The sequence below is a fragment of the Schistocerca gregaria genome, unplaced genomic scaffold (assembly GCF_023897955.1).
Source record: "Schistocerca gregaria isolate iqSchGreg1 unplaced genomic scaffold, iqSchGreg1.2 ptg000178l, whole genome shotgun sequence".
Taxonomy (NCBI): domain Eukaryota; kingdom Metazoa; phylum Arthropoda; class Insecta; order Orthoptera; family Acrididae; genus Schistocerca; species Schistocerca gregaria.
Genome location: NW_026061728.1, coordinates 17,510,910 through 17,582,998, shown reverse-complemented (window position 1 = coordinate 17,582,998; position 72,089 = coordinate 17,510,910). Strand labels below are relative to the sequence as shown.

At 42.0% G+C, this 72,089-nt stretch overlaps 1 non-coding gene across 1 annotated transcript; it reads left to right on the top strand.

The window, feature by feature from the left end:
• The first annotated feature begins 71,124 nt into the window (after positions 1-71,124).
• On the top strand, positions 71,125-71,198 carry Trnat-ugu (transfer RNA threonine (anticodon UGU)). The gene has a single exon. It is a non-coding gene; the product is annotated as a tRNA-Thr (tRNA).
• Positions 71,199-72,089: the final 891 nt, after the last annotated feature.

Genomic DNA, 72,089 nt, shown 5'->3' with positions numbered 1-72,089 from the left:
ATACATTATTATTGCAATTAATGCAACAAATGAAACAAAACCAGAGACAAACACAGCAACAGTTAGACACAATGGAACAAAATCTTCAAAAGTTAGACACAATGGAACATAATCTTCAAAAGTTAGACACAATGGAACAAAATCTTCAAAAGTTAGACACAATGGAACAAAATCAGAGACAAACACAGCAACAGTTGGACACAATGGAACATAATCTTCGGAAGTTAGACACCACACTTGAACAAACACGTGAAGATTTAACTACTGACTTACATAACATTGAATCGAAATGTCAAAAAATCTGTAATGACGTAAAAACACAAATTTGTGAGCATTTTCAACCTATTTTTTCGCAGCATGAAAACTCATTACAGAATCACGAAGCAGCCATAAAAGAATTGCAAACTGTTGTTCGTGAAAATCACGACACCTTGCAAGCTAAAATGGACTCAGTTGCATCCACCGATTCGGTTATGCAACTTGCAAGAACTCAGGAAAACTTAAAGGACACAGTAGATTCGATTTCAACACAAATGGACATTCTGAAATTTGGTTCAGAAAATCACACTGAGGAAATGTGTTCACTATCGGAGAAAGTAGCCGAACTTTCGGATCAGTTCACTAATTTATCTACGAAGGTAGATGATAATTTGAATGACACAAAACCGGTAGTCTTTAATGACACAGAAGAGTGCGAACAAATTAGGAAATTCAAACAAAGTCTGAATCAAATTAGTACGCAACACCAAAGAGAAATCCGGGAAGTACAAGATCAGCTGACACAGGTAATACAACAATTACGTATTTCAGAGGACACTCGCGCTCCAACACGGAAAGAGGGACATAGAAATACGGAACAGCCACAAAATAATATCACAGGCCACTTCGGCAATTATGAAAGAAATTGGCAAGGTACACCGAATTCTGAGATGGAACCGCCGACACGACGTAACAATGACCGATATGCTACCCGCCGAGACGATGATTTTGACTATAAGCTGTTCATTACTACACGTAAATTCAAAACATTTAAGAATTCTGGCAACGACATTCATCCACAAGCGTGGCTCCATCAATTCTCTCATTGTTTTCCTCCCAACTGGTCACTAGAGCACAGATTAGAATTTATGTATGGCTACTTAGAGAATGAACCAGCTGTAAGAATGCGATCGGTCATTCACGATTGCCACAGTGAAGGAGAATTTTACCATGCCTTCCTCTCAGCATATTGGCCGCAAGCCACACAAGACCGAGTAAAACATGGCATCATGATGATGAAACATTTCGAACAATCTGAATTTTCCAGTCTTGTGAAATATTTTGAAGACATGTTGCACAAGAATCAGTACCTGTCAAACCCATACAGCCTGTCAGAACTCATCCGCATTTGCTTAATCAAATTGCCTGAACATTTCCGGCATATTATTTTGGCAGGCCGTTGCAAAGACGACATTGAAGCTTTTCAGGGACTCTTACAAGAATTAGAAATTGACACTGACAATCGCGGAACGCGAAAACAGGAACACAACAATTACAGGTCACATCCGTCGCAATTCCGCGATGAAAGAAATAATAACTGGACACGACAAGGCTATTCTCACAATACAAATCGTGACCAAAACAGACACCACCCGTATGACAACCGTTGGCAGAGTAGTAATAACTACAGGGAAAGGTCACCTCTCCGCGGTAATGACTATCACAGAGACAATCAGAGAAACAGACAATATGGGAACCAAAATAATTACTATCAAGGGAGACAGAATAACTTTAGACGCAACGGTCCAGCGCGCAGTTACGATTCAGAGAGAAATTCTCCACCACGTGACCGACGAGAAAGAAACTATGGAATCTACCGACATGACGACAGACGATATGATCGTAACGACAGACCTGAATTGCAGCAGAACTGGCGGGAATCAAACAGAGCAGGGCCCTCTCGACAAGGTGAATTTGTAGAAGTTAGGTCTCCAAATCCCAATAACGACGCGCGCCAACAAAGACACAATAGGCAATGACTCATACCGCTGGCAGCCTCAAAACGTACTTATCAAACTGACGACGCAGCTGCCGTAGCTAGTAATTACGTTAAAATGGAAGACATTAGGGACATATTACTCCAGGAACACGACGTAAAACACAACAACATTGCATATCCTGTGATTCACATTACTGTAAATGACGTAAAATTTACGGCAGTACTTGACTCAGGCAGTCCCATTTCAGTAATTAGTGAAACAGCTTTTAGCAAATGCAATAAATCGAACGATTGCCCCGCACTTCCGTTACGCAAGATTAAATTACAAAGTGCAGTCATTGGAAAAAGTGTAGATGTACACCAACAAACCAACTTAGAATTCTTTTGTCAGAGCCACAGCTTCTCTATGAACTTTCTTATTGTTCCATTGTTGTCGTCGGAAATTATACTGGGAGTAGACTTTTTGAATGAATACAAAGCAATCTTAAACTTTCACGATGCTGAAATAAGTTTAGAGAAAGAAGGTAAGTCAATAGCTTTGAAATTTGAAGATTGGCTCTCAAACCATGACGAGGAAATTAATCGGATTTACCTTCTGTTAGACAACAGTTCGGAATTTTCTACGGAACTAGACACTAACAGTCGCTCTGCAAGTACTGACAGGGATGATATCGACGGCACAATTGAAACTAATGAGTTAATTCAGAATAAAATTCAAACAATTGAGAATTGTAATGACACTGATAGGCAGGACCTTTCTGAGATTTTACAAGCACATTCCACAGTTTTTACTCACAAAACAGGAACAATCAAGGGATTTCAATACCAATTTCGTGTTCATGAGCATACTAAATTTTGTGTTAGACCATACATAATTCCAGCACATTATAGGGACCGTGTTAGAACAGAAATACAATCCATGCTTGACGACGGCATTATTGAGCCTGCAGTAAGCTCATACAACAATCCATTACATGTTGTTGAGAAGAAAAATGGATCGATCAGGCTTGTCTTAGATTCGAGACAAATCAATACTATCATTATTCCTGAAACAGACAGGCCGCAAACGTTGGAAGAACTTCTTCAAAATTTTAATGGTGTAAAAGTGTTGTCTTCCATTGATCTCAGATCCAGCTTTTATCAGATCGAACTTCATCCAGAATGTAGAAAATATACAGCTTTTCTTTGTTTTGGCGTTTGTTATCAGTTTCGGAAACTTCCTTTTGGTTTGAACATTTCTTCGGCAGCATTCATTCGCGGGCTAAATTCCATATTACCTGAGCTCTTAAAACGTCACATCACCTTATATGTGGACGATATTCTGATAGCAGAAGCCTCATGGGAACAACATAATCGCATCCTCAACAGCGTGTTACATATTTTTGCAGAATCTGGAATTACAGTTAACTTGGAAAAGTCTGAATTCGGTAGGACAAAAGTGAAGTTTTTGGGACATATTATTTCTTCTGAAGGCATCCAGCCGGTTCCTGAAAAGTTAGAAGCAATCAGAGCCATTCCAATTCCATCCACAAAAAAACAAGTCCGCAGTTTTCTAGGTCTCGTAAATTTTTACCGTCGTTTTCTGAATATGCAAATTCTAGTTACACCAAAACTTTGTTCTCTCACTGGAAAAAATACTATTTGGAACTGGGACGAACAAGCACAGTTGGAATTCAATTCTTTGAAAGAATCGCTCCTTAACGCGCCAATACTAGCTCATCCAGATCTTTCACAAGACTTTTGCCTAAGCACGGATTCTTCTAAAGTCGGTCTTGGTGCCCATTTATTTCAAGAAGCCACAGAAAATGACATTACTGTTCAGAAAACCATTGCTTTTGCTAGCCGAGTGCTAACAAAATCTGAAAAAAATTATTCCGTTACTGAATTAGAAGCTTTAGCTATCGTTTGGGCATTTAACAAATTCCGTTTCTTTCTTTATGGTAAGCACGTAAAAGTATACAGTGACCACCGTGCATTACAATTTCTTATGCCTTCAAAATTAAATCATGACAGGTTAAAACGTTGGGCATTGTTTCTGCAAGAATTCCACTTCACAATAGTCTACATTCCCGGCAAGGAGAACATTGTTGCGGACGCACTGTCACGCGCACCGGCTGGGCTTGAGAAAAGTAACACAGAAAGCAACCTCGAGAGAAATTTCAGTATTCTTTACATCCAGAAAGTCGCCTTTGAAAACTTCATCACCACATCTTTAAAGGACATTGCTCATGAACAAGACAAAGATCCGATTTGGAAAGACATCAAAAGTAAATGGCATGAAAAGACACACACACAGATTCGGCTTTATTATCTGGTTAGAAACAACATACTGTTCAAACGATGCACTGTTGATGACAAGCTATGGGTACTTTGCATTCCAGACGATTTTGTTAATAAGCTCATTTGGTACATTCATTTCAGCTATGCACATTTTGGTCCACGAAAATGTTATCATATTCTTCGAACGACTTGTTATTTTAACAATATGGAAAAGAGAATTCGAAGAGTCTTGTCTATTTGTAAACTTTGTCAAAAGGCGAAACCATCTACTGTCACTCATCGTGCTCCATTGTTTCCTATCATTCCTTCTAAATGAAAAGAATTTGCTGCTGTTGATCTCTTGGGACCGCTTGTCAGAACATCTAATGGATTTTCGTACGTTCTAGTCGCTGTTGAACTTACTTCAAAATTCGTTTCTTTCACTCCGTTACGTAAAGCCACTGGACGGTCTGTATCCAACGCCTTTGTTAGAAATTTCTTACGTGAAGTTGGACACGTTAGTAAAGTAATTTCAGATAACGGACCGCAATTCAGATCTGCTGTTTGGTCACGCATGCTTCGTAACCATAAAATCAAATCTGTTTTTATTTCATTGTACTCACCACATTGTAACCCGTCTGAACGGATTATGAAAGAAATCAATAAGCTTTGCAGACTTTATTGTCACAGAAAGCATCAGCATTGGGACAGATATTTACACTTATTTCAAAACGTGCTGAATGAAATGCCTCATGACTCCACTGCTTTACCACCTGTTCTTGTACTGAAGAATAAAGAACCACCAAACAGAATCAGAGAGCTTGTACCTTTTCCGAATACACGTAAACTTCGACACAAAGACATAATTGATTTGGCTATTAAAAATATAAATTCTGCTGCAGACAAAAGGAAAAAATTACACGGTAAAGCAAATGCAAAGAAATTATATATTGGTCAGAAAGTTCTCATTAAAGCTCATCCATTGTCACATAAGAAGAAACACTTGAGTCACAAATTCTTTCTAGTTTACAATGGACCTTACAGAATCCGACGTATACCACATGATAATTGCGTTGAAGTTGAAACTCTGCGTACTAGGAAGAGTAAAGGTTTACACCACATTTCACATGTAAAACCGTTTATTGAAAGATAATCTGCTTTTTAACTTTGTCTTTGCCATAAAACATTTCACTTCACATTTCTAGTATGCTTTGTCACACTGAGAAACTGTTAACATGCAACAATGTTTGAAGTTTACTATCCAGTTTAGAACCTAAGGAACATATTTAAACAGAAATTACGAATGCATTGTTATAGTGAACAGACGTCACAGTGTTATTGTGCGTGTACATTCTTGCTTGTTAGTTGCACGATTACGTAACGACCATAAGGTTCACATACTTAGAACATTTACCAGTATTGCTAATTGGATTTTAATGCAACATTTTGGTTTACTTGAAAATACATTCTGGATTTAAAGTACTTTCTGTGAGATACCAGATGATACAGTGGTTAGTTTATGTGACAGCTACACGATTTTATCACGACGCTACTGATGAGTGACAATTTACAACGTTGCTTTTGCAGTTTATCTGTTTTATATCTACACAGTTTTTCTGAATTTTTCTGGAAAGTAAAACATGTTTTAGTAGTAACGTTTGTGGTATAGCTACAATGAGACAGCCTTTTCTGTAGCACAACAATACGTACAGTACAGTACTTACTTCATCACGGCAATAAGTGTAATAACTATGATATCTATACGCATAGCATTTCAATTTCGTTTATCATGAGGTAAGTACATTGACTTCTGCAGAACTTAGCCTTCGGAGGACAACAACTACGACACTTCCACAGAGATTGTCTTACAGCAAGACGCACATTTAGCGCTACAGGACACGCATTAAACTATTTATTTTTCAACATATTTTAATTACAAAGAAAGTTTTCCGTAATACATTTCATTCCATTGCTGTAATCTGTAACACTTGAGGATATAATTACATTATCCTCAGGGGGGTACACGCATGCTTTGTGTACCATGTGTTTGGCAAGCACAAGGAGCCCTAGCTAATATGGTATTTGCTTATACAACTTTACACATCGGTACCATATTTCTCTAACACATAAATTACACAGCTATCTGATCTTTTAACTGAGAGAGACAAACATTTACTTTACTACATCAGCGACAGATGTTTACGTAATTACACCATTGGATAACTTCACACTTACGAAGTTGTATTTTGTCTGTACTTTGTGAACTGTTCATATTTTTTCGTAACCATTGTGATACTATGAGAGCTTTGAATGACATATTTGGTATGGGATCACGATTTTTAAAGTACGTTTGAGGCAGATGACACTTTTGACATGAGCAGAGAATTTTTTTTTTTAGGTTTTGAAATTATTGGAGGAAGTTACGGAGATTTTGAGAGTTGACTGAGGTGTTATGATGTTATTATTACGATTACTATGTGTATTATGCTCTTGCGGTATGTTTATGATCGATAAGCCGATGCTATATGAGTCATTTGATTATGCTATGTATCTGTTATGATGAAATATTGAAGAAGTGTCGACGAATAAGGTAAGAAATAATGAGAAGAGGTTAGGGACTCTGGTTTGTGAAAAAAGTTGTTGGAAACCAAGAATCGTACTTTAAGAGTTATGAAATGTATGTAAATGCGTGAACGTATTACAATGCCGACGAAAATTTTTTGGACACTGTTATATCAATAGTATTTTGTTTCTACAGATGTGTAACGCAAATTCTTGACCTGTAAATTTTTTTATATGAGCCTGCCACTGTAGCGGAAACTGGTGTCGTAAATATTTCGATAAGACAGTTAAGTGACCACCTGCATGTAATGCATCGTGGGCACCCAGCTGCGCGACAACCACCTGACAAAAAGAAAGCCATTAGTGTGTGCCTTTCAGAGACACAGGTAAAAAAAAAGAGGCCATTATCCTCGCTATTGACATTCATTCCTTTGTAGAAAGCATCGCAAATACGCCACGCCCAAACCTGAAAACATATGATTACACTGTGAAGCTCTTAATTTATGATATTTACTGAAATGAAATGATGAGAAATATTTTATATCTATTGTCTTTATAGCTGAGAGATTGCTCATTTTCTTTAATATCCAGTTTCTATCTGCACTGCAGCATTGGCTAAAACAAAATTTAATAGATGTACTAATATCACTATTTTCTGTCTACAGACCCAGTAAAGAATCATTTTATGATACTTTCTTAGAAAAGAGAACACAAATAGACATTTCCCTTCACAGGAATTGCAAAAATAATCTTTTTACGATTTGGTAACTTATCTGCTAGCGTATGTTTTCGTGATGCATCACTCTAGTGTTAAGATGTGACATAGGTATTAAACATTTATACTGTAATATTTTTTCTGCTTCAGCTTTGTCATGTTTAGGTATAAGTTATAGCATTTGCTGCGGCTGCTTGCCATTCATAGTGCTACTGAATGTCACTTTGTATTACTAGGTTAAGCTAATTTTATTACTGATTTATTTTTCTTGTTTGCCTTATATTAGTTGTAATATTGCTGCCTTTTTTTGCCAATTTCCATTTTTTTATCATTGCTGTTTGTGTTAATTGTTTTGTGCTGCTGCATTGCCTCGTCCCTTAGTTTCGTATCTGAGCTCAGTAGATTTAAGTTAGCTTAAGAGGGGGTAGACTATATAAGAAACTAACTATGATGAATTGGAAGAAAAGCATTGAGAAGCTTTAAGAAACTGGTTTGGCCAAAAAAGTAGTGTACAGTGGAGAAAAACTATTTTTGAAAGAGGATGTGAACCGAATACAGAAAGCAGGTTTAGATAGGACTTTTTGGAAAAATGATGAACTAAGGGAGATCTCTATGCAAAATACTGCAGTAAAACAAACCCTGTCCTTTCCTTTCGTATTATCCCTCTATGTGTTTATGTACCCTTGTGTATTTGTCTTTTTCCTGTCTTTATGTGTTTAGCTAATAAGATTTATGTTGTAGAATTTTTCAAATACTATGTCATTTTCTTTGTAAATATGTTCAGACATTATTTATAGTGTTTTGTTTTAATGCTCATGTGTGAAGTTGATGTTTCAAAAGTTATTCTGAACCTTATGTATGTACTTTTGTTGTAATTTTTGTAACACTGATATATTTGCTATTTCGATTCTTTTGTAAAGCCTGTACTACTGCAAATGTTATCTGTATTGTTATGTTCTTTAAAGATGTATTTTGTACCTTTGTTATTGCATTCTTATGTTATAAAATTGTAATTGACACCAGTTCATCAAATTAAGTAACTTGTAAATTACATTTCACGTCACACGTTTCTGTAGGTCATAGTATATGGACAATATGTGAGAAGTAGGGACTGATAGTGTTTGCACGTGTGTTAATAACTCAGTAAGGGAATGGATAACAGCATTGCTGGTTCTAAGGACAATTCAAAAACAATTTTTCTGAGTGCACAAGTGGTGGTTATGGACTTGTTATATTATCCGCAAGACTCTTCAATGGTGATTGTGCGCCTGCACAGTCAAACAGATAGCTGCTGGCCATCTCTACAAGGACTACAGTGGGTCTACACCTTTGATGACTCACCAATACCATTATTTCTACAAGGAATGCAATGGGTCTGCACCTCTGGTGGCCCACCAATACCGTAATCTCTACCAGGACTACAATGGGCCTATTCTGTGACGACCTACCTACCAATATTCTTCAAAACTTGGGCTGACTCTGCTGTGGGTTTGCTCTGTGGTGGCCCATTACCTGTCAGCATGTGAAGAGCCAGCACTGTCTTTCTGTTGGAAGGAAAACACTACTTCTTCAAGACTGCATGGAAATCCACTACTTCAGTGTGCATTTTCTTTTACTGCATAGACATTGATCAAAAACACTGCTATTATACTATGATGAACGATCAGGACTGTCTTTATGGACTGTGAGAAAGTTTTAGCTTCTGACCAACATTGTATCAATAAGTGTGTGTATTTGATATCTTTGTTATAGTAATTATGAAAAATTTTATCAAATCATTATTGGCCACTGCCCAAAACAATTTGTAAAAATTTTTTGTGGGGAGCATGGGGGCTATGTAAGTAGGCTGTTTAGGTCTTCTTATTGGTAACGCCACATAGCGCTCGGTATGAAAAAATCACTGGCTGTGCCGTGTGCAGTCTGTGTTTAGTTTGCATTGTTGTCTGCCATTGTAGTGTTGGGCAGCGGCAGCTGGATGCTAACAGCGCGTAGCGTTGCGCAGTTGGAGGTGAGCCGCCAGCAGTGGTGGACGTGGGGAGAGAGATGGCGGAGTTTTGAAATTTGTAAGAATTGGTGTCATGAACTGATATATATATTATGACTATTAAGGTAAATACATTGTTTGTTCTCTATTAAAATCTTTCATTTGCTAACTGTACCTATCAGTAGTTAGTGCCTTCCGTAGTTTGATTCTTTTAGTTAGCTGGCAGTAGTGGCGCTCGCTGTATTGTAGTAGTTCGAGTAACGAAGATTTTTCTGAGGTAAGTGATTTGTGAAACGTATACGTTAATGTTAATCAGGGCCATTCTTTCGTAGGGATTTTTGGAAGTCAGATTGCGTTGCGCTAAAATATTGTGTGTCAGTTTAAGCACAGTCGTGTATAAATTTTTCAAAGGGGACGTTTCAAGCTAGGACCTTAAGAGTTTGCATGAAAGGAGGACTAGCAGCCGCGTCGCACGGGAGAATGTGAAAAGTGTTCATATGTAGTAACAACCTGAGAAAACCGCCCGTTTTCGTCATTTGTTATCGAATCGACTTAAAGCCAGATCGTCACATTGGCCGCTATTCTCTCTGAAACGGTTACATTTATCGTCTGAAAAGCTATGTCGCGTGGTGCGGTATGCGGAGACACTAAAAGCACCATAGTAGAACACAGAAGAAGCTTCTAAGTTGTTGTGAAAGGCAGTAAGAAGGAGTACAATTCAAGTTTTAGTTAACGATTACTGATTTTTTACCCTTCTTTGGTGCCTTGGACATGAGGTAGGACCTTAAGATTTTGCATGAAAGGAGGACTAGCAGTCGCGTTGCACGGGAGAATGTGAAAAGTGTTCATATGTAGTAACAACCTGAGAAAACCGCCCGTTTTCGTCATTTGTTATCGAATCGACTTAAAGCCAGATCGTCACATTGGCCGCTATTGTCTCTGAAACGGTTACATTTATCGTGTGCAAAGCTATGTCGCGTGGTGCGGTATGCGGGGACACTAAAAGCACCATAGTAGAACACAGAAGAAGCTTCTAAGTTGATGTAATAGCCAGTAAGAAGCAGTACAATGCAAGTTTTAGTTGTCGATTATTAAACTTTTAGCCGGCTTTGGTGCCTTGGACATGAGCTAGAACCATAAGATTTTGCATGAAAGGTGGACTAGCAGCCGCGTTGCACGGGAGAATGTGAAAAGTGTTCGTATGTAGTAAAGACCTGAGAAATCAGCTTGTTTTCGTCATTTGTATCGAATCGACTTAATGCCAGATCGTCATATTGGCCGCTCTCCTCTCTGAAAGGGTTACATTTATCGTGTGCAAAGCTATATCGCGTGTTGCGATACGTGTAGACGCTAAAAGAACCACAGTAGAACACAGAGGAAGCTTCGAAGTTGATGTAATAGGCAGTTAGAAGCAACACAATTCAAATTTTAGTTATCGATTATTGATTTTAGCTGGCTTTGGTGCCTTGAACATGAGCTAAGACCTTAAGATTTTGCATGAAGGGAGGTCAGGGAGCCGCGTTGTACGAAAGAATGTGAAAAGTGTTTATATCTAGTAAAAACCTGAGAAATACGACCGTTTTCGTAATTTTCTATCGAATCGACTTCATTCCATATCGCCACACTGGCCGCTCTTCTCTCTGAAACGGTTATATCCTTCGTGTGTAAAGCTATGTCGCGTGCTGCGGTATGCGGAGACACTAAAACCACCATAGTAGAACACAAAAAAAGCTTCTAAGTTGATACAATAGCCAGTAAGAAGCAGTACAATTCAAATTTTAGTTAACGATTATTGACTTTTTAGCCGCCTTTGGTGTCTTGGACATAAGCTAGGACCTTACGATTTTCGATGAAGGGAAGTCTAGCACACACGTTGCACGGGAGAATATGAAATGTGTTCATATATAGTAAAAACCTGCGAAATCCGTCCTTTTCGCCATTTGTTATCGAATCGACTTAAAGCCAGATCGTCACATTGGCCGCTCTTCTCTCTGAAATGGTTACATTTATCGTCTGCAAAGCTATGTCGCGTGCTGCAGTATGCGGAGACACTAAAAGCACCATAGTAGAATACAGAAGAAGCTTCTAAGTTGATGTAACAGCCACTAAGAAGCAGTACAATTCCAGTTTTAGTTATCGATTATTGACTTTTTAACCGGCTTTGATACCATGGACATGAGCTAGTACCTTAAGATTTTGCATGAAAGGAGGACCAGCAGCCACGCTGCATGAGAGAATGTGAAAATTGTTCAGATGTAGTAAAAACCTGAAAAATCCGTCCGTTTTCGTCATTTGTTATCGAATCGACTTAAAGCCAGATCTTCACATTGGCGCTCTTCTTTCTGAAATGGTTACATTTATCGTCTGCAAAGCAACGTCGCGTGCTGCGGTATCTCGAGACACTAAAGTCACCATAGTACAACACAAAAGAGGCTTCTAAGTTGATGTAATAGCCAGTAGGAAGCAGTACAATTGAAGTTTTAGTTATGGATTATTGACATTTTACCCCTCTTTGGTGCCTTGGACATGAGCTAGGCATTAAAGATTTTTGCATTAAAGCAGGACTAGCAGCCGCGTTGCACGGGAGAATGTGAAAAGTGTTAATATGTAGCAAAAACCTGAGAAATCCGCCCGTTTTCGTCATTTGTTATAGAATCGACCTAAAACCAGAACGTCACATTGGCCGCTATTCTCTCTGAAACGGTTACATTTATCGTGTGCAAAGCTATGGCGCGTGCTGCGGTATGCGGAGATACTAAAAGCACGATAGTATAAAACAGATAAAGCTTCTAAGTTGATGTAATAGCCAGTAAGAAGCAGTACAATTGAAGTTTTAGTTATCGATTATTGACTTTTTACCCTTCTTTGGTGCCCTGGACAAGAGCTAGGCCCTTAAGATTTTTGCATTAAAGGAGGACTAGCAGCCGCGTGGCACGGGAGAATGTGAAAAGTGTTCATTTGTAGTAAAAACCTGAGAAATCCGCCCGTTTTCGTCATTTGTTATCGAATCGACTTAATGCCAGATCGTCACATTGGCCACTTTTCTCCCTGAAACGGTTAAATTTATCGTGTGCAAAGCTATATCGAGTGCTGCGGTATGTGGAGACACCTGGTAAGGATCCCACACTGCGCATGAATATTCTAACAGAGGACGAACGAGTGTAGTATAAGCTGTCTCTTTAGTGGAGTTGTTGCATTTTCTAAGTGACCTGCCAATGAACCGCAACTTTTGGCTCGCCTTCCCGACATTATTATCTATGTGGTCCTTCCAACTGAAGTTGTTCGTAATTTTAACACCCAGGTACTTAGTTGAATTGACAGCCTTGAGAATTATACTATTTATCGAGTAATGGAATTTCAGCGGATTTCTTTTGGAACTCATGTGGATCATCTCACACTTAATACCAGATCGTCACATTGGCCGCTCTTCTCTATGAAACGGTTACACGTTTCGTCTGTAAAGCTATGTCGCGTGCTGCGGTATGCGGAGACACTAAAAGCACCGTAGTAGAACACAGAAGAAGTTTCTAAGTTGATGTAATAGGCAGTAAGGAGCAGTACAATTCAAGTTTTAGTTATCGATTATCGACTTTTTAGCCGGCTTTGGTGCCTTGGACATGAGCTAGTACCTTATGATTTTGCCTTAAGCGAGGTCTAGCAGCCATGTTGTACGCGGGAATGTGAAATGATTTCATATCTAGTAAAAACCTTAAAAACAGCTCGTTTTCGTCATTTGCTATCGAATCGACTTAATTACTAGATCGTCACATTGGCCGATCTTCTCTATGAAACGGTTACACTTTTCGTCTGCAAAGCTATGTCACGTGCTGCGGTATGCGGAAACACTAAAAGCACCATAGTAGAACGCAGAAGAAGCTTCTAAGTTGATGTGATAGCCAGTAAGAAGCAGTACAAATCGAGTTTTAGTCATCGATTATTGTCTTTTTAGCCGGCTTTGATGCCTTGGGCATGAGCTGGAACCTTAAGATTTTGCCTGAAGAGAGGTCTATTATCTAAGTTGCACGGGAGAATGTGAAAAGTGTTCATATGTAGTAAAAACCTGTAAAATCCGCCCGTTTTCGTCCTTTGCTATCGAAACGACTTAATGCCAGATCGTCACATCGGCCGCTCTTCTCTATGAAACGGTTACACTTTTCGTCTGCAAAGCTATGTCGCGTGCTGTGGTATGCTAAGACACTAAAAGCACCATAGTAAAACGCAGAAGAAGCTTGTAAGTTGACGTGATAGCCAGTAAGAAGCAATACAAATCAAGTTTAAGTTTTCTATTATTGTCTATTTAGCTGGCTATAGTGCCTTGGATACGAGCTAGGACCTTAAGATTTTGCATGAAGGGAAATCTATCAGCCCGCGTTGCACGGTAGAATGTGAAAAGTGTTCATATGTAGTAAAAACCTGTAAAATCCGCCCGTTTTCGTAATTTGCTATCGAATCGACTTCATGCCAGATCGTCACAATGTCCGCTCCTCTCTATGAAACGGTTATATTTATCGTCAGCAAAGCTATGTCGCTTGCTGCTGTATGCGGAGACACTAAAAGCACCAAGTAGAACATAAAATAAGCTCCGAAGTTGATGTAATAGCCAGTAAGAAGCAGTACAATTCAAGTTTTAGTTATCGGTTATTGACTTTGTAGCCGGCTTTGGTGCCTTAGACAATGGCTAGGACCTTAAGAGTATGCATGAAGAGAGGTCTAGCGGCCACGTATCACGGGAGAATGTAAAAAGTGTTCATATGTAGTGAAAACCTATAAAATCCGCCCGGTTTCGTCATTTCCTATCGAATCGACTTAATGCCAGATCGCCACATTGGCCGCGCTTGTCTAAGAAACGGTTACACTTTCCGTCTGCAAAGCTATGTCGCGTGCCGTGGTATGCGAAGACACTAAAAGGACCATAGTAGAACGCAGAAGAAGCTTCTAAGTTGATGTGATAGATAGTAAGAAGCAGTAGAAATCAAATTTAGTTTTCAATTATTGTCTTTTTAGCCGGCTTTGGTGCCTTGGACATGAGATAGGACCTTAAAATATTGCATGAAGAGAGGTCTAGTAGCCACGTTGAACGGTAGAATGTGAAAGGTGTTCGTATGTAGTAAAAACCTGTAAAATCCGCCCGTTTTCGTCCTTTGCTATCGAATCGACTCTAAGCCAGATCGTCACACTGGCCGCTCTTCTCTATGAAACTGTTACACGTTTCGTCTGCAAAGCTATTTCACTTGCTGCGGTATGCGGACACACTAAAAGCACCATAGTAGAACATAAAACAAGCTTCTAAGTTGATGTAATAGCCAGTAAGAAGAAGTAAAATTCAAGTTCGAGTTATCGATTATGGTTTTTTTAGCCGGCTTTGGTGCCTTGGACATGAGCTACTACCTTAAGATTATGCCTGAAGGGAGGTCTAGCAGCCACGTTGCACGGGAGAATGTGAAAAGTGTACATATGTAGTAAAAACCTGTAAAATTCGCCCGTTTTCGTCATTTGCTATGGAATCGACTCAATGCCAGATCGTCACATTGGCCGCTCCTCTCTAAGAAACGGTTACACTTTCCGTCTGCAAATCTACGTCGCGTGCTGTGGTATGCGAAGACACTAAAAGGACCATAGTAGAACGCAGAAGAAGCTTCTAAGTTGATTGATAGCCAGTAAGAAGCTATACAAATCAAGTTTTAGTTGTCGATTATTGACTTTTTAGCCGGCTTTGGTGCCTTGGACAAGAGCTAGGACCTTAAGGTTTTGCATGAAGTGAGGTCTAGCAGCCATGTTGCACGGAAGGGTGGGAAAGGTGTTCGAATGTAGTAAAAACCTCTAAAATCCGCCCGTTTTCGTCACTTGCTACCGAATCGACTTAATGCCAGATCGTCACATTGGCCGATCTTCTCTATGAAACGGTTACACTTTTCGTTCAAAAATGGTTCAAATGGCTCTGAGCACTATGGGACTCAACTGCTGTGGTCATTAGTCCCCTAGAACTTAGAACTATTTAAACCTAACTAACCTAAGGACAACACACACATCCATGCCCGAGGCAGGATTCGAACCTGCGACCGTAGCAGTCGCACGGTTCCGGACTGCGCGCCTAGAACCGCGTGACCACCGCGGCCGGCATACTTTTCGTCTGCAAAGCTATTTCACTTGCTGCGGTATGCGGAGACACTAAAAGCACCATAGTAGAACATAAAACAAGCTTCTTAGTTGATGTAATAGCCAGTAAGAAGAAGTAAAATTCAAGTTCGAGTTATCGATTATTGTTTTTTTTAGCCGGCTTTCGCGCCGTGGACATGAGCTAGTTCCTTGAGATTTTGCCTGAAGGGAGGTCTAGCAGCCACGTTGCACGGGAGAATGTGAAAAGTGTTCATATGTAGTAAAAACCTGTAAAATCTGCCCGTTTTCGTCATTTGCTATGGAATCGACTTAATGCCAGATCGTCACATTGGCCGCTCTTCTCTGTGAAATTGTTACACTTTTCGTCTGCAAAGCTATGTCTGCTGCTACGGTATGCGGAGACAGTAAAAGCAACATAGTAGAACACAAAAGAAGCTTCTAAGTTGATGTAATTGCCAGTGAGAAGGAGTACAATTAAAATTTTAGTTATCGATTATTGAATTTTTAGTCGGGTTTGGTGCCGTGGACATGAGCTAGTTCCTTGAGATTTTGCCTGAAGGGAGGTCTAGCAGCCACGTTGCACGGGAGAATGTGAAAAGTGTACATTTGTAGTAAAAACCTGTAAAATCCGCCAGTTTTCGTCATTTGCTGTCGAATCGACTCAATGCCAGATCGTCACATTGGCCGCTCTTCTCTAAGAAACGGATACACTTTCCGTCTGCAAAGCTATGTCGCGTGCAGCGGTATGCGAAGACACTAAAAGGACCATAGTAGAACGCAGAAGAAACTTCTAAGTTGATGTGATAGATAGTAAGAAGCAGTAGAAATCAAATTTAGTTTCCGATTATTGTCTTTTTAGCCGGCTTTGTTGCGTTGGACATGAGCTAGGACCTTAAAATATTGCATGAAATGAGATCTAGCAGCCACGTTGAACGGTAGAATGTGAAAGGTGTTCGAATGTAGTAAAAACCTCTAAAATCCGCCCGTATTCGTAATTTGCTATCGAATCGACTGAAAGCCAGATCGTCACATTGCCCGCTCTTCTCTAAGAAACGGTTACACTTTCCGTCTGCAAAGCTAGGTCGCGTGCTGTGGTATGCGAAGACACTAAAAGGACCATAGTAGAACGCAGAAGAAGCTTCTAAGTTGATGTGATAGCCAGTAAGAAGCTATACAAATCAAGTTTAAGTTTTCTATTATTGTCTATTTAGCTGGCTATTTTGCCTTGGATATGAGCTAGGACCTTAAGATTTTGCATGAAGGGATGTCTATCTGCCCGCGTTGCACGGTAGAACGTGAAAAGTGTTCATATGTAGTAAAAACCTGTAAAATCCGCCCGTTTTCGTAATTTGCTATCGAATCGACTTCACGCCAGATCGTCACAATGTCCGCTCCTCTCTATGAAACGGTTATATTTATCGTCAGCAAAGCTATGTCGCTTGCTGCTGTATGCGGAGACACTAAAAGCACCAAGTAGAACATAAAAAAAGCTTCGAAGTTGATGTAATAGCCAGTAAGAAGCAGTACAATTCAAGTTTTAGTTATCGGTTATATACTTTGTAGCCGGCTTTGGTGCCTTGGAAAATGGCTAGGACCTTAAGAGTATGCATGAAGAGAGGTCTAGCGGCCACGTATCACGGGAGAATGTAAAAAGTCTTCATATGTAGTAAAAACCTGTAAAATCCGCCCGGTTTCGTCATTTCCTATCGAATCGACTTAATGCCAGATCGCCACATTGGCCGCTCTTCTCTAAGAAACGGTTACACTTTCTGTCTGCAAAGCTATGTCGGGTGCTGCGGAATTTGGAGACAGTAAAAGCAACATAGTATAACACAAAAGAAGCTTCTAAGTTGATGTAATTGCCAGTGAGAAGGAGTACAATTAAAATTTTAGTTATCGATTATTGAATTTTTAGTCGGCTTTGGTGCCGTGGACATGAGCTAGTTCCTTGAGATTTTGCCTGAAGGGAGGTCTAGCAGCCACGTTGCACGGGAGAATGTGAAAAGTGTACATTTGTAGTAAAAACCTGTAAAATCCGCCCGTTTTCTTCATTTGCTGTCGAATCAACTCTAAGCCAGATCGTCACACTGGCCGCTCTTCTCTATGAAACTGTTTCACGTTTCGTCTGCAAAGCTATTTCACTTGCTGCGGTATGCGGAGACACTAAAAGCACCATAGTAGAACATAAAACAAGCATCTAAGTTGATGTAATAGCTAGTAAGAAGAAATAAAATTCAAGTTCGAGTTATCGATTATGGTTTTTTTTGCCGGCTTTGGTGCCTTGGACATGAGCTACTACCTTAAGATTTTGCCTGAAGTGATGTCTATCAGCCATGTTGTACGCGGGAATGTGAAATGTGTTCATATGTAGTAAAAACCTTAAAAACTGCTCCTTTTCGTCATTTGCTATCGAATCGACTTAATGCCAGATTGTCACATTGGCCGATCTTCTCTATGAAACGGTTACTCTTTCCGTCTGCAAAGCTATGTCACGTGCTGCGGTATGCGGAGACAATAAAAGCAACATAGTAGAACGCAGAAGAAGCTTCTAAGTTGATGTGATAGTCAGAAAGAAGCACTACAAATCAAGTTTTAGTTATCGATTATTGACTTTGTAGCCGGCTTTGGTATTTTGGACATGAGCTAGGAACTTACGATTTTGCACGAAGAGAGGTCTAGTAGCCACATTGCACGGGAGAATGTGAAAAGTGTTCATATGTAGCAGAAACCTGTAAAATCGGCCAGTTTCCTTCATTTGCTATCGAATCGACTTCATGCCAGATCGTCACATTGGCCGCTCTTCTCACTGAAACGGTTACATTTTTCGTCTGCAAAGCTATGACACGTGCTGCGGTAAGCGGAGACACTAAAAGCACCAAGTAGAACATAATATAAGCTTCGAAGTTGATGTAATAGCCAGTAAGAAGCAGTACAATTCAAGTTTTAGTTATCGGTTATTGACTTTGTAGCCGGCTTTGGTGCCTTAGACAATGGCTAGGACCTTAAGAGTATGCATGAAAAGAGGTCTAGTGGCCACGTATCACGGGAGAATGTAAAAAGTGTTCATATGTAGTAAAAAACCTGTAAAACCTGCCCGGGTTCGTCATTTCCTATCGAATCGACTTAATGCCAGATCGCCACATTGGCCGCTCTTGTCTAAGAAACGGTTACACTTTCCGTCTGCAAAGCTATGTCGCGTGCCGTGGTATGCGAAGACACTAAAAGGACCATAGTAGAACGCAGAAGAAGCTTCTAAGTTGATGTGATAGATAGTAAGAAGCAGTAGAAATCAAATTTAGTTTTCAATTATTGTCTTTTTAGCCGGCTTTGGTGCCTTGGACATGAGATAGGACCTTAAAATATTGCATGAAGAGAGGTCTAGTAGCCACGTTGAACGGTAGAATGTGAAAGGTGTTCGTATGTAGTAAAAACCTCTAAAATCCGCCCGTTTTCGTCCTTTGCTATCGAATCGACTCTAAGCCAGATCGTCACACTGGCCGCTCTTCTCTATGAAACTGTTACACGTTTCGTCTGCAAAGCTATTTCACTTGCTGCGGTTTGCGGAGACACTAAAAGCACCATAGTAGAACATAAAACAAGCTTCTAAGTTGATGTAATAGCCAGTAAGAAGAAGTAAAATTCAAGTTCGAGTTATCGATTATGGTTTTTTTAGCCGGCTTTGGTGCCTTGGACATGAGCTACTACCTTAAGATTTTGCCTGAAGGGAGGTCTAGCAGCCACGTTGCACGGGAGAATGTGAAAAGTGTACATATGTAGTAAAAACCTGTAAAATCCGCCCGTTTTCGTCATTTGCTATGGAATCGACTCAATGCCAGATCGTCACATTGGCCGCTCCTCTCTAAGAAACGGTTACACTTTCCGTCTGCAAAGCTACGTCGCGTGCTGTGGTATGCGAAGACACTAAAAGGACCATAGTAGAACGCAGAAGAAGCTTCTAAGTTGATGTGATAGCCAGTAAGAAGCTATACAAATCAAGTTTTAGTTGTCGATTATTGACTTTTTAGCCGGCTTTGGTGCCTTGGACAAGAGCTAGGACCTTAAGGTTTTGCATGAAGTGAGGTCTAGCAGCCACGTTGCACGGAAGGGTGGGAAAGGTGTTCGAATGTAGTAAAAACCTCTAAAATCCGCCCGTTTTCGTCACTTGCTATCGAATCGACTTAAAGCCAGATCGTCACATTGGCCGCTCTTCTCACTGAGACGGTTACATTTTTCGTCTGCAAAGCTATGACACGTGCTGCGGTATGCGGAGACACTAAAAGCACTATAGTAGAACACAAAACAAGCTTCTAACTTGATGTAATAGCCAGTAAGAAGAAGTAAAATTCAAGTTTGAGTTATCGATTATTGTCTTTTTAGCCGGCTTTGGTGCCTTGGACATGAACTAGGACCTTAAGTGTATGCATGAAGAGAGGTCTAGCAGCCACGCTTCACGGGAGAATGTAAAAAGTGTTCATATGTAGTAAAAACCTGTAAAATCCAACTGTTTTCGTCATCTCCTATCGAATCGATTTAATGCCAGATCGTCACATTGGCCGCTCTTCTCTAAGAAACGGTTACATTTATCGTCTGCAAAGCTGTGTCGCGTGCTGTGGTATGCGAAGACACTAAAAGGACCATAGTAGAACGCAGAAGAAACTTCTAAGTTGATTTGATAGCCTGTAAGAAGCTATACAAATCAAGTTTTAGTTGTCGATTATTGACTTTTCAGCCGGCTTTGGTGCCTTGGACAAGAGCTAGTACCTTAAGATTTTGCCTAAAGAGAGGTCTATTACCACGTTGCGCGGGAGAATGTGAAAAGTGTTCGTATGTAGTAAAAACCTGTAAAATCTGACTGTTTTCGTTATTTGCTATGGAATCGACTTAATGCCAGATCGTCACATTGGCCGCTCCTCTCTAAGAAACGGTTACACTTTCCGTCTGCAAAGCTACGTCGCGTGCTGTGGTATGCGAAGACACTAAAAGGACCATAGTAGAACGCAGAAGAAACTTCTAAGTTGATGTGATAGATAGTAAGATGCAGTAGAAATCAAATTTAGTTTCCGTTTATTGTCTTTTTAGCCGGCTTTGGTGCGTTGGACATGAGCTAGGACCTTAAAATATTGCATGAAGAGAGATCTAGCAGCCACGTTGAACGGTAGAATGTGAAAGGTGTTCGAATGTAGTAAAAGCCTCTAAAATCCGCCCGTATTCGTCATTTGCTATGGAATCGACTGAAAGCCAGATCGTCACTTTGCCCTTCTTCTCTAAGAAACGGTTACACTTTCCGTCTGCAAAGCTACGTCGCGTGCTGTGGTATGCGAAGACACTAAAAGGACCATAGTAGAACGCAGAAGAAGCTTCTAAGTTGATGTGATAGCCAGTAAGAAGCTATACAAATCAAGTTTAAGTTTTCTATTATTGTCTATTTAGCTGGCTATGGTGCCTTGGATATGAGCTAGGACCTTAAGATTTTGCATGAAGGGAGGTCTATTAGTCCGCGTTGCACGGTAGAATGTGAAAAGTGTTCATATGTAGTAGAAACCTGTAAAATCCGCCCGTTTTCGTAATTTGCTATCGAATCGACTTCATGCCAGATCGTCACAATGCCCGCTCCTCTCTATGAAACGGTTATATTCATCGTCAGCAAAGCTATGTCGCTTGCTGCTGTATGCGGAGACACTAAAAGCACCAAGTAGAACATAAAATAAGCTTCGAAGTTGATGTAATAGCCAGTAAGAAGCAGTACAATTCAAGTTTTAGTTATCGGTTATTGACTTTGTAGCCGGCTTTGGTGCCTTGGACAATGGCTAGGACCTTAAGAGTATGCATGAAGAGAGGTCTAGCGGCCACGTATCACGGGAGAATGTAAAAAGTGTTCATATGTAGTAAAAACCTGTAAAATCCGCCCGGTTTCGTCATTTCCTATCGAATCGACTTAATGCCATATCGCCACATTGGCCGCTCTTCTCTATGAAACAGTTACACGTTTCGTCTGTAATGCTATGTCGCGTGCTGCGGTATGCGGAGACACTAAAAGCACAATAGTAGATCACACAAGAAGCTTCTAAGTTGGTGTAATAGCCAGTAAGAAGCAGTACAATTCAAGTTTTAGTTTTCGATTATTGACATTTTTGCCACCTTTGGTCCATGGACATGAGCTCGAACCTTAAGATTTTGCATGAAGGGAGGTCTAGCAGACCGCGTTGCACGGTAGAATGTGAAAGTTGTTTGTAGGTTGTAAAAACCTCTAAAATCCGCCCGTTTTCGTCACTTGCTGTCGAATCGACTCAATGCCAGATCGTCACATTGGCCGCTCTTCTCTAAGAAACGGATACACTTTCCGTCTGCAAAGCTATGTCGCGTGCTGCGGTATGCGGAGACACGAAAAGCACAATCGTAGATCACACAAGAAGCTTCTAAGTTGGTGTAATAGCAACGAAGAAGCAGTACAATTCAAGTTTTAGTTATCGATTATTGACATTTTTGCCATCTTTGGTCCATGGACATGAGCTCGAACCTTAAGATTTTGCATGAAGGGAGGTCTTGCAGCAAGCGTTGCACGGTAGAATGTGAAAGGTGTTCGTAGGTAGTAAAAACCTGTAAAATCCGAGCGTTTTCGTCATTTGCTATCGAATCGACTTAATGACATATCGTCACATTGGTCGCTCTTCTCTATGAAACGGTTACACGTTTCGTCTGTAATGCTATGTCACGTGCTACGGTATGCGAAGACACTAAAATCACAATAGTAGAACACAGAAGAAGCTTCTAAGTTGATGTATTAGCCAGTGAGAAGCAGTAATATTAAAATTTTAGTTATCGATTATTGATTTTTTAGTCGGCTTTGGCGCCGTGGACATGACCTAGTTCCTTGAGATTTTGCCTGAAGGGAGGTCTAGCAGCCACGTTGCACGGGAGAATGTGATAGGTGTTCGTAGGTAGTAAAAACCTGTAAAATCTGCCCGTTTGCGTTATTTGCTATCGAATCAACTTAATGCCAGATCGTCACATTGGCCGATCTTCTCTATGGAACGGTTACACTTTTCGTCTGCAAAGCTATTTCACTTTCTGCGGTATGCGGAGACACTAAAAGCACCATAGTAGAACATAAAACAAGCTTCTTAGTTGATGTAATAGCCAGTAAGAAGAAGTAAAATTCAAGTTCGAGTTATCGATTATCGTTTTTTTAGCCGGCTTTGGCGCTGTGGACATGAGCTAGTTCCTTGAGATTTTGCCTGAAGGGAGGTCTAGCAGCCACGTTGCACGGGAGAATGTGAAAAGTGTTCATATGTAGTAAAAACCTGTAAAATCTGCCCGTTTTCGTCATTTGCTATGGAATCGACTTAATGCCAGATCGTCACATTGGCCGCTCCTCTCTAAGAAACGGTTACACTCTCCGTCTGCAAAGCTACGTCGCGTGCTGTGGTATGCGAAGACACTAAAAGGACCATAGTAGAACGCAGAAGAAACTTCTAAGTTGATGTGATAGATAGTAAGATGCAGTAGAAATCAAATTTAGTTTCCGATTATTGTCTTTTTAGCCGGCTTTGGTGCGTTGGACATGAGCTAGGACCTTAAAATATTGCATGAAGAGAGATCTAGCAGCCACGTTGAACGGTAGAATGTGAAAGGTGTTCGAATGTAGTAAAAGCCTCTAAAATCCGCCCGTATTCGTCATTTGCTATGGAATCGACTGAAAGCCAGATCGTCACATTGCCCGCTCTTCTCTAAGAAACGGTTACACTTTCCGTCTGCAAAGCTACGTCGCGTGCTGTGGTATGCGAAGACACTAAAAGGACCATAGTAGAACGCAGAAGAAACTTCTAAGTTGATGTGATAGCCAGTAAGAAGCTATACAAATCAAGTTTTAGTTGTCGATTATCGACTTTTTAGCCGGCTTTGGTGCCTTGGACAAGAGCTAGGAACTTAAGGTTTTGCATGAAGTGATGTCTAGCAGCCACGTTGCACGGAAGGGTGTGAAAGGTGTTCGAATGTAGTAAAAACCCCTAAAATCCGCCCGTTTTCGTCCTTTGCTATCGAATCGACTCAAAGCCAGGTCGTCACACTGGCCGCTCTTCTCTATGAAGCTCTTACACGTTTCGTCTGTAAAGCTATGTCGCGTCCTGCTGTATGCGGATACACTAAAAGTACAATCGTAGATCACACAAGAAGTTTCTAAGTTGGTGTAATAGCCAGTAAGAAGCAGTACAATTCAAGTTTTAGTTTTCGATTATTGACATTTTTGACACCTTTGGTCCATGGACATGAGCTCGAACCTTAAGATTTTGCATGAAGGGAGGTCTAGCAGACCGCGTTGCACGGTAGAATGTGAAAGTTGTTTGTAGGTAGTAAAAACCTGTAAAATCCAAGCGTTTTCGTCATTTGCTATCGAATCGACTTAATGCCAGATCGTCACATTGGCCGCTCTTCTCTATGAAACAGTTACACGTTTCGTCTGTAATGCTATGTCGCGTGCTGCGGTATGCGGAGACACTAAAATCACCATAGTAGAACACAAAAGAAGCTTCTAAGTTGATGTAATTGCCAGTAAGAAGCAGTACAATTCAAGTTTTACTTATCGATTATTGACATTTTTGCCACCTTTGGTCCATGGACATGAGCTCGAACCTTAAGATTTTGCATGAAGGGAGGTCTAGCAGACCGCGTTGCACGGTAGAATGAGAAAGTTGTTTGTAGGTAGTAAAAACCTGTAAAATCCGAGCGTTTTCGTCATTTGCTATCGAATCGACTTAATGCCAGATCGTCACATTGACCGCTCTTCTCTATAAAACGGTTACACGTTTAGTCTGTAATGTTATGTCGCGTGCTGCGGTATGCGGAGACACTAAAATCACCATAGTAGAACACAGAAGAAGCTTCTAAGTTGATGTATTAGCCAGTAAGAAGCACTACAATTCTAGTTTTAGTTATCGATTATTGTCTCTTTAGCCGGCTTTGGTGCCTTCGACATGAGCTAGTACCTTAAGATTTTGCCTGAAGACAGGTCTATTACCACGTTGCGCGGGAGAATGTGAAAAGTGTACATATGTAGTAAAAACCTGCAAAATCCGCCTGTTTTCGTCATTTGCAATCGAATCGACTTCATGCCAGATCGTCACATTGGCCGCTCTTCTCGATGAAAAGGTTGCACTTTTCGTCTGCAAAGCTATTTCACTTGCTGCGGTATGCGGAGACACTAAAAGCACCATAGTAGAACATAGAAAAAGCTTGTAACTTTATGTAATACCCAGTAATAAGCAGTACAAATCAAGTTTTAGTTATCGATTATTGACTTTTAAGCCGGCTTTTTGCCTTGGACATGAGCTAGGACATTAAGATTTTGCGCGAAGGTTGGTCTAGCAGCCACGTTGAACGGTAGAATGTGAAAAATGTTCATATGTAGTAAAAACCTGTAAAATCCACACGTTTTCGAAATTTGCTATCGAATCAACTTAACGCCAGATCGTCACATCGGCCGCTCTTCTCTATGAGACGGTTACACTTTTCGTCTGCAATGCTATGTGGAGTGGTGCGGTATGCGGAGACACTAAAAGCACCATAGTAGAACACTGAAGAAGCTCGTAAGTTGATGTGATAGCCAGTAAGCAGCAGTACAAATCGAGTTTTAGTCATCGATTATTGTCTCTTTAGCCGGCTTTGATGCCTTGGGAATGAGCTAGGACCTTAATAATTTGCCTGAAGAGGGGTCTATTATCCACGTTGCACGGGAGAATGTGAAAAGTGTTCATATGTAGTAAGAAACCGTAAAACCCGCCCGTTTTCGTCCTTTGCTATCGAATCGACTTAATGCCAGTTCGTCACATTGGCCGATCTCCTCTATGAAAAAGTTACACGTTTCATCTGTAATGCTATGTCGCGTGCTGCGGTATGCGGAGACACTAAAATCACCATAGTAGAACACAGAAGAAGCTTCTAAGTTGATGTATTAGCCAGTAAGAAGCACAACAATTCTAGTTTTAGTTATCGATTATTGTCTCTTTAGCCGGCTTTGGTGCCTTCGACATGAGCTAGTACCTTAAGATTTTGCCTGAAGACAGGTCTATTACCACGTTGCGCGGGAGAATGTGAAAAGTGTACATATGTAGTAAAAACCTGCAAAATCCGCCTGTTTTCGTCATTTGCAATCGAATCGACTTCATGACAGATCATCACATTCGCCGCTCTTCTCTATGAGACGGTTACACTTTTCGTCTGCAAACCTATGTCGTGTGCTCCGGTATGCGGAGACACTAAAAGCACCATAGTAAAACACTGAAGAAGCTTTTAAGTTGATGTAATAGCCAGTAAGAAGCACTACAATTCTAGTTTTAGTTATCGATTATTGACTTTTTAGCCGGCTTTTTGCCTTGGACATGAGCTAGGACATTAAGATTTTGCGCGAAGGTTGGTCTAGCAGCCACGTTGAACGGTAGAATGTGAAAAATGTTCATATGTAGTAAAAACCTGTAAAATCCACACGTTTTCGAAATTTGCTATCGAATCAACTTAACGCCAGATCGTCACATCGGCCGCTCTTCTCTATGAGACGGTTACACTTTTCGTCTGCAATGCTATGTGGAGTGGTGCGGTATGCGGAGACACTAAAAGCACCATAGTAGAACACTGAAGAAGCTCGTAAGTTGATGTGATAGCCAGTAAGCAGCAGTACAAATCGAGTTTTAGTCATCGATTATTGTCTCTTTAGCCGGCTTTGATGCCTTGGGAATGAGCTAGGACCTTAATAATTTGCCTGAAGAGGGGTCTATTATCCACGTTGCACGGGAGAATGTGAAAAGTGTTCATATGTAGTAAGAAACCGTAAAACCCGCCCGTTTTCGTCCTTTGCTATCGAATCGACTTAATGCCAGTTCGTCACATTGGCCGATCTCCTCTATGAAAAAGTTACACGTTTCATCTGTAATGCTATGTCGCGTGCTGCGGTATGCGGAGACACTAAAATCACCATAGTAGAACACAGAAGAAGCTTCTAAGTTGATGTATTAGCCAGTAAGAAGCACAACAATTCTAGTTTTAGTTATCGATTATTGTCTCTTTAGCCGGCTTTGGTGCCTTCGACATGAGCTAGTACCTTAAGATTTTGCCTGAAGAGAGGTCTATTACCACGTTGCGCGGGAGAATGTGAAAAGTGTTCATATGTAGTAAAAACCTGTAAAATCTACCCGTTTTCGGCATTTGCTACCGAATCGACTTAATGACAGATCATCACATTCGCCGCTCTTCTCTATGAGACGGTTACACTTTTCGTCTGCAAACCTATGTCGTGTGCTCCGGTATGCGGAGACACTAAAAGCACCATAGTAAAACACTGAAGAAGCTTTTAAGTTGATGTAATAGCAAGTAAGAAGCAGTACAAATCAAGTTTTATTTATTGATTATTGACTTTTTAGCCGGCTTTGGTGCCTTGGACATGAGCTAAGACGTTACGATTTTGCATGAAGGGAGGTCTAGCAGCCGCGTTGCAAGGGAGAATGTGCAAAGTGTTCATATGTAGTAGAAACCAGAAAAATCCGCCCGTTTTCTTCATTTGCTATGGAATCGACTTAATGCCAGATCGTCACATTGGCCGCTATCATCTATGAAACGGTTACATTTTTCTTCTGCAAAGCTATGTCGGGTGCTGCGGAATGCGGAGATACGTAAAGCAACATAATAAAACACAGAAGAAGGTTTTAAGTTGATGTAATAGCCAGTAAGAAGAAGTACAATTCAAGTTATAGTTATCGATTATTGACTTTTTAGCCGGCTTTGGTGCCTTGGACTTGAGCTAGGACCTTAAGATTTTGCACGAAGGGAGGTCTAGCAGCCACGTTGCACGGTAGAATGAGTAAAATGTCCATATGTAGTAAAAACCTGTAACATCCCCACGTTTTCTTAATTTGCTATCGAATCCACTTAATGCCAGATCGTCACATCGGCCGCTCTTCTCTATGAAACGGTTACATATGTCGTCTGCTAAGCTATGTCGCGTGCTGCGGTATGCGGAGACACTAATAGCACCATAGTAGAACACTGAAGAAGCTTCTAAGTTCACGAAACAGACAGTATGAAGTAGTACAATTCAAGTTTTAGTTATTGATTATTGACTCTTTAGCCTTCTTTGGTGCCTAGGACATGAGCTTGGACCTTGAGATTTTGCCTGAAGGGAGGCCTAGCAACCACGTTGCACGGGAGAATGTGAAAACTGTTCATATGTGGTAAACACCTGAAAAATCTGCCGGTTTTCGTCATTTGCTATTGAATCGACTTAATGCCAGATCGACACATTGGCCGCTCTTCTCTATGAAACGGTTACAATTATCGTCTGGAAAGCTATGTTGCGTGCTGCGGTATCCCTAGACACTGAAAGCACCATAGTAGAACACAGAAGAAACTTCTAAGTTGATGTAATACACAGCAAGAAGCAGTACAATTCAAGTTTTAGTTATCGATTATTGACTTTTAATCCGTTTTTTGTGCCTTGGACATGAGCTAAGACCTTACGATTTTGCATGTAAGTGGGTCTACCAGCCACGTTGCACGGGATAGATCGAAAAGTGTTAATATGTAGTAAAAACCTGAGGATTCCGCCTGTTTTGGTCATTTGATATCGAAACGACTTAATGCCAGATCGTCTGTTTGGCCACTTTTCTCTATGAAACGGTTACACTTATCGTCTGTAAAGCTATGTTGCGTGGTGCGCTATGCCGAGACACTAAAAACACCATAGTAGAACACAGAAGAAGCTTCTAAGTTGATGTAATACACAGCAAAAAGCAGTACAATTCAAGTTTTACTTATCGATTATTGACTTTTAATCCGGCTTTTGTGCCTTGGACATGTGCTAAGACCTTACGATTTTGCATGAAAGGGGGTCTACCAGCCACGTTGCACGGGATAGATTGAAAAGTGTTAATATGTAGTAAAAATCAGTGAAATCCGCCCGTTTTTGTCATTTGCTATCGAATCGACTTAATGCCAGATCGTCACTTTTGCCGATCTTCTCTATGAAACGGTTACACTTATCGTCTGCAAAGCTATGTTGCGCACTGCGGTATCCGGAGAGACTGAAAGCACCATAGTAGAACACAGACGAAGCTTCTGAGTTGATGTAATAGCCAGTCAGAAGCAGTACAATTCAAGTTTTAGTTACCCATTACTGATTTTGAAGCTGGCTTTGCTGCCTTGGACATGAGCTAAGACCTTACGATTCTGCATGAAGGGAGGCCTAGCAGCCACATTGCACGGAAGAATGTGAAAAGTGTTCATATGTAGTAAAAACCTGAGAAATCCGCCCGTTGTTGTCATTTGCTATCGAATCGACTAAATGCCAGATCGTCAGTTTTGCCGATCTTGTCTATGAAACGGTTACACTTATCGTCTGCAAAGCTATGTTGCGTGCTGCGGTATCGAGTGACGCTGCAAGCACCATAGTAGAACACAGACGAAGTTTCCAAGTTGATGTAATATCCAGTAAGAAGCAGTACACTTCAACTTTTAGTTATCGGTTATTGACTACTAAGTCGGTCTTTAAGCGTTGGACATGAGATAAGACCTTACGATTTTGCAAGAAGGGAGGTCTACCAGCCACATTGCGCGAGAGAGTGTGAAAAGTGCTCATATGTAGTAAAAACCTGAGAAATCCGCCCGTTTTTGTCATTTGCTATCGAATCGACTTAATACCAGATCGTCACTTTGGCCGCTCTTATGTATGAAACGGTTACACGTATCGTGTGCAAAGCTATATTGCGTGCTGCGGTATCCCGAGACACTGAAAGCACCATGGTAGAACACAGAGGAAGCTTCTAAGTTGATGTAATAGATAGTAAGGAGCAGTACAATTCAAGTTTTAGCTATCAATTATTGACTTTTTAGCAGGCTTTCGTGCCTTGGACATGAGCTAAGACCTTACGATTTTGCATGAAGGGAGGTCCAGCAGCCACGTTGCACGGCAGACTGTGAGAAGTGTTGATATGTAGTAACAATCTGAGAAATCCGCCCGTTTTTGTCATTTGCTAATGCCAGATCGTCACTTTGGCCGCTCTTCTCTATGAAACGGTTACACTTATCGTCTGCAAAGCTATGTTGCGTGCTGCGATATAAGGAGACACTGACAACACTATAGTAGAACATAGAAGAAGCTTCTAAGTTGATGTAATAGCCAGTAAGAAGCAGCACAATTCCAGTTTTAGTTTTCGATTATTGACTTTTTAGCCGGCTTTGGTGCCTTGGATATGAGCTAAGACCTTACGATTTTGGATGAAGGGAGGTCTACCAGCCACGTTGCACGGGAGAGTGTGTAAAGTGTTCATACGTAGTAAAAAACTTAGAGAACCACCCGTTTTTGTCATTTGCTATGGAATCGACTTAATGCCAGATCGTCACTTTGGACGCTCTTCTCTATGAAACATTTACACTTATCGTCTGGAAAGCTATTTTGCGTGCTGCGGTATCCGGAGACACTGAAAGCACCATAGTAGAACACACAAGAAGCTTCTAAGTTGATGTAATAGATCGTATGAAGCAGTACAATTCAAGTTTTATTTCTCGATTATTGACTTCTAAGACGGCTTTGCATCCTTGGACATGAACCAAGACCTTACGATTTTGCATTAAGGTAGGTCAACCAGCCACGTTGCACGGGAGAGTGTGAAATGTGTTCATATGTGGTTAAAACCTGAGAAAACCGCCCGTTTTTGTCATTTGCAATGGAATCGACTGAATGCCAGATCGTCACATTGGCTGCTCTTCTCTATGAAACGGTTACACTTATCGTCGGCAAAGCTATGTTGCGTGCTGCGGTATCCGGAGACACTGAAAGCACCATAGTAGAACACAGAAGAAGCTTCTAAGTTGATGTAATAACCAGTAAGAAGCAGTAGAATTCAAGTTTTAGTTATCGTTTATTGACTTTTTAGGCGGCTTTGGTGCCTTGGACATGAGCTAAGACGTTACGATTTTGCATGAAGGGAGGTCTACCATCCACGTTGCACGGGAGAGTGTGAAAAGTGTTCATATGTAGTAAAAACCTGAAAAAACCGAACGTTTTTGTGATTTGCTATCTAATCGACTTAATGCCAGATCGTCACTTTGGCCGCTCTTCTCTATGAAACGGTTACACTTATTGTCTGCAAAGCTATGTTGCGTGCTGCGGTATCGGGAGACACTGAAAGCACCATAGTAGAACACAGAAGAAACTTCTAAGTTGGTGGAATAGCCAGTAAGAAGAAGTACAATTCAAGTTTTACTTATCGATTACTGACTTTTTAGACGGCTTTGGTGCCTTGGACATGATCTAAGATCTTACGATTTTGCATGAAGGGACGACTACCAGCCACGTTGCATGGGAGAATGTGAAAAGTGTTACAATGCAGTAAAAACCTGAGAAATCTGCCCGTTTAGCTCATTTGCCATCAAATCGACTTAATGCCAGATCGTCACTTTGGCCGCTCTTCTGTATGAAACGGTTACACTTATCGTCTGCAAAGCTATGTTGCGTGCTGCGGTATCCGTTGACACTGAAAGCACCATAGTAGAACACAGAAGAAGCTTCTAAGTAGATGTAATAGCCAGTAAGAAGCAGTATAATTCAAGTTTTAGTTATCGATTTTCGAGTTTCAAGCCAGCTTTGGTGTCTTGGACATGAGCTAAGACGTTACGATTTTGCAGGAAGGGAGGTCTAATAGCCACATTGCATGGGAGAGTGTGAAAAGTGTTCATATGTCGTAAAAACCTGAGAAATCCGCCCGATTTTGTAATTTGCTATCGAATCCACTTAATGCCAAATAGTCACTTTGGAGTCTCTTCTCTATGGAACGGTTACACTTATCGACTGCAAAGCTATTTTGCGTGCTGTGGTATCCGGATACACTGAAAGCACCATAGTGGAACATTGATGAAGCTTCTATATTGATGTAATAGACAGTAAGAAGCAGTACAATTCAAGTATTAGTTATCGATTATTGACTTTTAAGCCGGCTTTGGTGCCTTGGACATGAGCTAAGACCCTACGATTTTGCATGAAGGGAAGTATAGCAGCCACGTTGCAAGGGAGAGTGTGTAAAGTGTTCATACGTAGTAAAAACATGAGAGAAACGCCGGTTTTTGTCATTTGCTATGGAATCGACTTCATGCCAGATCGTCACTTTGGCCGCTCTTCTCTATGAAACATTTACACTTATCGTCTGGAAAGCTATATTGCGTGCTGCGGTATCCGGAGACACTGAAAGTACCATAGTAGAACACAAGCTTCTAAGTTGATGTAGTGGATAGTAAGAAGCAGTATAACTAAAGTTTTAGTTCTCGATTAGTGACGGCTTGGTGCCTTGGACATGAGCTAAGACCTTACGATTTTGCATGAAGGGAGATCTAGCACCCACGTTGCACGTGAGTGTGAAAAGTGTTCATATGTAGTAAAAACGTAAGAAATCCGCCCGTTTTTGTCATTTGCTACCGAATCGACTTAATGCCACATCGTCACTTTGTTGCTCTTCTCTATGAAACGGTTACACTTATCGTCGGCAAAGCTATGTTGCGTGCTGCGGTAACCGGAGACACTGAGAACACTATAGTAGAACACAGAAGAAGCTTCTAAGTTGATGTAATAGCCAGTAAGAAGCAGTACAATTCAAATTTTGGTTAAAGATTATTGACTTTTTGGCCGGCTTTGGTGCCTTGGACATGAGCTAAGACCTTACGATTTTGCATGAAGGCAGGTCTACCAGTCACGTTGCACGGGAGAGTGTGAAAAGTGTTCATATGTAGTAAAAACCTGAGAAATCCGCGCTTTTTTGCCATTGGCTATCGAATCGACTTAGTGCCAGATCGTCACAATGGCAGCTTTTCTCCCTGCAACTGATACATTTATCGTCTGCAAAGCTATGTCGTGTGCTGCGGCAATGCGGATACACTAAAAGCACAATATTAAAACACAGAAGAAGCTTCTAAGTTGATGTAATCGACCAGTAAGAAGCAGTACAAATCATGTTTTAGCTATCAATGATTGATTTATTAGCTGGCTTTGGTGCGTCGGATACGACCGAGGCCTTTAAGATTTGGCATCGAACGAAGTCTGTCAGCCACGTTGCACAGTAGAATGTGAAAACTGTTCATATGTAGTAAAAACCTGAGAAATCCGCTCGTTTTCGTCATTTTCTATCGAATCGACCTAATGCCAGATCGTCACATTCGCCGCTTTTCACTCTGAAACTATTACATTTATCGTCTGCAAGCTTATGTCGTGTGCTGCGGTATGCGGATACACTAAAAGCAACAAAGTATAAAACAGATGAAGCTTCTAATTTGATGTAATCGGCCAGAAAGAACCAGTACAATTCAAGTTTTGGTTATCGATTATTGACATATTAGCCGGCTTTGGTGCCTTGGACATGATCGTGGACCTTAAGCTTTTGCATCAATCGAGGTCTGGCCGCCACGTTGCACGGAGAAATGTGAAATGTGTTAATATGTAGTAAAAACCTGAGAAAACCTTTCGCATTTATTTAAGTTCCGTTAGTACAATAAGAAACTGGCTACAATAATCATAATCTTGCTCTACAAATCAAGTAACTACTATTATTAACAGTATTTATCAACAGCAAATATAACAAAAGACAAAACAGAAAGATAATCAAACGTCTAATGACACAGTAACGAAACTGAAAACAGTTCGCGAAAATTTCGTTTGAAATTATTTCACCAGATGACAATAAGAACACCGGACGAAGACTCTTAAAGTTCCAAAATAAGCCACTATACACAAACAAGTAATTAGTACTTAGCTTTGGATGCGCCGCTACAGCTGCACCTGGTCAGCGCGGAATGTAAACACAAGTAAGAAGTTAAGGTGCTGGATACGAAACACTCACAAAGATCGGGTCACAACTCAAGAAAGGCGGAGGTGAATGAAGAAACCATTAATAAGCAACTTATATAGTAAATATTATCACAAAAACCGTTAAAATATGTATCTGAAACCTAAAAATGTATGAAAACTTAGAGAGCGATTTCACACGCACTCACGCGCTTAATCGTAATGCCAGATCGTCGCAGTGGCAGCTTTGCTCACGGAAATGTTTACATATACATCTGGATACTTACGTCATGTGCTGAGGTATGCGGTGGGACCACAACCGACAAAATATGAGCTTCTAAGTCGATGTAATAGGTAGGTAAGAAGTAGTACTACTCAAGTTTTAGGTATCGAAAATTAAACTGTAGGCCGGTTTTGGTGCCTTGCATTTGACCGAGGACCTTATGATTTCGCATGAACCGAGGTCTGGCACCCACATTACACGAGAAAATGCGAAAAGTGATAATATGTAGTAAAAAACTGAGAAAACCTCACGATTTCGTCTTTTTCTTTCGTAATGACGTAATGACATCTCGTCACATTGATCTCTTTTTTTCCGGAAAGGTTTACATTTATCATCTGAAAACTTCTCTCGCCTGCTGATGTATGTGATGACTCCACAAGAAACAAAATAGAAACTTCTAAGTTGATGTAATAGGCAAGTAAGACATATTATAAGTCTAGTTTTAGTAATAGAAAATTCAGTTATTGGTCGGTTTTGGTGTTTTGCAGTTGATAGAGTACCTTGGAACATATCTGTCTATCTACCACCCCCCCTCGTAAGATGACAGCCTACGTACACCACCCCCCATCGTAAGATGTCTGTCTACCTACTTCCCCCTGAGATGTCTCTTTACTTATCCCCTCAACCGGAAAACGTGTTTTCAAACCCGCCATCAGAAGATGACTTTCTTCGTACACACCCTTGGAAGATACCTGTCTACCTACCTCCCCCCCCCCCCCCCAGAAGATGTCTGCCCATCTACCTAGGTACCGCCATTTAGAAGGTGTCTGCCTACCTACCCCCACTTCGAAAGATGTTTAACTACCTACCCCACCTCTGAAGATCTCTGTCAAACCCTCCCCCATCCCTGGAGGATGTCTGTGTACATACCCCCCTTTTGGAAGTCATTTGACAACCGAAAAAACCGCTTTGGAAGATGTATGACTTCCTATCACTACCCTCGTAAGGTGTATGTCTACCTAGGACCCCTCTGGAAGATGTCTGTCTAACTAACGAACCTCGGTATATGCCAGTCTCACCCCCTCAGAATATGTCTGTCTACGTACCCCACATGGAAGATGTCTGTCTACCTGCCCCCCCCCCCATAAGATGTTTGTCTATCTACCCCTCCTTGGAACATGTCTGTCTAACAACCCCCCCCCCCAGTTGTCTGTCTACCTACCCCCATGAAGATGTCTGTCTACCTACCCCCCACAAAATGTCTGTGTACCCATCTTACCCTGAGAAAATGATAGTCTACCTACCCCTGTATGTAAGATGTCTCTCTACCTACCCCCCTCCCCCCCATCGAATATATCTGTCCACTCAACCCATCCTTGGAAGATGATTGGCTACCTACCCCATGGAAGATGTCAGGCAACCTGCCCCCTCACTTAGGAAGATGCCTACTTCCCCCTTGGAAGTTGTCTATTTTCCACCACTCGGTTAATGTCTAACTACCCCCTCCCAATATATATGTCTATCAAATCCACACAAATGATGTCTGTTTACCTACTCCCATAAGATGTCTATCATCCCCTTCAGAAGGTATCTTCCTATATACCCCCTCCCCTTGGAAGATGCCTGTCTACATACCCAAACTAAGATGATGTCTATCAACCTTCCACCGCACATATGATGTCTGTCTACCTACCACCCTTGGAATATCTATGTCTTTCTACCCCCCGGAAGATGTCTGTCAGCCTGCCCAACTTGGAAAATATCTGTCCATGTGCCATCCTTCGGAAGATTTCTATTATCCCCAGCCTCAGAAGAATTGTGTCTATCTGTCCTGCACCAACAGTAGATGTCTGTGTACCTACCCCTCTTCAGAAGAAGTCTGTTTACCAACCCCCCATCAGGAGATGTCTCTCAAACTACCACCAAGGAAGTCTCTGTCTACCTACCCCCCTTTGGAAGATATCTGTCTACCTATAACACAACTCAGAAAATGTCTGTCTACCTACCCCTCAGAAAATGTCTGTTTATCCACACCTCCACAGATAATGTCTATCTACCTACCCCCCCCCCCCCCTATCCTCTGAGGATGTCTGTCTACCTACCCCCCCCCCTCTTGGAAGATGTTGGTCTACTTACCCCTCTAGAAGATGTCTGTCTAAGTACGCCCCTCGGAAGTTGGCTGTCTACCAACCCACCAATGGGAGATGTCTGTCTACCTACCCCCCTCGGAAGGTGCCTTACTGCCTACTCCCTCAGAAGATTGTCTACCTACATACACTCAGAAAATGTATGTATACCCACGCCCCCCCCCCCCCCCCCCGGAAGAAGTCTGTCTAAATTTTCCCCACCCCTTGGTAATTTCTGTCTACATATCACTCCCTTGCAAGATGTCTGTCTACCTACTCCCTCTCCAAAGATATCTGTTTACCTACATCTTCTGTGGGGAGGTAGGAAGACACACATCTTCTGCGAGGGGTAAGTAGACGGACATATTCCGAAGCAGGGTATGTGGTCAGACATCTTCTGAGGGGGTGGTAGGTAGACAGACATCTTCCAAGGGGGGAGGGAGTAGACATCTTCTATGGTGATAATGGTAGACAAACAATTCCGAGGAGGGGTAGATAGACAGACATCTTCTGAGTGGTTGTTTCTTAGACAGACGTCTTCCAGGAGGGAGCTTGGTAGATAGACATTTTCCAAGGGGGAGACATTTTTCGATTCGGGCCGGATAGGTAAACAGATATCCTTCGAGAGAGAGGGTTGACATTTTTCTGGGGGGGGGGGGGGAGGTAGATATTTTCGAGAGGTAGATTGACATCTTCTGGGAGGTGGGGAGATAGTATTCTTCCATGGGGGGAGGTGAGTAGTCAGGCATCTTCAAAGGGGGAGGGGGGTAGACAGACATCTTCCAAGAATGGTCGGTAAGTAGACAGACATGTTCTGTGGGGAGTGATGGTATGTACACTTACATCTTCCGATGGGTTCTGGTAGATAAACAGGCATCTTCCGTGAAGGGGTGATAGAGCTCCTCGAAGATGGGGTGTAGATATCTTCGGCAAGGAGGGTAGGTATACATCTTCCGAGACAGGGTTAGAGAGATTTCTTCCATAGGGGGGATAGATAGCCTTTTCCCGAGTTTGTGAGGAAGACAGACATACAGACATGTTCCTAGAATTTGGAGGTAGACAGACATCTTCAGAATAGGCGGTAGACACATTCCAAATGAAGGAAGGCTGTAGAAATCTTTTGAGTGTAGGATAAACGTCCTCTGAGGGGAGGGGCTAGATGGAAATCTTACAGGGGTGGGGTAGGTAGACAGACATATTCCAAGAGGAGGGGGTTGGTAGACAGGCATCTTTCATGAGGTGGGTTATATACATCCTCCTGGGGGATATACATCTTCTGAGGTCGGGATAGGTATCTTCCAGAGGGTGTAGATGTCATCTGAGGGTGGGGTAGATAGACATCTTCCAAGCTGTTGGTTGATTTTCACCATCCGAGTGGAGGGATAGATAGATATTTTCCGCCTGGGCTGGGTAGATAGACATCTTCAGAAGGGGGTAGACATCTTCCATGGGGGGTAGGGAGACAGCTTCTAAGGGGGGTAGATAGACATTTTCCAAGATTAGTGGTAGATACACATCTTCTGAGGGGTGTAGATAGACCTCTTCCGAGGAGGGAGATTGGCATCTTTGGAGGGAATGGATAGATAATCTTATGAGGTGGGTGTGGGTAGGCATCAACCTAAGGGGCGAGATTGGCATCTTCCGATGTGGAAGGGGTTAGGTAGGCATTTTTAGAGGGAGGGATATCTTCCTAGGGGTTTAGATAGGCATCTTCCAAGGGGATGTAGGAAGACATCTCAGAGAGGGGGTAGACAAAATCCTCCGAGAGGTGGTAGGTAGACAGATATCTTTGGATGGGAGAGTAGGTAAGCAGACATCTTTTGAGTGGGGTTGGTAAACTGACATATTCCAAAGGGGCAAGGTAGACAGTTTCTGAGGGTGGGGCATAAGTAGACTGACACTTTCCGAGATGTGGTAAGTAGAATTACATATTCTGAGGTGATGGGGTAGGTAGACAGACATTTTCCGAAAGGGCGTAGGTATAAAAAAAATGGTTCAAATGGCTCTGAGCACTATGGGACTCAACTGCTGTGGTCATCAGTCCCCTAGAACTTAGAACTACTTAAACCTAACTAAACTAAGGACATCACACACATCTATGCCCGAGGCAGGATTCGAACCTGCGACCATAGCAGTCGCACGGTTTCGGACTGTGCGCCTAGAACCGCGAGACCACCATGGCCGTCTGTAGGTATACAGACATATGCCTAGGTGGGAAGGTAGACAGACATGTCCCGATTGGGGGTAGGTAGACAGCCATCTTCCAGGTGGGTAGGTACACAGACATCATCCGAAGGGGTTAGAAGGACAGACACTTTCCATGTTTGCGTTGGTAGACATACATCATCTGAGGGGGAAGAGACATCTTTCGAGGGGAGGGTACATAGACAGATATCTTCAGAGAGGAGGTAGTCATCCTCCGAGAGGGAGGTAGTTGTCCATCATCCACTGGTCTTAGGTAGGCAGACATCTTCTGAGGGAGGGTATGTAGACAGACATCTTCTGAAGGCGATAACGTCGACAGTCATCTTCTGATGGGGGTGGGTAGGTAGACAGACATCTTCTGAGTGGTGGTAGGTATGGAGACATCTTCTGAGGCTGGGTTTGGTAGACAGACATCTTCCATGGGGGGATGGGGGGTGTTGGAAGACAGATATCTTCCAAGGGGTGGGAAACAGCTTCTAAAGGATGTAGTTTGGTAGACAGACATCCTCCGAGAGGGGTGTAGACATTCTCAGATGGGGAGTGTATAACTTCTGAGAGGAGTGTTAGACTGACATCTTCCGAGAGGGGAGAGATACTTTTCTTCCATGGTGGCAATAGATAGATATCTTTCGAGAGGAGGTACATAGATAGACATCTTCAAATGTGTGGTGAATGTAGAGAGACAACTTTTGAGAAGGGGGGTAGGTATACAGACACCCTCAGAGGGGGTGGGTAGGGAGACAGACATCTTCCGAGATAGGGATAAGATAGACACAAATCATTCGACGTTGGGTAGGTAAATATACAGATTCTGAGGGGTTTAGGTACACATTCATATTATGAGGGGTTGTGGGTGTAGGTAGACAGAAACCATCAGAGGAGGGGTATTTAGGCAGATAACGTCTGAGAGAGGGTTAGGTAGACTGACATCTTCTGAGGGGTTGTAGGAGGACAGACATCTTCCAAGTGGAGGGTTGGTAGACAGACATCTTCAGAGGTGGGGTGGGGTAGGTAGACAGACATCTTCCAATAGGGGGTTGGTTGGCAGACATCTTCTGTGAGGGGATGGTAGTAGACAGCCTTCTTCTGATAGGTGGGTGGGTAGACAGACATCTTCCATGATGGGGCATAGGTAGAGAGACATTGTCCGAGGTAGGGTGACTATAGACATTTTTTGAGAGGGGGGGGGGGGTAGGTAGACAGACTTCTTCTGGGGGGTTGTAGGTAAACTGACCTCTTCAGAGGGTTGGTGTAGAATGACATTTGCCAAGAGGGGATAGGAAGAGAGACATATTCCGATGGTGGTAAGTAGACAACATCTTCTGATGGGTGTAGGTAGACAGACATCTTCCGAGGGGGATGTGTAGGTGGACAGACATCTTCCGATGGGTGGTGGGTACGTAGACTGACATATTCCAATGGGTGCGGTAGGTAGCCAAACATCTTCGAAGTGCAGGCATTGTAGATAGACATCATACAAAAGTTCACGTAGGTAGGCAGACATCTTCTGAGGGGGCGTAGGTAGACAGACATTTTCCGAGGGGTGTACATAGACATACATTTTCCAAGTGGGGGCTAGGTAGGCAGACATCTTCAGATGAGGGGGTAATCAGACAATCATCTTCTGGGGGGTAGATAGACAGACATATTCCGAGGTATGGGTTGGTAGACAATATTTTATGACTGGGGCTATATAGAGAGACATCTTCCAAGGGGTGTAAGTAGGTAGATAGACCTCTTCTGTTGTGAGATTTGTAGGAAGGCAGACATCTTCCGAGGCAGAGCGGTTGGTAAATAGACATCAATTGTGGAAAGGGTTAGGTAGGCAGACATCTTCCCAGTGCAGTTTTGTAGACAGGCATCTTCCAAGGAGGGGTTAGGTAGACTGACACCTTCTGAAGCAGGGTAGGTAGATAGTCATCTTCGGAGGGGTGTTTGGTATACAGACACCTTCCAAACGGGTGTAGGTATACGGACATATACCTAAGGGGGAGGTAGACAGACATCATGGGTGGGTAGGTACACAGACATCTTCCGAGGGGGATTAGGAGGACAGACATTTTCCATTTGAGGGTTGATAGACTTACATCATGTGACGGAGGAGAGATACCTTTCGAGAGGAGGGTACGTAGACAGATATCTTCAGAGAGGGGTAGACATCCTCCGAGAGGGAGGTAGTCATCCTCCAAGACAGGGGTAGATATCTTCCAAGAGGGCGGTAAATAAATATCTTCCAAGATGGGAGAAGATGGACCTCTTCCGAGGGTTTTAGGTAGGCACACATGTTCCGAGGGGTGGTATGTAGACATACACCTTCTGAGGGGAATAAGGTAGACAGTCATCATCTTATGGGGAATTGGGTAGGTAGACAGACATATTCCAAGGTGGGGGGGGGGGGGTAAGTAAGGAGGAGACATATTCTGAGGGTGAGTTCAGTAGACAGACATCTTCTGAGTGGTGTCCTTGTTAGACAGACATCTTTCAAGGGGAGGGAGACATCTTTCAAAGTATGCGTTTTGGTAGACAGACCAAGAGGGGTGTAGACATTCTCTGATGTTGGAGTAGATATCTTCGGAGAGGAGTGGAAGTTTGACATCTTCCGAAAGGGGGGGTAGGTAGACAGATATCCTCAGAGGTAGGGGTAGGGAGACAGACATCTCCCACAGGAGGGATAAAATCGAATCATTTGAAGGGGGGGTAGATAAGCATACATCTTCTGAGGAGTATAGGTAGACATTCATCTTATGACAGGGGAGGGGAGTAGGTAGACAGATCATGTGGGGGGGGGGGGGGTATGTAGACAGATATCTCACAAGACGGGGGTAGGTAGGCAGACATATTCTGAAGGGTTGTAGGAGGACAGACATCTTCCAAGGGGGGTTAGGTAGACAGGCTTCTTCAGAGGGCGGTTAGGTAGACAGTCGTCATCAGAGGGGTACAGGTAGACAGACATCTTCTAAGGGGGTTGGTAGACCGACATTTCCTGAGGGGGTGGGCAGGTAGACAAACTTCTTCCGAGTGTGGGTGGGTATGTAGACAGACACATTCTGAAAGGAATTGTAGGTGGACAGACATCCTTCATGGTAGAGGATAGGTAGGCAGAAATATTCTGAAGGGAGGGTAGGAAAACATACATCTTCCAAGGGGAGGGGTAGGTAGTCACACATCTTCTGAGGGGTGGGTTTAGTTAGACAGAGATCTTTCCGAGGGAGGGCAGGTAAGTAGACAGACATATCCTCTGGTGGGGGGATGAGAGACAGACATTTTCCGAGGGGGAGGGGTAGGTAAACAGACATCTTCCGGCGGTTGGGTAGGTAGACAGACATCTTTTGGGGTGGATAGCTAATCGGATATGTTTTGAGGGAGCTTAGGTAGACAGACATTTCCGACGGGGAGTGTAGGTATACAGACATATTTCAAGGGTGGGGAGATGAGACAGACATTTTCTGATGTGGGGATAGGTAGACCGACATCTTCTGAGGGCTGTTGTAGGTAGACAGACATCTTCCAAGCAGGAGCTACAGGTAGACAGACATCTTCAGAGGGCGATTGTAGGTTGATGGACATCTTTTGTGCTGGTAATAATAGATAAACAAATTCCAAGGGGTGGTAGTTTAACAGACATCTTTCCAGGGGGGCTGAGTAGATAGACAGACATCATCCAACATGGGTAGACAGACATTTTCCAGGGGGAGTAGACATCCTCCAAGGGGGTAGACATATTCGAATGGTGATGAGGGCTGGAAGACACCTTCTGAAATTTGGGGGTCTCTAGACATCTTCCATGATAGGGGTAAACAACTTCTGAGCGGGGGGCTGGATGGGGGTTGGGATAGGTAGACAGACATATTCCGAGAGGGCAGGTAGGTAGATAGACATCTGCGTAGCGAGTGGGGGGGGGGGGGGGGGAGGGTTGAGAGACATCTTCCAGAGTGATAGACATCTTACGAGGTGGGGAGAAAGTTTTTCTGGGGGATGTAGATAGACATCTTCAGAGGGTGAGGTAGGTGGACAAACATCTTCCTTAGGGGGTTGAGGTAGGCAGACATCTACCGAGGGGGTTAAGTAGATAGACGTCTTTCACGGGGCAGGTAGACAGACATCGCCTGTGGGGGGGTTATATAGACTGATATTTTCTAAGGAGGCAAGTAGGTAGAATGACATATTAGGTGGTGGGGCGATGAGAGACAGACAGTTTTCAATGAGGGAGAGGTAGAATGACATCTTCCGATGTGGGAGGTGTAGGTAGATATCTTCCGAGGGGTGGGGTAGGTAGACATACATATTCCGAGGGGAGTGGTAGGTAGTCATACATATTCTGGGGGGGGGGGGGGTTAGGTAGACAGACATCTTCCAAGGGTGTGGGTAGGTACACAGACTTCATCTGAGGGGGTGGGGAGGTAGGTGCAGGTTGACATAGATCTTCCGAGGAGGGGTAGGTAGACAGATATCTTCCGAGGGGGGGGGGGGGGGTAGCTAGGCAGATATCTTCTGAGGGGGATAGATAGGCATATTTCGAGTGTGGGGTAGATAGGCACCATCCAAGGGGGGGGGGGGGGGGGCAGATCATCATGGGTGTGACGTCAAGTGAGCTGCACTGCTGTTGAAATAGCTTGTTAATGTTTTATAACTTTTAGGCTTCATTTACGTATTTTATAGTTTGTTTGTGTTATTATTTTAGCCGTAAAAGCAACTTATTAGTGGATATTCATTTACCTCCGTCTTTCTTCCTGTTGCATTGACTCGAGTGGTCTATTATTTGTGAGTGTGCTTTCGTGGTTCGTCTAAGCCTCGCGCCTCATCAGTGTGTTTACATTTTGCGGCGTTCACTGCATCTGTAGCGGTTATAAGCTAAGTACTGACGAACTTGTTTGTGCTCTGTAATACAGTTATTAAATTGAATGGATTACAGTGGTGTTGCTTGACGTTTGTGGTGAAATAATGACTTAATAAACTTTTGTAATCGTTCGCTCGCTGTGTTTTATAGAGTTTTCAGTAAATTTCGTGCTTTAGTTTTGAACTGGCGTTTAGTTTTAATTTTTTGGTTTTAGCCAATAATTTTGTGAAGTTTTGCTGGTATTGGTATCGGCTGTGTTGTAGTAGTATTAATACAAGTAGCTGCTTTCTTAGTAGTTAGAAAATTTCGAGACCATAGTTGTTAGTTCTTAAACAGTGCTACTTTTGTAACTGAACTTTGGTAACGTAGACGTATAGTTTTTTTTAGTAACTGTAAAATTTTATCATGAGTGAGAAGTGTGGGTTCTGTCGTAGGTTTGTGAGTAGTGGATTACACTGTGGGATTTGTTCAAAGTGTTTTCATTGCGGGAAATGCATTGGGGAAGCCAGTGGTAATTTTAGGGTGATCCTGTCCTGGGAATGTAGAATCTGTAGTAGAAACAAGTTAATAGAGGAGCAGGAGTGTAAGATCTGTGCCCTTCAGGTGCAGTTACAATGCGCAAAGAAGGAACTAGATAAGTTGAGGAGGGTGAAAGGTGCTAGGGAATGGGAACTGGCAGTTGGCAGGAAGATAGCTAGGAAAAGGAGGTAGTCAGACAGTTTTACTTTGCATACATGCAATAGATACGACAAACTGTCAGAGTAGAGCGGAGAGGAGCCTCGTGAAGCTGTATATGTAGGTAACTTGCAGCAGTCCTCAGCAATTAGGAGGCCTAGGTTCTGCTGCTAGGTAGTTCCCACGGTAGAGGTGTGGGCCAGCATTTGCAGGAAGTTTTGTGGAGTCAGTACCAGGTCACAAGCATTGTGAAGCCTAGTGCAGGGTTGGCTCAGGTGGCTGAAAGCGTAGGGGAGTTATGTAAGAATTTTACAAAGGAGGATAAGGTAGTGATAGTGGATGGAGCTGGGAGCAGTCGCAATAGGGACAGGGGGTATGATGTCAGTGGTGACTTGGTTAAGATAGCTACTCAAACTGGTGGCACTAATGTGCTTTTCGTGAAACTGTTTCAGCATCATGATCGGCCACACCTTAATGCGGCAGTTAGGCGCGTTAATGTGGGGCTGGAGGGTGCACTGATGACAGAGGGCATGGATCACATCTCAGTGGTACCAGTTGGGTCTATCAGTAAATTGGGTTTCACTAGGCATGGCCTGCACCTCAATAGGTATGCGAAGGGGAGGCTACCTAAGCTTATAGGTGACAGTGTAGTGGGTGGTGGTGGCGGTAGTGGTGTCACTCATGGAAAAGTTCCTGTAGTAGTTGCTGTTAGAGCTGCACCTTTTTAATACTGAAGTCAGCTGATAGGTATACCTGCTTAAAGGAAGTGCCTTTAAGGGCTCTCCTCCAGAGGATGTAATGTTTCCCAGTAAAGAAGGAATTAGCATATTTCATCAAAATATAAGATTTATTAGAGATAAAGTTAGTGAACTGCTAATAGATGTTAATGCTGAAATTATTGGTACATCAGAGCACCACTTCAATAAATTGATAATTTATAGGCTTGCTTTACCAGGCTACAGATTAGCTGGCTGTTTCTCAAGGAGTTCCTTGCGGGGTGGGGAAGTGTCTCTGTACATAATAAAACAGTATGTTATTTGAGTCCATAGACTTGTCGCGACACTGCACTGAACAGGTATTTGAAAGTTGTGCAGCATTTGTTGAATTTAGTGAAATTAAACTTCTAATTGCTGTTGTTTATAGGGCCTCTAACTCCAACTTCAGAGCATTTTTGCTTAAGCTAGAGAGGGTTCTTGATTCACTTTTGTAGGAAGTACCAGAAAGTAGTTATATGTGGGGACTTCAATATTAATTTTGTATATGATTGTGCAAGAAAAAGGGGGGTTGGGTTGTTTGGGGAAGGAGACCAGACATCGAGGTCATTGGTCTCGTCGGGTTAGGGAAGGATGGGGAAGGAAGTTGGCCATGCCCTTTGAGAGGAACTAACCCGGCATTTGCCTGAAGTGATTTAGGGAAATCACAGAAAACCTAAATCAGGATGGCTGAACACGGGACTGAACCGTCGTCCTCCCCGATGTGAGTCCAGTGTCTTAACCACTGCGCCACCTCGCTCGGTCCCAAGAAAAATGATGTTGGAAGATCTCCTAAATTCATATGATCTGATGCAAACTGTGTTTTTTTCCAACTAGGGTGCAGGGGAAAAGTAGCACAGTCATAGACCATATTTTTATTCGTTCTTCATTACTAGATGGGCATTCTGTTAGTAAAAGAGTGAATGGCCTTTCAGACCATAATGCACAAATTTTAACACTAAAAGGTTTTTTTACTCCAACCAATGTCATATTTAGTTACATAGAACATAGGAAAGTCAATCCAACAGCAATAGAGAGTTTTTTAAAACTTGTCAAGGAACAAGAGTGGCAAGATGTTTATAGTGCCAATAATACAGAGGATAAATGCAATGCTTTCCATAACACATTTCTCATGCTCTTTGAGAGTTGTTTTCCATTAGAACATTCTAAATGGGGTACTAGCAGTCATGGACAGCCCGGTTGGCTGACTAGTGGGATAAGGATATCATGTAGAACATAGCGGGAAATACATCAAAATGTTAGAAGTAGTCACAATCGAGCTACCATAGCCCCTTACAAACAGGATTATAAGGTGCCTAAAAATGTTATTAGCAAGGCAAAAAGTATGTGATATGCAAATAGAATAGCTTATTCACAGGATAATATTAAAGACATTTGGTTAGTTGTGAAGGGAGTGACTGGTCATCAGCACAAGGTCGATGATATAAAGTTAGTTCTAAGTAATAATATTTTCGTTAGTGATAAATCAGATATATGTACGGTATTTAACAATCACTTTCTGAGCATTGCTGGCGAGCTAAATAAAAATTTAGTTTCAACAGGAAATCATACAAATTTCTTAGCAAATACCTTTCTGAGATTGATGTCTGAAATACTCCTCTGTGATACAGACAAGGGGGAGATTGAGTCAATAATTAAATCACTGAATACTAAGGACTCTCATGGTTATGATGGAGTGTCTTGCATAATATTAAAGTACTGTGCTGCACATGTTAGTTCTGTATTCAGCCAAATTTGTAATTTTTCTTTAGGAACGGTCAGTTTCCTGAGCGATTAAAGTACTCAGCTGTAAAGCCGCTTTATGAAAAGGGAGAAAGGGATAATGTAGAAAATTTTAGACCTATTTCTATGCCATCAGTGTTTGCAAAAGTTACCGAAAAGGCTGTGCATGTAAGGTTAGTTGATCATTTTATATCACACGATTTGTATCAAATGCACAGTTTGGTTTTAGAAGTCGTTTGGCAACTGAAAATGGTATATTCTCTTTTCTCTGTGAAGTACTGGATGGCCTAAACAAAAAGGTAGTCAGAACCTTACGAGGGGAGGTAGGCAGACAGACATCTTCAAAGTATAGGGTAGGTAGACAGACATCTTCCCAGGGGGGGGGGGAGGGGTAGGTAGACAGACCTGTTCCGAGGGGTGGGTAGGGAGACATACATCTTCATAGAGAGTGAGTATGTAGACAGATATCTTCCAAGTGGGGTAGGTAGACAGACATCTTCCAAGGGTGCGGGTAGGTAGACAGACATCTTCAGATGGGAGGTAGGTAGACAGATATCCTCTGAAGGGGGTAGGTAGACAGACATTTTCCGAGGGTAGGTAGACATCTTCCGAGTGGTGGTAGACATCTTCCGAGGGGGTTAGATACTTTCTGAGAGGGTGGTAGATAGACATATTCCGAGAGGGGGGAGACATCTTCCGACAGTTGGTTAGATAGCCTTCTTCCTAGGGGTGGTAGGTAGAGTGAAATCCTCCAAGACGGGAGGGGGGAGGGCGTAGATAGACACACATCTTCCAAAGCAGTGTGTATGGTAGAAAGACATCTTCCGAGTGAGGGATAAGGTCGACAGACATCTTCTGTGGGGAGGGTTGGCAGACAGACATCTTCCGAGGGGGAGTAGGAAGACATGTTCCAAGAGGGGGTAGACAGACATCTTCCAAGGAGGGGGGGATAGACACATCCTGGCATGGGGTAGGTAGACAGACATCTTCCAAGGGGGTAGGAAGACAAACATCTTCCGATTGCGTGGGTGGGTAATCAGACATCTCTGGAAAGGGGGAGGTCGACAGACATCTTCTGATGGGAGGAAGGTAGAGTGACATATTCCATGGAGGGGAGTAGGTAGACAAATGTCTTCCAATGGGTGGGGTAGGTAGAGAGAGATCTTCCATGGGGTGGTAGGTAGGCAGACCTAATACGAGAGTAGCGGTAGCGGAAGAGCGATAGGTAGACAGAAATCTTCCGGACGGGAGGGGAGGGGGGAGCGTAAGTAGACAGATAAGTTCCCAGGTCCTCAATCTACTGCAAGACACCAAAACTGGCCAATAATTGACATTCCGTAACCGAAACTTGTCTTGTACTACTTCTTACTAGTCAATTGCAACAACTTAGAAGCTTCTATTTTGTTCCTTGTGTTACTACTGGATACCTCAGTACGTGACATAGGTTTCCAGACCATAAATGTAAACGTTTCCAAGAGAAAAGATACCTATGTGACTATCTAGCAATACGTGATAAGGCAAGTGACGCAAACGGGTGCTCTTCTACAGTTTTTAAATACATATTAAAAGTTTTCGCATTTTTGCGTGTAACGTGGCTGCCTGACCTCGGCTCATGCTAAAGCATAGGGTCCTCGGTCACATGCAAGGCAATAAAAGCCGGCCAATAATTCATCAATGAGTAACAAAAATCTCACTTATACTACTTCTTACTGGCCGATTGCATCAACTAAGAAGCTCCTATTTTGTTGCTTGTAGTGTCACCCCACACCGCAGCAAGCGAAATAAGTTTTCAGACGATAAATGTAAACGTTTCAGAGAGAATAGGGGACAATGTGACGATATGGCATTACGTCGATTCGAAAGCAAAAGGTGAAACAGGGTGGATTTCTCAAGTTTTACCATATATAAACACTTTTCACATTATCCCGTGCAACGTGGCGTCCAGACGTCGTTTCATGCAAAATCGCAAGGTCCAAGCTCATGTCCAAGGCACTAAAGCAGCGAAATAAGTCAATAACCGATAAATAAAAATGAATTGTACTGCTTGTTACTGGCCGATTACATCTTCTTTGAAGCTTCTTCTGTGTTCTACTATAGTGCTTTTAGTGTCTCCGCATACCGCAGCACGCGACATAACTTTGCAGACGATAAATGTAAACGTTTCAGTGAGTAAAAAGCGACCGATGTGACGATCTGGCATTAAGTAAATTCGATAGCATATGACGAAAAGGGGCGGATTTCTCAAGTTTCTATTACATATGAACACTTTTCACATTCTCCCGTGCAACGTGGCGTCCAGATGTCGTTTCATGCAAAATCGCAAGGTCCTAGCTCATGATCAAGGCGCCAAAGCCGGCTAATAAGTCAATAATCGATGACTAAAACTTAAACTGTACTGCTTTTTACTCGCCGATTACATCGACTTAGAAGTTTCTGTGCTCTACTGTGGTGTTTTAGTGTCTCCACATACCGCAGCACGCCACACAAATTTGCAGACGATAAATGTAACCGTTTGAAAGAGGAAAGCGGCCAAAGAGACGATCTGGCATTAAGTCGATACGATAGCAAATGACGAAAACGGTGCGATTTCTCTGGTTTTTACTGCATATGGACACTTTTCATATTCCCTCGTGTAACGTGGCTGCCAGTCGCTGTTTCATGCAAAATCTTAAGGTCGTCGGTCATGTCCAAGTCACTAAATCCGGCTAATAAGCCATTAACCGATAACTAAAACTTCAAATGTACTGCTTCTTACTGGCCGATTACATCAACTTGGAAGCTTCTTCTGTCTTCTATTGTGGTCTTTTAGTGTCTCCGAATACCATAGCACGCGACATAAGTTTGCAGTCGATAAATGTAACCGTTTGAGAGAGAAAAGCGGGCCAACTGACGATCTGGCATTATTCCCCCGCCGGAGAAACAATGCACTTGACAGTTCGCTTTTTGTCTAGTTAGGTTAGCTATACTGTAATAGCGATGTTGCAACAGCAGCCTCTATACACACAGCAGACGATACAGTTTTCCGTCCCGTCTCGTAAATGCAAGCGATTGAGCAATTGCAATGTATATAAAAACTCGTTTTTAGTTGTACTACAATGACAGGAAGTAAACAACCGTATAATAATGCATGTAAAAGCATAACAATGCGCACCCTTTCGATAACGGAGCATAGAAATACAAAAAACAAGCATCTGACGACTGGTACTTTAAAATCAATAATGTACGTAGTTTACAAAATAAATAATAACCGAGATTGCAATAAATAACCAATATTAGAATTTTTTCACTCACCAATTTACAGCGATAATGGCTCAATTCCATCCAGCTCGCCATCCTCACTGTTGTCCGATTCATCGCTAAAACCGTCTTCATCGTCGTCATCGGCAAGACAAATCATTAATTGTTCAGGCCACTGATAATGCCTTCTATTGTCTGTGCTGCTCGTATAAGCTTCTCGACGTGCTCTACTTTTTTTCTCCGTGAGGCTGCATCCACAGTCACAAGAGCTTCACGCAACAGCTTTTCCACCTCTGCTATTGTAAAGGACTTGTTGTTGTTCCTTACATACATTTTTACGTCACTCCATACTAACTCAATAGGTTTGAAATGGCAGTGATATGGTGGCAGCCTTATTACAGTACGACCCTGCTCCTTGGCAATTTCGTCTACTATGTATGTAGGTGTCGTAGGCTTATTTTCTTTAACAAGAGAATATAACAGAACCTTTGTCATACCCATATCCGCTGCAATATTTCGAGCCTGTAACCACTGCACCATAATTTCTTTCCGATCATTTGTAGTTGGGGCTTTGTTCTGTATCACCGAATGATATGGAGCATTGTCCATTACAATTGTTGTAGGGACAAGAAATTGTTTTAAAAGGTTCCTGAACTACTCAACAAATCGTGCGTGATCCATATCTTCATGGTAATCACCAGTCTTTTTTGATCTAAAAACTGAAAGTGCGTCAGGGACAAATCAACTGGAGGAGCCTGCATGGACCACAATTAATCTAGCTCCTCTTCCCGTCGGCTGATGGCCGGTACTGCTGGGTGTGTTATCCCTCCAACATTTACTGACAGCTTCCCCGGCATTAACCCACGTTTAGTCTAGCCAAATTATGGAATGAATGTCTCTGCCCACAATTTTGTGCAAGAAAATGCTACGAGCGGTAACAATATGTGCCCTCTTTAACAGTACTTTGCGTCCGTCTAGCGTTTTGTAACGGAAACCCATATTTTTTAGCACAAATTTTAGTGATGTTTTACCACCCCTGAAGAGTTCACTTTCTTTTAAAGAGATTAATAACTTAGCTACAGTCGGATACTCTTTTCTGCTGTAGTAAGCATAAACATGCCTACGAACTGCATCAGTCTGGAAAGAATCTAAATCTGTGATAGGACTACGCAGCTTTTTCTTCTTTCCCGGGGTTGATAAAAATGTATTATTTGATCCAGACAGCTCGGAATCGTTACGGCTCACTTCAGTATCTTCAAAGTTTTGTAGTAATACTCCCTTACTTACTACCGTTCTTGCACTAATACCAAGAGTTTTCGACGTACGTTCCACCACTTTGTCGGCAGGAATTGATGGCTGTCCATGAATGCTTACGTAGCTTTTCTCCTGCTCGTAAAACTCACGAGTTCTGCGTAGCAACTCCAGTGCCTGGCTGTTTAGCGGCACCCCTCGACGCAAAGGATTGTCACTAGGTGAACGAAGTCTTTTCGGTGGCATTTTCCAAGTACGTAAACTCACAACGTAACAAAAGTCACAACGATATAGCACCCAGTACAACGAAAATACGCGGTAAACAACACACAACTCACGTTGTATACACATTCACTAAACAAAGCCGGCAACGCGGTAACTTTATCGTCACAGCACGTGAGTAACAGCAGTGCTCACTGCGTGGTGATTGGCTGGCGCCACACGCTGAACGTCTAGTGCCTATCGTTCTTCACTTGTTACTCTGTTACGCTGCCAACTTCATACGCAAACGTCAAGTGCAATGTTTCAACGGCCCGGGTATAAGTCGATTCGATACCACATGACGAAAACGGTGCGATTTCTCAGGTTTTCACTGCATGTGGATATTTTTTTCATTCTCTCCTGTAAAGTTTCTCCCAGTCGTTGTTTCCAGCAAAATCGAAAGATCGTCGGTCATGTCCAAGGCACCAAAGCCGGCTAATAAGTCAATAATCAATTACTAGCACATGAATTGTACTGCTTCTTACTGGCCGATTACATCAACTTAGAAGCTTCTTCTGTGTTCTACTGTGGAGCGTTTAGTGTCTCCGCATATCGCGGAACGCGATATAAGTTTGCAGAAGTTAAATGTAACCGTTCTACTGAGAAACGCGGCCAAAGTGACGAACTGGCATTACGTCGATACGATAGCAAATGACGAAAACGGTGCGAATTCTCAGATTTTTACAACATTTGGACACTTTTCACATTCTCTCGTTTAACGTGGCTGCCAGTCGTTGTTTCATGCAAAATCTTAGGGTCGTTGGTCATGTCCACGTCACCAAAGCCAGCTAATAAGTCAATAATCGATAACTAAAACTTGAATTGTACTGCTTCTTACTGTTTGATAACATCAACTTAGAAGCTTTTTGTGTGTTCAACTGTTATGCTTTTAGTGCCTCCGCATACCGCAGCACGCCACATAGGTTTGTAGTCGATATATGTAACCGTTTGAGAGAGAAAAGCTTCCTATGCGACAATCTGGCATTCCGTCAATACGATTGCACATGACGAAAACGGTGTGATTCCTCAGACTTTTACTATTTATGGACTCTTTTCACATTCTCTCTTGTAACGTGGCTGCCAGCCGTTGTTACATGCAAAATTTTATGGTCCTCGATCATGTCCAAGACACCAAAGCCGGCTAATAAATCAATAATTGATGAATAAAACTTGATTTGTACTGCTTCTTACTGTTTGATAACATCAACTTAGAAGCTTTTTGTGTGTTCTACTGTTATTCTTTTAGCGTCTCCGCATACCGCAGCACGCCACTTAAGTTTGCAGGCGATAAATGTAACCGTTTGAGACAGAAAAACTTCCAATGTGACTATCTGGCATTACGTCGATACGATAGCAAATGACGAAAACGGTGCGATTTCTCAGGTTTTTACTACATATGAACACTTTTCACATTCTCCCGTGCAACGCGGCTGCTAGACCTCCCTTCATGCAAAATCTTAAGGTCCTGGCTCATGTCCAATGCACCAAAGCCGGCTAAAAGTAAACAATCGATAATTAAAACTTGAATTTCACTGCTTCTTATTGGCTATTACATCAACTTAGAAGCTTCTTCTGTGTTCTACTGTTGTGCTTTTAGTGTCTCCGCGACATAAGTTTGCAGACGATAGAAGTTACCGTTTGAGAGAGAAAAGCGGCCAATGTGACGATCTGGCATTCCGTCGATACGATAGCAAATGACGAAAACGGTGCGATTTCTCAGGTGTTTAGTACTTATGGACACTTTTCACATTCTCTCGCGTAACGTGGCTGCCAGTCGTTGTTTCATGCAAAATCGTAGGGTCGTTGGTCATGTCAAAGGCACCAAACCCGGCTAATAAGTCAATAATTGATAACTAAAACTGGAATTGTACTGCTTCTTACTGGCCGATTACATCAACTTAGGAGCTTCTTCTGTGTCCTACTGGGGTTCGTTTAGTGACTCCGCATACCGCAGTACGCCACACAAGTTTGCAGACGATAAATGTAACCGTTTGAGAGAGAAAAGCGGCCAATGGGACGATGTGGCATTACGTCGATACGATAGCAAATGACGAGAACAGTGCTATTTCTCAGGTTTTTACTACTTTTGGACACGGCTAATAAGTCAATAATCGATAACTAAAACTTGATTGTACTGCTTCTTACTGACCGATAACATCAACTTAGAAATTTCTTGCGAGTTCTACTCTGGTGCTTTTAGTGTCTCCGCATACTGCAGCACGCCACATAGGTTTGCAGACGATATATGTAACCGTTTGAGAGAGAAAAGCTTCCAATGTGACGATTTGGCATTCCGACGATAGGATAGCAAATGACGAAAACGGTTCGATTTCTCACGTTTATACTATTTATTGACACTTTTCACATTCTCTCGCATAACGTGGCTGCCCCCCCCCCCATGAACCATGGACCTTGCCGTTGGTGTGGTGGCTTGTGTGCCTCAACGATACAGGTAGCCGTACCGTAGGTACAACCACAACGGATTGGTATCTGTTGAGAGGCCAGACGAACGTGTGGTTCCTGAAGAGGGGCAGCAGCCTTTTCAGTAGTTGCAGGGGCAACAGTCTGGATGATTGACTGATCTGGCCTTGTAACAATAACCAAAACAGTCTTGCCGTCCTGGTACTGCGAACGGCTGAAAGCAAGGGGAAACTACGGCCGTAATCCTTCCCGAGAGCATGCAGCTTTACTGTATGATTAAATGATGATGGCGTCCTCTTGGGTAAAATATTCCGGAGGTAAAATTGTCCCCCATTCGGATCTCTGGGCGGGGACTACTCAGGAGGATGTCGTTATCAGGAGAAAGAAAACTGGCGTTCTACGGGTCGGAGCGTAGAATGTTAGATCCCTTAATCGGGCAGGTAGGTTAGAAAATTTAAAAACGGAAATGGATAGGTTAAAGTTAGATATAGTGGGAATTAGTGAAGTTTGGTGGCAGGAGGAACAAGACTTTTGGTCAGGTGAATACAGGGTTATAAACACAAAATCAAATAAGGGTAATGCAGGAGTAGGTTTAATAATGAATAGGAAAATAGGAATGCGGGTAAGCTACTACAAACAGCATAGTGAACGCATTACTGTGGCCAAGATAGATACGAAGCCCACACGTACTACAGTAGTACAAGTTTATATGCCAACTAGCTCTGCAGATGACGAAGAAATTGAAGAAATGTATGATGAAATAGAAGAAATTATTCAGGTAGTGAAGGGAGACGAAAATTTAATAGTCAAGGACGACTGGAAAACGAGTGTAGGAAAAGGGAGAGAAGGAAACGTAGTAGCTGATTATGGATTGGGGCTAAGAAATGAAAGAGGAAGCCGCCTCGTAGAATTTTGTACAGAGCACAACTTAGTCATAGCTAACACTTGGTTTAAGAACCATGAAAGAAGGTTGTATACATGGAAGAACCCTGGAGATACTAAAAGGTATCAGATAGATTATATAATGGTAAGACAGAGATTTAGGAACCAGGTTTTAAATTGTAAGACATTTCCAGGAGCAGATGTGGACTCTGACCACAATCTATTGGTTATGACCTGTAGATTAAAACTGAAGAAACTGCAAAAAGGTGGGAATTTAAGGAGATGGGACCTGGACAAACTGAAAGAACCAGTGGTTGTACAGAGTTTCAGGGAGAGCATAAGGGAACAATTGACAGGAATGGGGGAAAGAAATACAGTAGAAGATGAATGGGTAGCTCTGAGGGATGAAGTAGTGAAGGCAGCAGAGGATCAAGTAGGTAAAAAGACGAGGGCTGGTAGAAATCCTTGGGTAACAGAAGAAATATTGAATTTAATTGGTGAAAGGAGAAAATATAAAAATGCAGTAAATGAAGCAACCAAAAAGGAATACAACCGTCTCAAAAATGAGATCGACAGGAAATGCAAAATGGCTAAGCAGGGATGGCTAGAGGACAAATGTAAGGATGTAGAGGCTTATCTCACTAGGGGTAAGATAGATATTGCCTACAGCAAAATTAAAGAGACATTTGGAGATAAGAGAACCCTTGTATGAACATCAAGAGCTCAGATGGAAACCCAGTTCTAAGCAAAGAGGGGAAAGCAGAAAGGTGGAAGGAGTATATAGAGGGTCTGTACACAGGCGAAATACTTGAGTGCAATATTATGGAAATTGGAGAGTATGTAGATGAAGATGAAATGGGAGATACGATATTGCGTGAAGAGTTTGACAGAGCACTGAGAGACCTAAGTCGAAACAAGGCTCCAGGAGTAGACAACATTCCATTAGAACTACTGACAGCCTTGGAAGAGCCAGTCCTGACAAAACTCTACCATCTGGTGAGCAAGATGTGTGAGACAGGTGAAATACCCTCAGACTTCAAGATGAACATAATAATTCCAATCCCAAAGAAAGCAGGTGTTGACAGATGTGAAAATTACCGAACTATAAGTTTAATAAGTCACAGCTGCAAAATACTAACACGAATACTTTACAGACGAATGGAAAAACTAGTAGAAGCCGATCTCGGGGAAGATCAATTTGGATTCCATAGAAACACTGGAACACGTGGGGCAATACTGACCTTACGACTTATCTTAGAAGAAAGATTAAGGAAAGGCAAACCTATGTTCCTAGAATTTGTAGACTTAGAGAAAGCTTTTGACAATGTTGACTGGAATACTCTCTTTCAAATTCTAAAGGTGGCAGGGGTAAAATACAGGGAGCGAAAGGCTATTTACAATTTGTACAGAAACCAGATGGCAGTTATAAGAATCAAGGGACATGAAAGGGAAGCAGTGGTTGGGAAGGGAGTGAGACAGGGTTTTAGCCTCTCCCCGATGTTATTCAATCTGTATATTGAGCAAGCGGTCAAGGAAACAAAAGAAAAATTCTGAGTAGGTATTAAAATCCATGGAGAAGAAATAAAAATTTTGAGGTTCGCCGATGACATTGTAATTCTGTCAGAGACAGCAAAGGACTTGGAAGAGCAGTTGAATGGAATGGACAGTGCCTTGAAAGGAGGATATAACATGAACATCAACAAAAGCAAATCGAGGATAATGGCATGTAGTCGAATTAAGTCGGGTGATGCTGAGGGAATTAGATTAGGAAATGAGATACTTAAAGTAGTAAAGTAGTTTTGCCATTTGGGGAGCAAAATAACTGATGATGGTCGAAGTAGAGGGGATATAAAATGTAGACTGGCAATGGCAAGGAAAGAGTTTCTGAAGAAGAGAAATTTGTTAACATCGAGTATAGATTTAAGTGTCAGGAAGACATTTCTGAAAGTATTTTTATGGAGTATAGCCATGTATGGAAGTGAAACGTGGACGATAAATAGTTTGGACAAGAAGAGAATAGAAGCTTTTGAAATGTGGTGCTACAGAAGAATGCTGAAGATTACATGGGTAGATCACATAACTAATGACGAAGTGTTGAACAGTGTTGGGGAGAAGAGAAGTTTGTGGCAAAACTTGACCAGAAGAAGGGATCGGTTGGTAGGAAATGTTCTGAGGCAACAGGGGATCACGTATTTAGTATTGGAGGACAGGATGGAAGGCAAAAATCGTTGAGGGAGACCAAGAGATGAAACACTAAGCATATTCAGAAGGATGTAGGTTGCAGTACGTACTGGGAGATGAAGAAGCTTGCACAGGATAGAGTAGCATGGAGAGCTGCATCAGACCAGTCTCTGGACTGAAGACCACAACAACAACAACAACAACAACAACAACGTGGCTGCCAGCCGTAGTTACATGCAAAATCTTATGGTTCTCGGTCATGTCCAAGACACCAAAGCCGGCTAATAAGTCAATAATCGATAACTAAAACTTGAATTGTACTGCTCCTTACTTGCCGATTACATCAACTTAGAAGTTTCATCTGTGTTCTACTGCGGTGCTTTTAGTGTCTCCGCATTCCACAGCACGCCACATAAGTTTGCATATTATAAATGTAACGTTTCAGAGAGAAAAGCGGCCAAAGTGACGATCTCGCATTACGTCGATACGATAGCAAATGACGAAAACGGTGCGATGTCTAAGGTTTTTACTATTTATGGACACGTTTCACATTATCTTGGGTAACATGGCTGCCAGCCGTTGTTACATGCAAAATATTATGGTCCTCGGTCATGTCCAAGACACCAAAGCCACCTAATAAGTCAATAATCGATAACTGAAACTTGAATTGTACTGCTCTTTACTGGCCGATTACATCATTTTAGAAGCTTCTTCTGTGTTCTACTATGGTCTTTTTAGTGTGTCCACCTACCGCAGCACGCCACATAGGTTTGCAGACGATATATGTAACCGTTTGAGAGAGAAAAGCTTCCAATGTGACGATCTTGCAATCCGTCGATACGATAGCAAATGAAGAAAGCGGTGCGATTTCTCAGGGTTTTATTACATATGGACCCTCTTCACATTCTCTCGTGCAACGTGACTGCCAGTCGTTGTTTGATGCAGAATCTTAAGGTCGTCGGTCATGTCCAAGGCACCAAATCCACCTAATAAGTCAATAATCGATAGCTAAAACTTGAATTGTACTGTTTCTAACTGACCGATACATCAAGTTAGAAAGTTTCTTGTGTGTTATACTGTGGTGCTTTTAGTGTCTCCGCATACCGCAGCATCCCACATAAGTTTTCAGACGATAAATGTAATCGTTTGATAAAGAAAAGCGGCCAATGTGACGATCTGGCATTAAGTCAATTCGATAGCAAATGAAGAAATCGGGTGGATTTCTCAGGTTCTTACTACATATGAACACTTTTCACATTCTCCCGTGCAACGTGGCTGCTAGACCTCCCTTCATGCAAAATCGTAAGGTCATAGCTCATGTCCAAGGCACCAAAGCCGGCTAAAAAGTCAATAATCGATAACAAACCTTGAATTGTACTGCTTCTTGCTGTCTATTACATCAACTTAGAAGCTTCTTCTGTGTTCTACTATGGTGCTTTTAGTGTCTCCGCATACCGCAGCACGCGACAAAGCTTTGCACACGATAAATGTAACCGTTTTCGGGAGAAGAGCGGCCAATGTGACGATCTGGCATTACGTCGATTCGATAGCAAATGACGAAAACGGTCGGATTTCTCAGGTTTTTAATACATATGGACACTTTTCACATTCTTCGTGTAACGTGGCTGCCAGGTCTCGTTTCATGCCAAATCTTAAGGTCGTTGGTCATGTCCCAGGCACCAAAGTTGGCTAATAAGTCAATAATCGATAACTAAACTTCAATTGCACTACTTCTTACTGGCCGATTACATCAACTTATAAGCTTCTTCTGTGTTCTCCCTTATTGCTATTAGTGCTTCCACGTACCGCAGCACGGAACATAAGTTTGCAGACGATGAAGGTAACCGTTTCAGAGAGAAATGAAAAATTCCGTGTCTGTGTCTACTGCCTGCTCATATTGTTTAAAGCAGATTGCTCTAAATGCCCAGTGGATCAGATTCCCTTGATACATTCTAAACAAACTCGGAATGGGAAAGACCGAGCTCTGCTTATACTTATAGTCTGGAAAGTTGATATATCTTAGACAGTAAAATATGACTGTAATAGATGTCCACTGAGTATTCCCATTTATACTGAAATTAGCTTTGAACAACAAATTATTAATTGGCCACCTAGTCATGACTCAATAGCTACTAAGATCTTTCACTGGTGAAGGAGGTGACGACGTTGTTATGTCCATTAGAGGCTTCTGTAGCTTGCTGAGAATGATGTAAAATAATTGTGCCATGTGATTTTCTATGGAGTTTCAGAGTATGTTCTATACTGGTGCAGGACATTCATTCCTGCTGTTCTCATTATAGGCAATCCTAGATTCTGAATCTCAAACACCAGAAGATTAGAAACAGCAATGCAACCTCTGTCTTCCTGGCTGTGCACTATTTCAAAGTCTCTTCTCATTGTGCAGTACTTGTAGATTATTGTAAATAGATTATCTGTAATATTTAGAACATCTCATTCTAAACTTTCTAAATAATGGGTCTTTTCTGTTATGACCATGTCATAACGCCGAGGTCGGCGTTTTTCCCCCGAGGTCGGCGTTTTTCCCCCGAGGTCGGATCGGCGTTTTGTTTCCCAAGGTCTAGGAAGCTATCGATATATTGAAAATCGAAACTATTTTGATGTATATCGAACTATACTGATATGTGTTGTCATCTTGAAACATATATCTGACCACTAGATATCGTTATTTATCGAGTTAGCGATATATTTCGATATTTATTTATTTATTTCGTGAATCGTTTTCTTAGAGGTGAGATTTATTTTGAGACATCCATACATATCACATTATCGATTCATTTCGATATACCATTTTATTTCGAGGCCCAGTTTTGTATTGAGCAGTCGATTTATTTCTATATATCTGTCTATATCGAGTAGTCGACGTATTTCGAGATATCGATTGATTCAATGTATCCGGTTATGTCGAGATATCGATTTATTTTGATATACCGACACAATACGGGTTGTCTATATATTTCGAGGTATCTATATATTTCCATGTATAGGTGTACTCCAGATAGCGATTTCTTTCGAGATATCGATATATTTCGAGATATCTCTATATCTCAAGTAACCATAAATTTCTAGATATCCCTCTTTTTAGAGAAATCTTTGTATTACGAGGTATCGATATATTTCCAGATATGGATGTGTTTCTAGACCACGCATCATATCGAGACCTCGAATTATTTCGAATTATCGATCCATTTCGTACGTCGTAATGCATCTTGATGTCTATACATTTCGATATTTCGACTCATTTCGATGTGTCGGTTGTTTTGGATGTGTCGGTTTATATCGAGGTTTTGATTTATCTCTGGGTCTCGATTTCTTTCGTGGTTTCGATTTATTTCGAGGTGGCGATTTATTTCGAGGTGTTGATTTATTTCGAGGTGTCGATGTATTTCGAGGTGACAATATATTGCGACCATACTTGTCGACTGCATCACCTTAGAACCTACTGTATTTCGTACAGAGTGGTGCGACTGCATACCTCAGCACGCGACATTAATTGCCAGACGATAAATGTAAACGTTTCTGAGAGAAAAGCGTTCATTCTGACGATTTCCCATTTCGTTATTAGGAAAACAAATGTAGAAAACGTAAGGTTTTCTTCGGTTTTTACTACACATTAACACTCCTCGCATTTTCCCGTGTGGTGTGGCTACCGGACCTCGGTCGTGCAAAATCGCAAGGTCCTATGTCAACTACAAGGCAGCAAATAAGGCCTATAATTGAATTTTCCATATCTAAAACAAGACAGACACTGCTGCTTACTTGTCGACTCCATCAACTTAAGCTTCTATTTCGTACAGAGTGGTGCGACTGCATACCTCGGCAGGCGACATTGATTGCCAGACGATGAATGTAAACGTTTCCGAAAGAAAAGCGTCCTATGTGACGAACTGGCACTACGTCAAACAAATGACGTAAACGTTAGGTTTTCTTCGGTTTTTCTGCCACTCAAAGTGCTGCCAACTTTAAATTCACCCCCTCCTCCCCCTCCCCAGTCATGGCGATCAGCTGGTGTGATAGAAATGGACATAGGAAAGTAGTAACGTTCCATGAAATCCCATTCCAGGGACGTTCAAGGGTAAACGTTCCAGACGGTTTATTTCCATTAAGACACGCATACTGGGCATCTACAATGCCACATCTACCAGATCGTTTCCATTGTCAGCAGTGGAAAACAAAACTGTACTGAAGTAGCCATAGTGAGACGCGGTTTTTGGTAGACGAAATAATAGGGATTCTCTAGCCACTGGTAATGATGATCTAATGAGAATTCTGTTATTGTTTTGAAAGATGCATTTAAATATGCATTGAACGTAGCTCCAAATTATTTTGAGAATTATAATTGTGGCATGATGAATCTACATTGCAGATTTTGTAATGCTAAACATTTCGATCTGAGAATACTTTATGTGATAGAACGGCATTGACCTTGTGTGTCATTAGGGTAAAGTTAATTTGCCGCCATTAACATGAAATTTGAAACTTCCTGGCAGATTAAAACTGTGTGCCCGACCGAGACTCGAACTCGGGACCTTTGCCTTTCGCGGGCAAGTGCTCTACCATCTGAGCTACCGAAGCACGATTCACGCCTGGTACTCACAGCTTTACTTCTGCCAGTATCCGTCTCCTACCTTCCAAACTTTACAGAAGCTCTCCTGCGAACCTTGCAGAACTAGCACTCCTGAACGAAAGGATATTGCGGGCACATGGCTTAGCCACTGCCTGGGGGATGTTTCCAGAATGATATTTTCAGTCTGCAGCGGAGTGTGCGCTGATATGAAACTTCCTGGCAGATTAAAACTGTGTGCCCGACCGAGTCTCGAACTCGGGACCTTTGCCTTTCGCGGGCAAGTGTTCTACCATCTGAGCTACCGAAGCACGATTCACGCCCGGCACTCACAGCTTCCTTTCAGGAGTGCTAGTTCTGCAAGGTTCGCAGGAGAGCTTCTGTATAGTTTGGAAGGTAGGAGACGGATACTTGCAGAAGTAAAGCTGTGAGTACCGGGCGTGAGTCGTGATTCGGTAGCTCAGATGGTAGAGCACTTGCCCGCGAAAGGCAAAGGTCCCGATTTCGAGTGTCGGTCGGGCACACAGTTTTAATCTGCCAGGAAGTTTCATATCAGCGCACACTCCGCTGCAGAGTGAAAATCTCATTCTGGAAACATAAAATTTATCTTCCATTAACGTAAAATCTATTTTTCAGCTCACTGTAATAAGGACTCACTTCAGATGATTGGACAATTAAAGAGAACTCAAACTGTTATTTTAATAGTATTCGTAGGTCCAATGCAGCATTTACCGTGGACAGTCCCTGAGCCTAGACTGTCAGTTTTATCTAGGCAGCACTACTTTAAAAAAGCACTCCGTCTTCAGGCCACAAGTGGCCAATCAGGACCATCCTACCGCCACGTTATCCTCACTGAGGGTGGAGGAGGAGCTGGCTCTCCCACTCGTTGTGGTAGTTTCCTTTGACTGGAGCCGCTACTATTCGGTCGAGTAGTTCCTCAACTGGCATCGCAAGGCTGAGTGCAACCCGAAAAATGGCAACAGCACATCGCGGCCCAGATGGTCACCCATCCAAGTGCCGACCTCGCCCGATAGTGCTAAACTTCAGTAATCAGACGGGAACCGGTGTATCCACTGCGGCAAGGCCGTGGCCCCTACCACATTTACAAGATATTTTTGATCGTAGATCAGGTCCGATGGCTCGAAAGAATGGACGTTTACCATGTTATGCACATTTATATTTTCACCACGTCGACACAGATGGTCCAATTTCGACCATAGGTGATGGTAGCTATAATGATCGTGCCAAGCATTCCGTGTACATTAGTTGCAACCAAGTGTGTGGGCATCACAGCATTCGTGACATTTAAATTTGTTACTTCTTTGCTACTATATTCGCAATAAATTTCGCAGACAGTATCCGCATATGACGCTGAACGTACCTACAAAATTATATCATTGTACGACACATGTTTCAGGAGATACGTTATAAAAATTCAGGACAAGGCCAGACGCTGCATTGTACGGGCGTGGACGCACAGCTGTAAATAAATGCCTGGTCAACGCCATGCTTTTCCGCTAGTCATCTATAAAGACAAAAAATCCCCAATATTGTCCACCAGCGTATTTTTCAAAAACCTTTATTTTGTCATCCATTATTTTCCTGTAAAAATCGAAAATACCGTGTATCATTGTGTTTTTAAAAATCGTCTCTTATTGTCATCTCTTTTTATGTATTTTAAGCCATCTATCGCTTGTGTAACCTGTGGCTACAAGTCCATTCCCTTTATGGGGGAATCGAAATAATACACAACGGAAAAAAGTGTGGGCCAATTTCTTCCTCATTTTTCGGAACTTCTGATAATAGTAAATCGTTGGCTTTTTGAGGGCGTGGTAGGTAGATACAAGGGATTAGTGTAAGATTAGAATTTGGGTCAAATATAGTGCCAGGAACTTCTGTTTCTATCTGGCTAGCTTCAGAGTACTTCACCATCTACTAAGTGATGCGTTTCAATGTGAATGGTGTGTTCTGTGCTAGGTCTACCCTTTACTGCACAATGCTGCTCCTTCGATGCTATTAAAACCAGGATGTTATCAAAACATATGCACAGTGGCAGACTGGAATCTGCAGAAATATTTCCAGTGGAGGGGAGTGCGGGAGGCGCGTCGGGGCTGGAGTGCATGATTCTGAAACTGGCACTGTGTGTACAAATCAGCTGGTCAGTTACGAGATGCAACAAGCTGCAAGACCCTAACTCTATAAGCGCTACAACTGGTCAAAGCTAAGGTTTAGCAGTATTGTGGAGAAGTCTTATCTGGAAGAGTATGAGTATACTGTAACGAATAAAACCTCTTTACTCCAGATTCCAGGGAGGGTTGGGGGCTATGGGTGAAAGTGCCCCTTTGCCTCTTCTCCCCTCCCCACCTCCTCCCCTCCCCCTCGAGGACGCCAATGGCTGGCCCGTTCATTTTGAGAACATCAGAGCTGCAGTAACCTTCCTGAAAAACTGTTCTAGATGTCTAAATCTACATCCATACTAGGCACGCTACCTGACGGTCTGTGGCGGAGGGTACTCTATCGGTTCTCCCTTCTATTCCAGTCTCATATTGTACGTGGAAAGAAGGATTGTCGGTATGCTTCTGTGTGGGCTCTAATCTCTCTGATTTTATCCTCATGGTCTCTTCGCTAGATATACGTAGAAGGGAGAAATATACTGCTTGACTTTTCGGTGAAGGTATGTTCTCGAAACTTTATCAAAAGCCCGTACCGGGCTACTGAGCGTCTCTCCTGCAGAGTCTTCCACTGGAGTTTATCTGTCATCTCCGTAACGCTTTCGCGATTACTAAATGATCCTGTAGCGAAGCGCGCTGCTCTCCGTTGGATCTTCTCTCTCTCTTCTATCAACCCTATCTGGTACGGATCCCACACTGCTGAGCAGTATTCAAGCAGTGGGCGAACAAGCGTATTGTAACCCACTTCCTCTGTTGTCGGATTGCACTTGTCTACATTGAGATTCAATTGCCATTCCGTGCACCATGCGTCAATTGCACGTCAATCTTACCACGCAGAACTCCAGTGGGAATGTCGGTTATCGCTGAAACAACTGGTTTTCGGCTCACTTTAACCTAATTGTTAAAGCCCGTCACTATTCCAGTGCTTGTAATAACCGATTTTCAGTCTTTTATTTACATTATTTCCTCTAGTAAACGTAGGAATCCTACAAAGATTTAAAAAATTTGACTTTCTCAGTTTCTTGATAAATGGAATCAACACGTAAAATTAAATACTTTTATGATGACCTGCAGCCGTCCAGAACGAAATTAGAATTATATTAATACCGTCAGCTGCTCTCGGGTGTCGATATACATCAACGGGGACAGGTGACAATGTGTGCCCCGTCTGGGACTAAAGCCCGGGATCTCTTGCTTACATGGCAGACGCTCTGTCCATCTGAGCCACCGAGGGCACAGACTGCAGGGACTATCTCGCACAGGCCTCCCGCGAGACTCACATAGTATGTGCACACACTACATTCGTAGTGTCCCACACCAACACACTCATTACTCGTGGAAGACATTCTTACCAAGTGCCGTAACAGTTCGGGGAATACGTGTGCATCTTCACAGAAGAAGGTCATGGCTGGTATTGCCAGAACCATATACGTATATGGATATGGTGTCTGTTCTTTCGGACATAATTTAAAATAAATAGTCAAATAAAACTTTGTCAGCTGTTCGCTGCTTCTCTCAAAATATGGCGAGTGCTTCCGTACTACAGAAAACTGCCAGTATTCTCCTACTGATTTTAGTTTTTAGAAGCTCTGCTCAAAAATTATATTGTAATCGGTTATCACAGCACTATGCGGGAGTTACGTATAGTCCTGCAATAAAGGGTGAATACTTCGGCTGGAGAACTCTTTTTCGTTTTAATTTCTCTGTTTTCAAGGGCTACAAGCAGATAACGGCATACTACGTAGACACAGGCAGCAGATCAGGCACTTTCTATTTTCATCCCGGAAATTTTAACTTTTTTCCTTGTATGATGTTTCAAGTCGACCAAATCAACCCATGTGCTTCACTCGTTACCGCATATCGTAAAATACTTCCAGACTTCCAGATGGTGCCATTCTGTGTTACAACTGACGTTCGACAACAGCGAGAAACTGCGTCCAGTCTCGCGCACTGCTTGTATAACAGGCACAATATTGTCTCGGCAATGCTGGACCAATCCATTTGTTGCTCGTTTCTGTCAGCAGTGTTATTAAAGTGGCATACATCACTTTTCCCATTTTTCTGTAATAACGCAGTATTTCAGAGCTATGGAAATCTTACGAATAAAAATTACTCGTCTTTTTTAAAAAAAAGGTTTACTTGAAAACTAAAAATTTTACTGCGGCTGCTGTGGCTAATCGATATATCTGTTTTTACGTGGTTATCAGGAAAAAAAAGATACTTGTTATAACCGAGAGCAAACAAATACCGAAAGACATGGGTTATTCAGAACTAAAATACCCATATCGTTTTAACCGATCGGTTTTTCTATCTCTAAACTGCAGTGTCGCCATAGAAAAGTGTGTCGTTCCATCACTGTCCATAGCAACTTTGAGATATGCAAGTGTTTATGAGCAATATCGGCAAATAGAAACACGAAGAGGTAATAAGCATCTGAGCGATAGAATTTATTTCCCGATCAGAAAAGTCGAGTGACAGACAAGACTGAATCACTGTAATAGAAGTTATATGGAAAGCTGTGTAAAGGAAAATTTCCAGTTCTTTCGTGGATTCCAAAATTAAAGCAAATTCCGGGACATCAAGGTGACATAGTCTTATACGGATAGTATTCCATGACTAACGTAATTGGCCCACATACTGTACTGGTATACGGATAATATTACACGACTAACGTAATTTACCTGAAATAATTTACAAACATGTTACTATAACATTCGCTACTACTCATTACGCTAATTCACCTTCAGCCATTAAGCGCAAGCGCAGATCTCAGTTATGATACGTGCGCCATCCAAAAATTTATCAAGGTAGTAACTCAACACAACTACAAATGATCATTGTGTGTAAAATAAATAGAACACTTCATAAGAAGAACATGACAGGTTTGAATCATTCCCACCGCAAAGGATGAAAAATTCAGGCTCGCACACAAGACCACTTGATAACTAACCAGAAATTCAGATTAGTTGTAGCTTCGGTGACAATCGCCATTTTTACATTTTCCCCGTAAACTAGATAATTATGAAACGTTAGCAACTACTCTAAAATATCTGCGGCAACGGCCTTGCCCCTGAGGTTGCATTGGTTCACGTGAGATCACCGAAGTTAAGTGCGTTGTCGGACGTGGTCGGCACTTGAATGGGTGGTCATCCAGGCCGCCATGCGCTCTTGCCATTTTTCGGGGTGCACTCAGCCTCGTGGTGCCAATCGAGGAGCTACTCGACCGAATAGTAGCGGCTCCGGTCAAAGAAAACCGCCATATCGACGGGGAGAGCAGTGTGCTGACCCCACGCCCCTCCTGTTCGCATCCTCCAGTAGGCCACTCGTGGACTGAAGACGGAGTGCTTACAAAGCAACTACTCTCCAGTGCATGGCCGTACTACTGAGACCTTGATGCCTGGCATCAACAACAGGTAGCAGCACACGAGGTTGGCTTACGCCTACTGCCGAATTTTGAGATCTGTCGTAAGCCTGCGTAAGCACGTGGGGCTTTCCGTCTTAAGTGCAAGCATATCCATTGCGTGTTCTGCCGCGCGACTTGAGTGGAATATTTCATTATTTCTGAAATTTTATAGAAATGTTTTTCGTTGTATATCCTCTCCATCGGTACTGAATTTACTGTAAAATTACTTGCTCACTTTTCGGAACTTCCGTTCATGGTAAATCTATATTATTAGAAGCCGTGGTAGACACGAGTCTAGTGTGCTTCACCTTCAGCACCTTCTGTGTCAGTCTCGGTTCCTATGTCGCTGATTTCACAACTAGCAGTTCGTTGTCTACTGAGTATACTGTCTCTTGTACGACACTATCCCTCCTACACTGAAAGGGGGAGACACAGGAAATTATAGGATTTTTGAAACATGTAGCTATTAAGGTAATTTTGAAGCTACGCATACGAAAATTTGTATCTGGTTTCTAGGTCAGAAATAAAGAAATATGTGTTCCATTATTACTGGGAATGAGGTGAAATAGCAGGTGAACATTTTATTTTGAGATAAATAATTATGGAATAACTATGAAAGTATTTTTAAGGCTACATCTACGAAAATTGGTATTTGACTTCAAGGTTACAAATAAGAAAATACGTGTTTTAGTGTTTTTGGAAGTTCAACCCCTAAGGGGATGAAATAGAGTGAGCTGGTGCGTTTCTGGCGCCAGTTTCCATCGATCGTTGCTACGATCTTTGAGTCGCGGTCCAGAGGACACTGCTCCCTAAGCGACTGTAGTAGTTCTCTGCACGGACCCACATCGGGCTTACCGCGCTTACACTGGACACAGTTGCCAACAAATCTCCTGACATCGCGATATAGGTTGGGCCAAAACATGTGTTCCCGAACTCGGTTCTAGGTCTTGTATAGCGCCAAATGACCCCCGACCACCGAATCGTGGATATATCATGCTAACTCGTTCCTGTGGAATAGAGACCTTCACTTCACCACGGTTGTCTCCCCCTTTACACAAGAGCCCCCCGCCCCCCCGAAGGCAACAGGGCAACAGCCAGTAACGACGTCGCCATCCGCCTACTGCTGCCTATTCGGTCCCCACCTGGGGTCCACAGCCTGATTGCCGGCTGAGTCGCAGAAGAAACCGGGTGTCTCAGAGAGAAGGAAATTCGCTCCAAGATCCGGCTCCACGTGGCCCTTGCCTTCCCCAGACTCTCCCGCGAACATACGGCTAAGAGCGTCGCCAATTCATTGTCTCTGCCCCTAATATGCGGAACCTGGAGATAAATCTTGTCATCTTAACTTCGGCATGACTTTTAGCGAACTTATTAATCAAAGTTTAAGGGCTGGCACTGGGCAAGTAACTGACGGAGGCTCATTTGTTTCAGTTCAGTTGTAATGCTCACCTGTTCTCCAGATAAGGTTGTGTAGTATATGTCTCAGAAAACTCTCTACCCTTGATGTGTGTTGTGTTAGAGATAATTGGCAGCGGTCGACGCTAGCATACTGGGAACAGAGCACCACGGCGGCAGAGAGATGTTTAAGGCCATGTCCTCTCCTTTACATCTTCGGTTATGTTGTCACTTTCGCGTGATTCCATCGTTCCGGTGGAGAACTATAGCATCCAAAGTTCAATTGCACTGTCAAGTTGAGTATATTTCTATGTCACTCCCTGTCTCGTGGATCTCTCGCATTGATTTGAATCCTTGGTCTGCTCGCGTCTATCGCCAATTCACACGAAATATTGAAGCAACCTTATTTTAAGGGAATTGTCATATGGTCATGTTCTAGTTGTAATCATTCTAAGAATATTGTTGATTAATCAATTGAGTAAGTAAATTTGAAGGTCGGTTTGGTCAAAAATAAAGTATCTCCTTAATTGCTTTAATCATTTGTATATAGTTTTGTTATGGAAACTTGAGTAGCCAAACGTTAAAAAATCTGTTTCTTAGGCTTAATCTGTTTCTCTGCTGATTGGAAGTAATGAGAGTTCTGCTGCATATTCTATGCACATTTGTACTATTTAAGTAAAGCCTTACCTAAGTATATTTACCTAGTCATATCCAAATTTGAAGTTTAACGGGTCTTGTTCCACGTGAAGAAATTTATTTATTATTTGTCCATCTGATCTGGCCTTATAAGGCAATCTCTTGTATTTTTGTGATTGTGATTTTATAATGCTTTTGATTGTAATAAAATGTGTAGCAACTACAACGGATTACTATTGTGATTTTGGTGTGTCACTACCACAATCCCATTACATAGAGGATGAAATGTTTCATGAAATATTTAATTATGAAAGCATTTTTAAAGCTAAATATATTTAAACCTGAATTTGGCTTCTCGGTTGAAGTAAAAATAAAAAAAAATTACATGTCTCACTGTTTTTGATACATTCAATTCATAAGGAGGGGGAATATAGGATGAAATGTTTTATGAAAATAATTCAGTGTGAAAGAATTTTTAAAGATAAATCTATGGAAATTCTGTTATTGAAATATACGTGTTTCACTGTTTTTGGAACTACAACCTCCAAGGAGATGCGATAGGGGCACATGTATCCACTCACTCATCGCCTTCCAGCCCAACCTGCAAAGTATACAGACTTGAAATTTGATGAAGGTGTAAATATTACGCTGAAAGCACCATTTAAGAAGAGATTTTTCGAAATTCCACTCCTAAGGGGGTGAAATATGGGTTGAAAAGTTTTTTTTTTTAAAAAAATATGTCCCTATGTCACTGTTGAAGCTAGAACTACAAAACTACGAAAATTGACATTTGGTTTCTCAGCCAGAAACAAAAAAAAAGGTTTTTATCATTTTCCGAAATTCTTTCATTGGGGGGGGGGGATAGAATAAATAGTGAAGGTTTTTTGAAAATAAATCATTATTAAAGAACTACTAAAGCATTGTTAAAGTTACATCTATGAAAATAGGTAATTGACTTCTCAGTTGGATGTAAAAAAATGTGTTTCGTTGATTTTGGAAATTTAACTCATTAATAGAGTGAAATAGGGGATGAAAAGTTTTATGAAATATTTCACTATGAAAGCATTTTTAGAATTAAATGGATGAAGATTTGAATTTGGCTCCTTGGTTCTAAATAGAAGAATACATGTTTAATTGTTTTTGAAAACCTAACTCCTAAAGGGTGTGAGATGTTTCTCAAAATGGTTCATTATGAAAGCATTACTAAATATATCTGACAATTCGTATTCGGCTCCTCTGTTAGAATTTTTAAAAACTATGTGTTTCAGTGGTTTTGGAACTTCGATAGTAAGGGGATGAAAATTTTAATGAAATATTTATTGCGTTATATTAAAATATGTTAAATCTGCATCTATGAAAACAGGTATTTCACTTCTCAGTTATATAAAAGAAATATGTGTTGCGGAATGAAAGATTCTATGGAGATATCACCACAAGAATACAAACGGCTTGATTAACAAAAACCTTCGACTCCAGCTGTCGGCATTGTTTCTTGGTCATTCAGTAAAAGACCATGCTTCAATGGCGTTAAGTTTAGAAAGTGTTGCAGTTTATAAAAGACATAAAAAAACGATTAAAGAAAAAAAAATCTTTGAAGACCATAAACGGTCTACGCAAGTAAAGAAGCGGATGATAAGTTAGCTCTTTATGCAAATGAGTTGGTCACTTTAAGTTAAGAGACATGTCATGCACCAGGAACCAAATATTATAGTTGCTACGATTGGCTAACGGAAAAGTTTTGCAGAATCACGGGAAATCACTTCTGCAAGTGGCTGAGAATCTCGTAATGGATAAAAATTCTGTACTGAGAATTCCAAGGTGGGAGATGCAAATTCCTCGATTAGGGATTGTTAATCCACATGTGAAACCTGAGTACATAATCCCTGTGACATTTTATCAACGGTGGTCCATAGGGACAGGTTCTCATCCAAAAAGTTCGAAAATTCAATTTCTTTGTAGTTGCATTTTTTTAAGGTGTACTTGTCCAGACTCTTGGAACGGAAAGGTTTTTTTCTTAATCCGTGCTTTAAAAAAGTTTCTACAGCCCATTGTTTGAAGCAGTGTCACGACTGCCATGAGCCGCGCGGGGTATGCGCCATGTCTCAAACGCCTTGTCACGGTTCGCGCGGCTCCCCCCGTTGGAGGTTCGAGTCCTCCCTTGGGCATCGTTGTGTGTGTTTGTTGTCCTTAGCATAAGTTAATGTAAGTAGTGTGTAAGCACAGGGACTGATGGTTCAAATGGCTCTGAACACTATGGGACTTAACAATTGAGGTCATCAGTCCTCTAGAACTTAGAACGACTTAAACCTAACTAACCTAAGGACATCACACACATCCATACTCGAGGCAGGATTTGAACCTGCGACCGTAGCTGTCGCACGGCTCCCGACTGAAGCGCCTAGAACCGCTCGGCCACATAGGCCGGTCTACCATGTACTCTAGAGAAGCTGCCCGGTCGTCAGTGGCGCCTGTTCTTTCGAGAACAGTTACTATCTTCATATATATGGTTAAACGTTACCCAGCCATTGACCTTCGTCTGTGCGAATGCGCACAGATTGCCCGAAATCTTACGGGAATCGTCACCTTAGTGTGGGCCAGTATTGAGTGGATGGGCAAACACCTATTACGTACATTACGTTTGTGGATTGTGGCCGGTTGGAAATGTGAGTCTCACGGGAAGCGTGTAAGGGATAAATGCCTGCAGTCGCGGTATTCATCTGTGTCCTCGGTGGCTCAAATGGATAGAGCGTCTGCCATGTAAGCAGGAGATCCCGGGTTCGAGTCCCGGTCGGGGCACACATTTTCAGCTGTCCCCATCGAAGTATATCAACAACACCTGTCGGCAGCTGAGGGTTTCAATTAACTATCAATTGTGAAGGGGATTCGAAGAACCCTTTGCCAGGCACTTAAATGTGATTTGCAGAGTATCCATATAGATGTAGATCAAAGCTCGTCCCGTGACGCACGTGCACAAAATGATTCATACTGCAAACATACTCGCCGATAACACTGACGAATAACGAGTGCTGCATATCCAGGTTAGACAGATCGGCTTTTCCTGCCAAGAAGAACAGGGAGTTGCTATCTAGGAACAATTCCAGCCAGAGGAAGGGTTGAAAAGTGCTCCTTGGATTGCACACTAAACTTAAATAACGAAAATGCATTTTTGGTAAAAATTGGACAAAGCATAATCCTGTGCTCTCCGTATTGCATTAGCCGTTTTGAATATTGAAAATCTTACTGCAGATTCGTGTTCAGCGACATTAAAAATATACATGTAACCCTCAGTTCATGCAAATCGAAGTAATAATATAACTAAAAGGTTTCCCTAGACGTTGAACTTTTTTTTTTTTTTTTTTTTTTTTTGGAGAAACAATTTTCTCAGAACGGCATGCAGCATTAACTAAAAATGGTTCAATCTCTTAACTTCTACCTCTGACCCAGAAAAGTAAACACTTTTCTTAGAAGCTTATACCTATAATATATGACACTGATTAATATTAAGTAATTTTTGTGAAGGCATCAGGAGTGAAATAAACCACCCAAAAAATCGAACTCAGAGTTCGAATTAGTACCGTATCGTTAAATTTACGGTTGTTTCATTGCGGCTAGGTATGCGCTCCCATAAATTTTATGTAATATCGACTGATGTTTTCCATTTTCAATTTCAGAGAAGTAATTTAGTAT